The sequence below is a fragment of the Nelumbo lutea genome, chromosome 1, assembly GCF_056320005.1.
Source record: "Nelumbo lutea isolate HS-2025 chromosome 1, American lotus-T2T, whole genome shotgun sequence".
NCBI classification, from domain to species: domain Eukaryota; kingdom Viridiplantae; phylum Streptophyta; class Magnoliopsida; order Proteales; family Nelumbonaceae; genus Nelumbo; species Nelumbo lutea.
The window spans coordinates 193,182,415-193,254,503 of NC_142684.1; the positions used below are offsets into that span (position 1 = coordinate 193,182,415).

The window sequence follows — 72,089 nt, forward strand, 5'->3', positions numbered from 1 at the left end:
ATCATCTCATTTGTGAGATCTGATCGGATCTCAAAAATGTACTATCATATTGGGTTTGGATATACCGTGATTTGAATCCAATCCATTCCATTTGCATCCCTAGCAAAATGCTAGAAAAATTCAAATCAATACATAGAAAACTTATAAGAAAATGTGAACTAATGGTAAAAGGACAATACCATGTAATGTTTTCAAGTGAGGGAGAATGACAGTTCAGCTCAGGGTCAGAACTTTTAGGCCCAAAGTATAGTTGGGATAGGTGCCAACTTCGAATTGATGCCAATTCATGGGCGGGCATTGGTGTATAGAGTGGGGGGTTTTTGACATTTTGTATGTTTATAGGTATGCAGTGGAATTCAGAAATCTGCATTCGGCCTGTCTGTACTTTTCCGTTAAAGCGATTGGCTGAAACTTTGTTTAGATACATGTATAGGGATGTCAATTGGTTAGGTTAAATGGTAAACCCGGCTTGACTTGACCCTAGGATTTTGATTTTTTTTTCTCGAGTTATGTTTTGGTTTTGATTGACCCTAGGGTTTTGGTTTTTTCCAGTAGGTCATGATACCCTTGCATATATACAAAGTATTTTTGTAATTTTCTGATTTCTAATTCCATAGCCTTAAAGTTTAGGATTTCTTTATATATTGATTTTGATTTCTTTTTTTTTTTAATGGAAAAGGTGACATCTTAGAATATATATAACAAATTCAAACTTAAATTAATGGCAAAACTTATAAAAAATACAATTGAAATGTTACAAATTGCTATTAGGTCGGATCTATAGGGTCATGTTAGGTCCAAAAGTCATATAATGTCAAGTCAGTAGAATTAAAGTTGAGGCAAACCCGTGTGGAATCCATCCCACTGACATCCCTACTTGTATATAACAATATTTCGAAAACCAATCCAAATAGTAATTTCAAAAGTCATTTGGGTGGTTAGGGTCACCCTAAAATTTAAGGTTTAAAAATTTGTAATTTATCAGTCTATATTAGTCATATCATTCCAATGATATCCTAATATGTTGAAGAATGCTATGTATCAACTCAATACAAACCCAAAACGGCCCAATATTTTGAATTGTAAGATTAGATTATATCTCTTATTAATAACCCCTATAATTATTGTTCGTCTCTCTAATAATTCCTACATTTAAGACAACTTGCTCTAAATAACTTCGTATCTCCACTAAAGCAACCTATTTAAAACTATAGATAGGAGATAAGGAGAATTGATGCTTGGTAATTTGATTGTAATAATTATAAACAATCCACTATGTCATATACTAATTGTTGATTATAATTGTATGCATTTTTATTCTTAAGCATTATTAATGTTAAAATTGATATTAAAATTTATATAAGACGATTCTCTTCCCCTCTCACTGTTTGTGTGGGATCTCCCCCTTACCGTTTGTGTGAGATTCTATTCCGTCATTGGATAGTACAATCTACTTCACTAGTCGATGGAACCGCCGGAGCCCTTTCCGGTTGCAACAAAGACTGAGTTAGCTCTAGTAGAGAGTCTGGAACATCTACTTGCTCCACAAAGTGATAGGGAAATAAAAGCAAAGAAGGATCATGTTTCCCGTTCTCCAAACTGGAACATATCCTTGGTGATCCGAGTTTTGTCAGACAAAGAAATCAACCTAACGGGTTTGAGAAAGGGTTTACAAGCGGCTTGGAACATCAAAGATGCAAATGGTATTGCAGAGTTCGATTTGGACACCTTCTTGGTCCGTTTCCCCTCTAAAGGTGCTAGGGATGTAGTAGTTGACAACGGGCCTTGGACCTTCAATAAGGATCTCATTCTAATGGAAAAGTGCTTGCCAGGTAGAGTTCCCTCATCTTACTTGCTTAATAGAATTGATCTTTGGGTTCACATAGGAGGCCTACCGGTGGAATACCTCGCACCACAAGTAGGGATGGAACTAGCGGAGATGATTGGAAGACCTTATGAGCCAAGAAATGACACAGAGAAAAGTTGGAGTAAGTTCATTCGAATCAAAGTTTCCGTGAGCATCTATAGTCCCTTAGTTAAATCTACTAGCTATACTCTTCTGAGTAACAAAAAGATACATATTTCCTTTCATTACGAAAGATTACCATGTTTTTGTTATTTCCGTGGTAGATTAGGACACATCATTGATAGGTGTGAATTTAAAGAAAAGGTGCATGATGCTCTAGACACCTATAAGACTGAAGAAGCCAAGAGAAGATTACATGCTCTGCTTTAGCCTCACTACATTGATGATCTTCGGGTAAAACCACAAAGAAACTAGAAGGAGAAGCCAGGATTGAATCGCCAAGGGGAACCCAACAATAGAGTGTTTCAAAGAAAGCAACCGGACTCTCGCGATAGAACTTTAGATGATGATGATATGACAGAGAAGGAGACCAATCTAGACAACTCATCCTTCGAAATTCAGGGAGAAAATCTTGCCTTGGAGGGGATAGCTCTTAATCAGGAAGTTGTAGACCATGTTTTGAATTCAAATGACAAGGGTGTGGTCCTTTTAGAATCTGGAGATGCCGACTTCGATGGAGGCCTAGAAGGGACAAATATAGACATGCTAATTGATAGTAAAGGAGAGAATTTGTCTTAAATATTCCTGTGCCTCCAATGGACCCACAAGTTCAAATAAGCAATTACAAGATTTTGTAGTTGGCCGAAAGAGGAAGCATGAATCAAATTTGGAACCCAACATGGAAATAACAGAATCCTTGATTACAGGAACCACAATTGCCCATTTATGTTTGAAGAAGGCACGACTCAAAACTCTCGACCAACAAATGAGCATGGACACTAGTTCTTTCTCTAAAATGGCCAAGGTGGCAGGTTGTGAAATGCCACCACAAGAGCCATGATTGTCCTCTCTTGGAACTGCCAAGGGGGAGGGGGGGGGGAGCCAAATGTTAGTTCACTATTTTAAATATCTCCTCTGTAGAGCTAAACCAGATTTATTCTTTTTGAGTGAAATTAGATGTAATGAAAGTAAGTCTTAGAAAATCTTAAGCACTCTATATGATTATAATTACTTTTATGTGGCAATTGAGGGTCAATCTGGGGGACTATGGTTAGGTTGGAAACGACATATTACTCTTTCTAATAACTTAGGCAACTCACGTTATATTCATGCTTCAATCTCAAATTTCCCACCTCACTTCAACTAGGAGATGCTTGGAGTTTATGGGAGTCCTACTAAGGAACTTAGATACTCTGTTTGGAACCATTTACAAGAGATTAGTGGGTCTCTCCACAATCCTTGGTTCATGATTGGAGATCTAAATGCCATAGCCCATGAAGGTGAAAAGTTTGGAGGGCAGAGAGTTGATAGAAATCAAATGCAATTCTTCAAAGATTTTATTCATATCTATGGACTAATTGATATTAGTTTCAATGGCCTTCCCTTTACCTGGTCAAATGGCCATGATAGTTCCATTTGATTGTGGAAAGGTTGGACCGTGCATTATGTTGTCCCTAATGGTTGGAAAAATACCCAAATTCTTAATTGCAACATTGGACATTAGCTAGAAGTGATCATTTGCCAATTGTTTTATACACAAGTTCAAATAGGCCCAATTACGTGGGCAGCCCAAGATTTGAAGCAATCTGGACTTGGGAAATCGGTTTTAACAGTGAAGTTGATTCAACTTGGAAGCAAGAGAGGGGTTCCTTCTTACAAAAGTGTATGACTTGTAAAATCCGCATAACACAATGAGAGAGGCAAATTCTAGGCAACTTTCGCCAATGAATCCATGATATTGAAGAGAAGTTATGGGCAATTCAAAATAGAAGTGTTGATGCTCCCACAAAGATGCAAGAGTTGTCTCTAAGAGTTGAAATTAACCACCTGTTAGAAGCAGAGGAATTGTATTGGAAGCAGAGATCCCGGGTCACCTGGCTCCGAGAAGGGGATAGAAATACTTCTTTTTTTTTACATCTTTGCCTCCAATAGGAGAAGAAAAAATAACATTCAGTGGCTACAAAATAGTACAGGGTCATGGACAACAGATAGAGAGGAAATTACTGCCATTGTGAGGGAGTTCTATGAGCATCTCTACAAATCTTCCCACCCAACTCTCTCGCAGATCGGAGATGATGTCATACCTAGTATGATAAGTAGTGAAGACAATGAATCTTTGTGCGAGGTACCCTCCTTTAAGGAAGTTAAGGATGCACTTTTTAGTATTGAACCTTTTAAGGCCCTGAGGTTGGATGGATTACCAGCTATTTTCTTTTAGAGGAGTTGGAATGGAATAGATAGTGATCTTGTGAAGCTTGTTCAACAAATTTTCATCACTCTAGAGATTGTTATAGAAGTCAACGACACTCTTATTGTTCTGATCCCAAAGAAAGATAGCCTCAAAATAGTGAAGGATCTACGCCCCACCGAACTCACTAATGTAATTTACAAGTGGTGGTCAAGATTATAATTAATCGTTTAAATCCATACTTAGACACAATGTTAACCCCTTACCAAAGTGCCTTCACGCCAGGACGTCAATTCATGATATTAAAATTATTGCTTCAAAGGTAATTCACACTCTCAACCATATGTAAGGGAAGCATGGAGTATTCATTTTAAAGCTTGACCTAGCCAAAGCCTATGACAAGATCGAACGGTCTTTCCTAGAGTGGTGTTTGAAGAGAAGAGGCTTCTCTCCCTAGTTTTGTAAGCTAATTATGTGTTGTACTGCTTCATCAAGTTTTAGCATTTTACTAAATGGTGAAAAGAAAGAGAGGTTTACCCTCGAGAGGGGCCTACATCAATGTTGTTCCTTCTCTCCGTACCTCTTCATTTTGTGTATTGACATTTTGCCGAGAATGCTTGATAAACAGCTTTAGGTGGGGATCTTCATGGAATTAAGTTTGGAAGAAGCAATCTCAAGATCAATCACCTACTATTTGTTGATGACCTTCTCATCTTTGGACATAGTACGCCCTCGGAGCTAAACAAAGTTAAAGAGATGCTTGAGAAATGCTGTAGCTAGTTTGAAAAGGAGGTCAATTTTGAGAAGTCCTCAATCCACTTTAGTAAAAATGTTCACTGCCGTCAAAGAGAGATGTTGGCAAATCAAATTGGTGTGGCACACATGCAATGCAACAAGAAATATCTCGGAAGCCCACTCCTCATGAAGCATAAGAAGGTAGAGTCCTAGCATTTTCTTATCGACAAAATAAGTGCAAAATTAAAAGGGTGGAAGCTTCACTGCCTCTCACATGAGAAATCATGATTAAATCAACACTCTTTGCAGTTCCCAATTTTTTCATGGCAATCCATAAGGTACTGCATGCTACTTTGGAGAAAATCACCAAAATGATTTGTGACTTCTAGTGGGGATTTGATCAAAATAGGAATCATGTCTATCTAAAAGCATGGAATGATTTTACACAAGCTAAATGCATTGGGGGGTTGGACTTTAAAAGACTGGAGATTGCAAACAAATGTTTGGTGATGAAACTTGGATGGCGCTTCCTTAAGAAAATAGAACGTCTATGGAGTAAGGTCCTACAAGCAAAATATCTATCACAAGGATCCTTTTGGGGTGCAAAGAATAGTCCAAGCAAATCAATCATTTGGAACACTCGTCTTAGATGTCGACCTCTATTGTTGAAAGGAGTTAGGATTTTAATCAATTCAGGGTGGGACACCCATGTCCTTTTGGACCCTTGTACTTTTCCCCCATTGAATTGTAGCCACATGGTGAACAATGTTGAGGTTGAAAGTTTAAAGGTTGGAGCTTATCAATCCTCTTACTAGCACACGACGTTTTGACATTGTTGAAAACTTGTTTAAAAATGAAGTTACACATTCATTTCTTCAAACTCCATTATCACAAGGTCATGAGCTCATCTTGGATAGACTAATTTGGACTTGCACGCCTTCTGGGATTTTTACAACTGCTTTGGCTTATAAACTTCTATCATCAGAGGATCTAGGCACTTCTTCCCAAACCGAAGCCTTCCTTAAGGTAAGCTGGAAAATATTTTGGAAGTACAAGAAACTCCCACCATGGGTTCATTTTTTTCTGTGGCATTGTATTAAGAACACCTTACCTCTTGGCGCAACCCTTGCAGAGTATTATCAGGGGGTAAACTCGACTTGTTGTGTGTGTATGGAAGCTAATGAAACAATGTCACATAAATTCTTTCATTTCCCTGCCATGAGAGTAGTTTGGTTTGGTCTCCAAGTCCAGTTGATTGATGTTAACTCCCAGCATGAAGTCAATGATTGGTTAGCAACTTGGTGGACTACAAACATCAATCACCCACTTCCAGGGGTTGATAAATTTGTTCTAGGGTCTTTGATATAATGGTATGCCTAGAAAGCTCGCAATAAAATGGTTTTTGAGGGTAAAAAGTTTAACCCCACTTTAGTCTTACAATAAGCTATAGTGCACTATGAAGAAATCTGGAATTTACAGTGCATGGACCAAGAAGAGACCCCTTCTGCCCCCATGTCCCACCTAAGGTCATGACTCCCCCCTCCCCCCAATGTATTAAAAGTGAATGTTGATGGAGCCATGGGTCCGCTTTACTCTAGTATTGGGGTTATTATTAGAGACTCAGGAGGAAATTTTTACATGACTAGAGCCATGAACATTGAATGTAGTATCTTAGAACTGATCGAAGCTCTAGCTTTCCTTGAGGGTATCAAGTTAACCATTGAATTATAGATCTCTTCCATTGTTCTAGAAGGAGATGCGCAAAAGATAGTCTCTCTCCCGTTGAACCCCTCCTTAGTGGTTCCCTGGCGCATTCACCACTTGATAGCCAAGTGCAAGAGTCTTTTGTGAATGTTCTCTCTTTTTTTCTCTTTTTTTCTATCGCATTCACCACTTGGTATGACTTTGTATTATCAATGGGAAAATCTATGATGTGAGAAATATATGATACTGAAATAGGTTTGACCAATCAAAACCCACCCATGAATTTTGATAAATACCACCTAATTGGTTATCAAATTTATGATACTGGTTGAATGGTCACAAGATTTTCAGATATCACATCTTTCCGGTATCATAGTCGAACCCATTACCAATTTGTCTTTCCTATACATTTTATGTTTTCGATACTTTAAATCTTGTCTGAAAGTGATCATACACCTTATGTTTCCGATATTTTGAACCTTGCTTGGAAATGATCAAAAGTCAAAACTATCCAAGAACCCAAAACATGATAAATTGTTCAAATTGACTTTATGACTATATTTAGGTAAATGACAGTTTTGGAACACTAAGCACCAAGGACTTGTCAATTTGGTAATTAATTACTTAAATATTGTTTAGCAAATTTGTCAAATAATTAGTATTAATGATTGGTTTTACCTAGGGGATGTTTGGAACAGTGGCCATTTTTCAATAAATAGTGTCACGTCGGATTCATATAGGCGTTTCAACAAACGCCCATGTATCTCATTGTTTGGTTCAGCCGATTATTAAAAAATTGGGCATGCCTCGAAAATTGGGATCCCACCGATGCATGAAATGCCAAATTTCATGCATCGTTGAGCCGTTTCCCCCAACGGTTGACTGATGTGTATCCTATGTGATGCTTACATGTCAGCACATACATGAAAAACGGTGATGAAAATCACCTTACCAAATAGCATAGTGTTGCTCACTGCCTACGTGGCAGAAGCGTTTTTTTTTTTTTTGTGAAAAATGGGTCTTGGAAGTATGGATGTTATTTCTTAAAAATCGGTCCCAAAAAGCGCCTACGCTTCCAAACACCATGCTAATAATTTATCAGGCGTTTCACATTTGTTCTTGGAACATAATTATGGAAATAAGATAAAAATAGGTATGTTGTTTTTTGTTATTCTAGAGATAGTATTTTATCAAATTCCCTTGATAATAATACTAATCTTCTCTTTAAAATATATACTTTGAATTTTATAAAAGAACTTTATTTTATAAACGTTAAATACAGTTTTATCATCTTAAACTTTTCATTGCCACTTTGCCACCTTGATGATATAAACAGGGGTGCAACTTGCATGGGCCCAATTCAAGCCCAAGTTTAATTGAATGTTTAGGAATTAGGAATCTCTCTCACACACACATCTATGGATGTGAGATTCTTTGCAGTTCTATTGTTATCGGCATTGATTGGAGAGATTCTTGTGGCAGTTTTGGGTTTGTCGACGGTTTTGATCCAGGCCCATGGAGAAGATTTCAGATCTCTGGTTTTGTTCCTCACCGACATTGTTCAATCTCTGTTCGTTTTTCCTGACTCTGTTACTACTTACTTGTGTGAGGCGCACTTTTTGGGGTCTGCCGTGGGACTTTATTTCTTTTTCCTTTGAACACTTCAGACGTTAATTTGGGGATGGTCTAGATATGATTTTCTTTGAAGATTGGTTTTGCCCTTTTAATTAAGTTTACTTCAAGGGGATTCTGTTTGCTTCTCGTTTGCCGACACTAGTGCCACTTCCGACCGGATTTTCGGCTTATTATGTGGTTGTTTTTACTCTTGATGTTGAACATAGAGGTTGATGTTGCTTTCTCTCCGGTGCTTTTGCTTTCAATGTGTTGGATTAAGGCGTTTTTGGAGTTGTTCTCTGCATTTGATGCTTTGTTTCTCGGCCACCATTTCAGGTGACCTTTGGGTTTTCTCCAGCAATGTCTATGCTCCAACTGTTTTGATGGTGTTTAGAAGCATGAATGTTTTTTAGGACTGATTTTCAAAAAATAAATAAATAAATAAATGCCCATGCTTATTAGATCCCTTTTTTCACAGAAAAACACCTTGATATGTTTGGAAGTATTTCTGCCACGCAGGCAGTGAGCAACACTATGCTGTTAGGTAAAGTGATTTTTATCAATGTTTTTCATGTATGTGCATATTTGGTAAGGTGGTTTTCTGCCATGTATTCACCATATCAATCAACCGTGGGGGCAACGGTTCACCAAAGCATGAAACGCCAACTTTGATGTTTCATGCAACGGTTGGGTCTTGATTTACGAGACATGCCTGTTTTTCAAAAATGCTTGAACCAAATAATCATGTATGTAGGTATTTGTTGAATCACCTATATGGATCCAACATGGCATCGTTTTTCAGAAAAACGGCAACGCTTACAAACATCCCCTTGGTTGCATAACGACTTGGGTAGCTAGGGAGTAAAGTCCTATGTAGATTTCTTGCTTTTAATGTGGGGTCCATTCCATGGCTGTTTGGCGGGTTACAGTCTCTTGTGTGGATTTCAAGCAACTTGGGCATAACAAATGTGTTTGTGGGAGAAGCTTTTGGGCCTCTCGGCATCCACGTTTACATTGAGTTCTTGTTTTTTGCCATTCCATGACTCTTGTTTTCTCTATCCCCCTTTTGTGGGATATGCCTTGTTGGTTACGTCTCACATAGTAGGGAGCTACACTTACTGGATTCATCTTTAGTGGAGGCATCTAAGTTTGCGCCACTTGCAGAGATTTCTCAAGTTGTTATCTCCCGATGCTCTTAATTATCTGTTTTAGTCGTATCTTGTTTACATTGCTTTTACAGTTGTTGGTTTTCCTTTCCTACTTCACATTTTCTACCTTGTAACCTGAGCATTTATGAATAGAATTGCCTTTAGGCATTAAAAAAAAATCACGCCCAAGGTGGTTCAGCCTGAAATTCTACACAGGCTGGGCCAAGTTGGCCCTGCAAGCTATCTGGTAAAATAGCCTTTAAATATTGGTTCAAGTTATTGCACCAAGTAATGGCCCCTAGGCTATATAAAATTCCTATTTAATGATTTAAATTAATGATGCAAGTTTAGAATAGTTTTTTTTCCAATACATTGGGCTTAATAGGCCACTGAGCATGATTAACTGATATGAACTTGGCCCGAGCAACAACCCAACCAGAGTTTGTCAAATAACAGTTTGGTCCAGGCCTAGGTAATGCATTAAAATAATAAAAGACCAATCCACACCACACAACTGTCTATATACTTTAAATTATGTATGGTAATGCATTAAAAATGACAAGTGTATTTTAGTAACTTTAATGTCTTTATTACTGAAGAGGATTTTTTTTTTTTTTATAATTTTATCTAAAAATAATACCGAAATAATAATAAACCAATACAATTTAATAAAAAACCATTTCCAAAAAATTAATAAAAAATAGCATTAAGATACAAAAAAAATACAAATTTATCTAGAAAATAGGACCACTCTCACTAAAACACAACTTAGATTGTGATTGGATAAACTAGACATAACCCCAAAAAGTAATACTTGATTTAAACTTAGATGGGCACCATTTAATTGGAAATGTCATAGGGCTCCATCTTCAGTTTTGTTGATAAATAAAGCCCGTGCATTGCACAGGTCTTGACTAGTATGAATATATGTAATAGTACAAACCCATTTTGATTAATAGAAAATAATGATAAAACTAATTAAAAATGTTTAATGTTTAAAAAAATCATTACAATATTATCTTTAATAATAAACAATTTAAAAATGAATTTAAATATAAATAAAAATATATTAAGAAAAAATAAAATGAGGGTGATTGGGCTGAATAACACAGGTGCCTTACATCGAATCCTTCTCACAAACTGCTCACACCACAGTGTGACCCATCCACAATAAAATAATGTTTATAATATATTGGGGTGTGGGCTGTGTGGTTCATCTCTATCCACACTGTTTTGTGGATGAGAATAATCCACACAAAACCAAACGCCTTGTTCTACTGTAAACAGGATCAAAATGGTCCCATCCACACTATTGCTGTTGCTAGATACCAATCAGCTGATTGGTAAGGTCTTCGACTGGTTGTAGCGGAGACTATGATAAAAAATCTTGCCTGCACCTTGGTCTGTTAGGTGCTGCAATCGGAACTTGGGTGGATATCGTAAGAAATATGAATTAAAGGTCCACAATTGCCTGGCATTCAGGGTTGTCGATGGACCAGGTTTTGGTCCAATTCGATTAGAGCGATCCATTATAAACAATCCAGATCCGATTTGAACAAATCCGAGCTGTTGTCTTTACAAGATGCAAACTTGCAAAGGTTATTTTTCGTTACAAGAACAGTGTACGACCTCAGCCAGGAGATGGATGGAATTGATATTTTGACTGATAGAAATATTGAATACCGATCGAGTACCAGAAAGCTCTTTTGTACCTTTTAAGAAACAAAATGCACAAAGGGGATGAATTTCGGTTACAGAAAGAGCACCATATAGACACCGACTACGGAGAGAGGGCTGTCTTTCATATCCACTCAAACGCAGTTGAGCGGGAGAGAGAGCTTTACGGAGATTGCTTAAAAGGGTGGCAAAAACCCTACCTAAATCTGTTTAGTAAGTGAGAAATTCAGAATGTAAATTAGAGTCTGCATTTTAAATATTTGCTGCATGTTAAATTAAGATTTCAATCAATCATATTAACTAGGCCACGTAATCTATTTATTTTTCAATGGTTAAGTTTTACAATGTATATTTACCACTAAAGAATTTAACTAAGTTAAAGATTCAATTTTGATGTATCATTTTATCACTGACTCAAATTAATTCTTTACAATGAGTTCATGCACTGTAAATTTGCGTTCAACTAGAGCTCCTTTGTTTCTGAGTTTTTCATTTTAATTTTGATCATTTGAATGGAATTCAGGAAGCGAGCAAAGCTTCCATGACCATGAATGACACATTTTTACGAAAAATACTTACCTCGGGGATTACTCTATGCCAAATAATGAATTCAAGTATTATAAAAAAAAAAAGAAGAATTCCAAAATAAAGTATTATTTTAGTTCAAATGTGCCCGTGTCACAAGGGACACTGTTTATTCCTGTAAGTGTGGCACAACTTTTTGGTGTCGCATGAATAGAAACATCAGTTTATATCTGAGAGAAGAAACGAAAAGGTTAAAGAGATAGCTTACCGACTCACCTTATATCTCATTGACTACCATAGTACCATGTACTCGACAAAATGGAGGTATCATAGAAGGATGAGAAATTGTTGGAGCGTGATTGGGATAGGTTTTTGAGAGTCATCTCATCTTATTGGACTTGAAATACTGTTAAACCTGTGATCAGAAAATATACAAAAGCTAATAATAATCCAGGAAGAAAAGAGCCCCAGTGCCCCACCAGGAAATGCCATAGAAGCATTTAGCATACATGAATGTAGTAGAAAAAGTTGTAACTTAGAACAGCCAATTAAATCTAGAACTTTCAGTCAACCACATAATTTATGTCTGTTTTGTTCAAATTGGTTCAGAGAATCCATCCTTGAATGAAGTTACAGTCGACGCTTCTGGGAACAGTTGCTCCTTCTGGTGGAACAAAGTGATGGTACCTGTTTCAATTAGAAGCACCATATGTAAGTATCTCATATCTTAAACATTGCACGAGAGAAAAGAGAGAGAGAGAGAGAGAGAGAGAGAGAGAGAGAGAGAACCCTATTTGCAAGGTGGGTTCGCAGTCCATCGGATTGGATTGAGACGGCTGCATTGAGAAGGTGGTGTTTCCAACCACTGTAATGGAGTCCCATGAGCCTTGGATGGCTCTGAATGAACCTTGTCCTTCTGCCTCAAGCTGAAACAGAAAACAGAGATTATCAGCATAGGGAAAATGTGGAAGAATTTTGTGCATGTTAATGACAGTTGGTAGTCGATGCTAGCCAGTACGAAAACAACAGAGTGTTTCACTTTCACCGAGTCCAGAGAGCAGACAACAGTCAAAGCAATACCTTATTTTTGAGCTGCTTATTGATGTCTCCAAGATGACGTTCCTGTTAGTATAGAACCAAAAGCCCATCAGCTTTATAAAATTCATTATACCAGAAAAATACAAGATTATCGATTCTTCACAGCAGATACTTGCCTTGGGTACAATGTAGGTCATAAAAGTTAAATCCAAACACCATATGTGATATATGGTTAATTTCACATGTGCATTTGCTTTTATACAAGTACTTGACAAACTACTTGTCCAAAATGGTAAGTCATAGTTTCCAGAACTCTAGCAAATTTCCTCAAGGGCAGGAATCCAAAATTGAAATTTCTTAAGACCAAGATAGCAGAAAAATCTCAGCGATATGTTAGCCATGACAAGTATTTACCTTTCGGCGGAGTTCTTCCATTTGTTCCATCATTATTTGCGCCTGCATTAAAGCAATTAATCATAAGATCAATATATATATATTACTAATTAAGGTTGTTTTTCTGCATAAATTTGCCTAAAAAAGAATGATGAAGACTGTTATCGTGCGATAGGTTCAAATGAAGAGAATACAACTACTAGTAGAGGCATAAGAGAGAACTGTGCAGAAGTTAATTGAGTAAAAGAAGACATACTCGTTCTAAATACTTCATATGGATATATGGATATGGCATTAAACAGAAGGGAATAACGAAACAGCATTCATGTAGCCGATCGATCGCATATAGTTGGGATAAGGCTTATATGATGGTAATATTCAAACACTTTCTATCATCTATCTAATTTCAAGCGATTACAGCAGGATGGAGAGAAATATTAGTACAGGTTCAAATTCTACTAAACCAATCTCCTACATAAGCTAACTAGATAAAGAAAAGACTGAAAAAGGAGAATGCATGTTAAAACTTGGTATTTGTCCAAATCTTGTGAATACCTTGCGTTGTCTAGCTTGTGAGAGAGACCCTTCAAGCTGCTTCTCAAGATTCTGCAGCTCTTTCACACTAAGTGGTCCCAGATCTTCTCCAAGCAAATGCCTTGCCATATGGTACGAATTAGGAAATTAGCATGCCCCAATCAAGAATTGATTGTAGTAATTACTAACTATCGTAGTTTAATGTTTATACTGACACTAAATTAAAACCATGCATCCATAGCTGCATAAGTGTTTCAAGTGGTTTTTCTTTTTCAGCTGCATGAATCGAATATGATGGACAAAATTTCCTGTCTTGGATATCATGTTACCTCTGTGAGCGTTGCAGAGATTCATATTTTGCCTTTAACTTGGACACCTCTTGGTACCAGCTCTGCATCGACCAACAAAAAGAACAAAAGAAAGAGAGAGAGAGAGAGGGTGGGAATAGAAAAGGAAAAAGAAGTTAAAAATTACCAGCAACCACTCATCTTCTACATCAAACTTATATTCTTAATTCATGAACAAAGGCTCCCTAAGATACCTTGAAATAAATAAAATTAATTCAGATCTATTTTGCAAGAACATATCAAACTGAATCTGTACCAAAATTGTTGCGATCATATAAAGTGCAGTTGTAACAAGCAGACTATGTTATGCAATGATAATACCTTGTCCACAGGGAATTCTCTGTCGGAGGCTAGGAAAAAAATTCGTTTTTGTTTTATGAATTATACATAATAACGGTAGAGTAAAGATCAAATGTTCAATTCTAAGACTGCATGCATTCAAAGAAAAAAAAATCCCAAGACTGCAGCCAATAGATCCAAGTCACCATGTCAACAAAACATGAAGGGAAAACTGTTCTCTTTTTAAGCGTGTTTTCAGGTAGTACTTCATCCCAGGTTTCTCTTCTTAAGCGTTTTGTACTCTTTCCAAACTGAACCTAAGTTCTAAAACTGCAAATTCCCCATCCTTTGAATCCTCTAAGATATTGTGTTCTCCACCAGTAAAGAATTCTCACTGATGCTTTTCAAACACAGAACCATGTAAAGTTGACACTCCTTTTGCATGGTTCAGAACACAACTAATAAGTGAGGTACAAAACAATCTGAATTGGGTTTTTGGTTTGCTTAGCTCAAACCACGCCTTCACTTCCAGAAGTGGGCTAAGTTTTTTCAACTACATCAGAGGTTTTTATTAACAACCAATTGAAGACTACCTAAAATGGAGATATTATGGGAATATATACTAAAGGGTGAGTTTTAAAATGGTAAAGAAAGAAATGTAGTTGAGCCATTTTGATGTGATTTTGACGTTTGAAGGCGGTCAAAATTGAATATAGCTTACATTGGCAAACGCCCCCTAAATGTTCCATAAGTTTACAAAAGATGCTTAATTTCAATTTCTGGGTGAAGCCATTTACATACTAAAACTAAAAAGAAATCCAAATACAAGGAACAAACAACTAAATCCAACATCTAAATAATTAATATTCATTGAAACATGCAAATCTCTGCACAATAGATTATCATCACATATTGGACAAAAGTTATTGTATCTATGCATAAACCTGTGTTTCACGGTCGGACGCACTGGTATCTTGAGGAGTGTAACAGCATTGTTGATATCGCTCAAGGGTTTTGTTTATGCTGAATATGGAAAACAAAATCTTAATAAACATCTTAAATATTCTATGTTAAAAAAGAAAATGCACTCATGCATGTAGAGGTACAAATTAATCACAAAATACATCATGGAGTTGTAGTCAAGCAGATTTCGATATAGGTTTTTTGATATTTCCTACATTCCCTTTTCTTAATATGAAAGTTTATATTTATGCAATCACTATCCAAGGCATGAACTCTTGGAGCGCATTTCAGGAACATAAACAATATTGGAATTACTATGTCTTTGTAATAATTATATGTTGTAAAACTGTAAGACCCCCAAGATCCCTGAGGAAGGAGCACTGGTAGAGAATCTCAATATCTTTCACATCTAGATGGGTTTGACATGGATGATATATAATAAGCTTGTCATTCAAAACAAATTTAACTCATATTTAGATAGTTAACCCAAAAGACAGCCTTGTTTGATGATAAAATTCCGAAAATAGTAACCATCGTAGAAAATGCATTTTCAATTCAATAGAATTTATTAGAGATTATTTATATCCTTGGTTTGACCTATTACACCAAAACACGCATTATACTAGATTTGTGGCCATGGTTAGAATGTATTATTTATATCCTTGGTTTGACCTATTACACCAAAACAATGCATTATACTAGATTTGTGGCCATGGTTAGAATGTATTGTTTTGTGGAGGATCAAGATAATACATTTATTCATGAAACAATGGAGGCAACTTTTAATTTCAGCCTCTTTTCTCTTAGGGGTTTTAAAAGTATTTTTGATGCAGTTGATAATCATTGTCCAACAAAACAAAAAACCATGTGCTTAAGTTAGTTGGGTTTTAACGGCTAAATATTAGTAGATTTCTAAGAGTTTGTTTTTCATTTAATGCATCAATAATTAGTTTTTATTTTTTAATCAAGTTAAAGGAAAGTAATAATTATTTTGTTTTTTATTCTTTTATTTCAGGTATTATTTATATGAGCAATTTTATATATAGTACAGAAACATGTTTAGCAATTCCAGTATAGCAAAGGCACCATCTACATCTTACATGCTCAAAATGTAAATGTACCCAGAAACCAATACTTACAATAGAAACCTTGCATACATGGGTGCTACATTAGTATCTCAACCAACAACATTTATAGCTTATGGTGTTTTCGTGGTACCAGTACTATCAATACCTAACAAGTTTTGTACCATAAAATTTGCATCATTATATTCCATATTTTTTGAAAGTTTATGTTAATAGAATCTTTTCATATTAATGAAGTTTGGTTTTGGTTTGCCCCTGCAAAAAGAGGCAAACCTACGAGGACCATCACCAAGTGCACTATCTAGTTATAATTTGGGTATAAGACTTATACTCCCCCTGATATTTTTTTTTTTTACAAATACTAAAACATCTCCTTTTTTTTTTTTTTCAAATTGGACTAAGACCTCCCATATTAAGTGATATCATGGGACAAAAATCTCCCACATATAGTAATTCATCAAAATCTGTTAAAATGTGATGGCATATGTAGGTTATTTTTTTGGAAAAAACCCAATTTTGCCCTTTACGATTCCTTTTGGCAATTCAAATCATACTCTCTCTCTCTCTCTCTCTCGTCATTTTCTATGATAACAAGCACAAGTTTCACCTCCAAGACTTCTACAATGAATTGGGTTTGCTTCTCTGCTTTCATCACAAATAATGACACCGTACTTAAAGCTGTTCTTTGCAACATTGGATTCAAATTTCTGGCCTCTGGGTTTATTTTCTTAGTTGGGATAGTGATGGAGGAGCCAATTAAGGTCAGGGCCTTAAAAGTTGTTAGGATTGGGATTCAATTTGACAAATAGTTTTAAGTTAAAAGCATGCAAAGGGGTATTCAGTGGAAAGTTAGTCGTGTTAGGTGAGAAGAATAGGCATGAATTGACATTTTCTGGAGGCCTCAATGATATCGGGGTGTGATAAAAGGGACTACAATGTGCTTAACTTCAATGAGATGACGGTTCATATCAATTCAGGTTTTGATTTGAATAATTATTTATGCTATTTGAGCAGGGATTAAACACTAGAAAAAAAAAAGCTTCCCCTAAGGTTGCAAATATGTGTATATTAATTCCTATGTAAATAAAACGTTCTAATTTAAATTTTTGTTTTGTTTTTTTTTTTTTTTTTTTAGCCGCAAATGGTTTCTTCTGGATCAACATTAAGCAACGCCCCAAGAAATCTTGTTCCATTTTCAAACCTCTCCAAGGAAAATCCCATACCTGATCGCATTTATTGGTTTTAAAGTTTAATATATCTACTTTCTATTCTATATGAATCCTCTATTTTAAACTTCTTTTTATCCAGAAATATTGATTGGAAAAGTTCTTGGGTGGGTCAAGACAAGACAACCAAAAACAATATATTGCAAGAGGGATTCCCTTGTTTTGAAAATATGAAGTGGTAAGGATAAAAAAAAAAAAGACTTTTAATGATTCCGTTAGATATAACTCTCACAGGGGAGGTCTTAGTCCAATTTAAAAAAGAGGGGATATTTCTGTATTTACAAGAAAATTCAGGTGAGGTTAAAGTATTTTACCCTTATAACTTTTAGAATCATAACAGTTTCCATCTTGTTTACTAAAAATCAGTTGTCTTAGCAATACAAACATAGTATAACAATGTGATCTGTAAATAACCTTTTTTCAAATATTTCATTGAAAAGGGGAATCGATTGTAACAAAAGGGAGAAATAACTAACCTATGAAGAAAATGTGAAACAACCCTCTCCAAAAGGAATTAACTTTATCCACCAAGCTTTCTAACTGAAAATCTTCCTATTGGTATTTCTAACATTCAATTTAACATTAACAAGCAACAAAACTACTTCATAAAACAGAAGACCAGGAAAATTCACTACAAAAAGAACAGATGCCTGCATAATCAGAAGAATATAACTATTGTCCGGCTTGATTAGATCCATGCTACAGATGAATGGAGCCCATTGGGTTAAGGATCTATTAGCAACAATAGATGCTTCTAACTTTCATAATTTTCAAAAGCATTAATTTTATTACTTTTAATTCATAATATAAGTTTTATCTTAGGAATCAAAATCTTCATTTCAAATAATGAGAAAGTTGAAGAGCTTAAAATGTACTTGAAATCTAATACAAAAGAGAAGCCAAATGAGAAATACTAAACCTTCTACGGTTGCAAATGATAGGGAAACTAAGTAATAGTACTGTTCAAAAGTTTATGAAGGTTTCATCTATCTGAAAAACAAGCTTATGAAAGCGCCATTAATGGTATAAATACCATATATCAACACACACATATTCACACAAATGAGGATTTCTTTAAGGTCAATTTGTATTTTTGGCCACAACGAATTTTCATGACTTTTTGGTCGTCATGTATGCCTGCTGTGCTATCACTTACCATTTATTATTAAGACACTATCCAAGAGGTTTTACTTATTTTAGAAGGTAATTATTTCTCCTTCGCAGTTTTATTATATTGTTTTTCAATAATCAAGAATGTCAAAATAACATCCAATACATTAATCTGGCTTTAGTTTATGTTAATATTACATGTTTGAAACTCCTAACTTTCATTTTTAGAAATGTGTACTTGTATTACAGCCTATATGAGAAAAAATAGATCCATTGAAAAGTGTTAGTTTGTTTCCATAAAGTTTCGGCATAATAATACACAAGATGTTTTCTATCAATTTAATATTCTAAACAATAAAATGTAGGCAGGAAATGTATCTTAATCTCCCTTCAAAGCCATAAATCAATTAGCACCCCAGTCATTCCACAATAGAAATTTCCCCAATTTAAGGGTGTTCGGCAACATGAATGCTTTTGTTTTTATTGATTTGAAATCACCACATTAGCAAAAATTCAAACACAAAAACAAGTTAGTTTTGTTTTATAAAACGTTACATGTTTTTGGACCACCAAAATAATGGCTTTTAAAAGAAAAACAAATTCTACAGTATGGAAGTATTATGATTTATGGAATGTGGTATTAAATAACCAAATGAAAGCATTTTTTATATCAGAAATTCATAACATGTTTTTGGTTTCAGTTTGAAAAAAAAAGCCATACACAACGAAGAATATATTTATGTGTTTTCGTTTTGAGAAACAAACTGTTTTCAAATCAGGTGGTTTTGATTTGTTTTTAGAACCGACAACAAGAAAAACAATTCAAGTTATAGAATACCCCCTGATCAGTGTTTAAACAGGATATAACTATAATAATCAGTTCCTAATTATGGCCATTAGCATTAAAAACTGTATATGGTTTTCCATATGAGCATGCAAAAACAATTTTTTGGCTTCCTGTTATTTGTTTTGGTTGGACTATGATATGAAAAAGATATGATATCCCAAAAATAACTGACCAATAAACTGGAATTTGAGTGAACTATCTCCTTTTATTTTTATGGTTAGCAGGCCTTCCTTATAATTTTCCATTGTGCATACAACTTATTAAATGGCATATTGCTTTTGCTCCTATGGCTTAAATTACTAAATTAGTATTGTTTCTTGTGATTCATGAAAGTTTTCTTACTGTGCACTTCCTTGCGACTTTTCTGGTTACTGTAGTATCAAATCCTTACTCTTCCTTCATAGAAAAAGGTTTTATTTCAAAAGTTCCCGTTCTGATTCCTTTCAGTGCTTCTTGTTAAGTTAGAACTCAGTGCTTTTATGGCTTGTGCTCATTAATTTCTATCTCAAATGAGCACAAACGATACCAAAAGTAATGGTGATTGCTCCAAAAAATTACAAGAATTGAAATAGAATAATTCCTATACCAAAATTACAGAATGTTATTGTCACAAAAAATCTATTTCATTCATCCATTTCCTAGAATGCTTTAATCCTTTTTTTCCTTTTCATGAAAATCTACTATAAAGGTTTGTTACATTTCATCCATATCTTAAAAGAACTAATCAACTGGCTCTAAGTTATCCTATTTTATAATTTACATTTTTGTTACATTTCTTAATTTGTTACTCAATGTCACCAATTTTATCCCCTCTATTATACAGTGTTTCTTTCATTCCCATTAATATCCAAGCCCATACTTCACCTTTTATCCATGAAGCTTGACCCAATGAACTGGCATTCCCAACCCCTAACAGCTTTATCTGCAAAGGCATTTATTAATATTCATTTGGTAAACCTAAATACTATGCCTAGGTTGATTTTTTTTTTGAACATTTAAAAGAAAGCAAAGCTTTAGGTTCCTTGTAATTGATATTCACTTTCTATTCTCAGGGGATCCCCTAGGGGAGGTGCCTATCTTACGGTCTTACCAAAGGCTTCATCCACCAAGGAATTTCTTCTCTACTCTTCAGCCAAGAAATAATTGTTTGGAAATCTCATTATGTGGAGATTTTGGATAATGATAATATTAATAATATGTGTCTATTTTTTATATTTTAATGTGTATAGAATAATTTTTATTTATCACAATTATTATTTTTTAATATGATGAATATATATAATATTAGAGATGTGCTGAAATGATTTTTTTACAAAATTTATGTATTTTTTATTATTTCTTATATTTTGTCTTTTTTATTTTATTATTTAATTATGATATCATAGGTTTTATATTATTTAAAACCCATTTGCCAAGAGAGTTGCTTATCTGCCACATGGTTAGATGAATAGTTACATTTTTGGGTCAGTAAAAAGAAACTTGTGTTTTGTATTGTTAAAAATATTGCAAAAGGATCTAGTTGAGAGGCCTAAGCTGAGTTTAAGCTCAATTCAGGCCCAACCCTAAACTTGGCCCTTTGGCCCGAGCCCGAGGTCAAGCCAGAACTGTCTAACCAAGTCCAGCCCACACTAAAATTTGATGTACTTAGGTTGGGGCTCGGATTGGATAATCAAGTCTCACAAAATTTTTAGGGGTGGAACTCAGATTGGCCTTGTCTGCATGTATGTATATATGTATGCTTTATCAAAAAAGATCAAGCATATATGCATGTATTAGGGGTGTTCACATTAAATGTCAAACCAACCAAACCAACCAAACTGGCCCCACCCAACCCGAGTTGGTTGGTTTTTCAAACTCACGGGTTGGTTTCGGTTTGCATGAGAAAATAAACCAACAACTCAGTTCGGTTTTGGTTTTCACGTATGAAAACCGAAATCAAACCAATCCTATATTCTTAAGTAATTTTTAATTAGTCCCTACCCTATATGTTAAATGTTGATATATTTTATTTGTGTTTTGTTTGAACTTTGAAAAAAATTGGTTATTTATGATAAAAACTAAAAGCATAAAACCAACACAAATATAATACAATGGTACAATATTTAATTCAGATTTGTAAAAATTTAAATATATATTGACAAAAAATTCAGTTTTGCATAGAAAACTAATCAATTTAAATTTATTTTTTGGTTTTGCATAAAAACTAAAAAGAAATAAACTTAAATATAAATAGATATTTCAGTTTAAAATATATATAAAAACCAACTAAACCGATAAACCGGCCCTTCATGTTTGGGTCAATTTTGCTTCAGGAACAGTCGGTTTCGATTTAGTCAATAAGCAAAATGAGTAGGTTGGGTCGGTTGAAAAAAATGACTCAAACCAACACAACCCGATCTAATGGCTGAAAATCCACACCCAGCCCATGTAAAATTGTGGGCTGGGCCAGTTTGGGCTTGGGTTGGGCCCACCCCATTTGCACCCCTAGGAAGAAAGGTTTTGTTTTTTTGGTTGGTTTAAAAAAAAAAAATTGGGTCTTTGTTTAATGAGAAAGAATTAAATGAGGTAAAAAACTACATTACCAAAAAAACTAAGGTGAAAAGCTATAGTTTAAATGGCATTTTCATCCCCCAAAATTAGTAAAAGAAAAAAAGTTTCAAACCCTCATTTACAAGTTTAATAGTAGTTTAGATATAGATTATTTTAATTTCCCAAAGATAGATACATATATCACTGGTGTTGGGGCTAAGCTATCAGATATTCATCACATCAACCACAAAAACTGACTATTTGGGGATAAGATTAAATATGAAACATTGTCATGACTCGTGAGTGATATTGCTGAGTAACATAAATAACAACTTAAGACACATCAAAGCAGCCCAACTTCTCTCTAGAGATAAAATTTTCTGCCTTTTTTTTATCCCTTGTATGCTTGTGTTTTAATCATTAAGGTTGGTTGCTGATTTCTTAAGATGTTTATGTAATATTTTTGGGGTGGTAGGTATAGTTTTGCCGTTTTATTGAGAACAGGGCTGCCTAGCCTAGGGGAAAGGTGCATGTAATTCTTATGTTCTAATTTACCATTAGTGTATGAAATTTCATTTATTTTTTGTTGTAAAAACTTGGTCCTGCTAAAAGCAGCCAAACTTTAGGATTGACTCCTAAAACCTTACGGTGATTCTAGGTAATATTTTTGTATCTTTTCTGTTGTAATTGTTTTTGGTACTGAACGAAGATTACTAAATAGAATTAACTACTGATGGCAACTATTTACAGAAGAGTATTGATTCTTAGTCATTTCCTTTATGTTAAAAATAACAAATCCAGTAGCAACTAACCATTGGAAATCTGCAGCCAAGAAACCCTAAGGAGAAAGAATAGATTTTCTTAGTTACCCCTTTTCACTGCGCCTAATTCACAATTATGAACTGTTTGATGAAAGTTTTCTACAACCCAAAGAAAGACCATAATTGGTCCCAGTCATCCAGGAACTGGATAAGGACCTAAACTCAGGCATTTTCAGCATGAAGTGGCCACTCTAATACTCAATCCCATGTTCTCACCAATTATATTGGAATGAATAGGTTTCAGAAGGCCTATATCTTGGACCTATTTAAATCCCATTACAACTTTAATAGCCTTGGTCTAAATTGATTGCATACCATTGTTGCATTATTTCACTTTTCCTTCCACCCTAAACTCTATGTTGATTAATTCCCCAATTTTTGTCATTGTCAGTTATGTAGCATGAACCAATAATTTTTTTGTTAACTTCTGATGGCCAACATCACTAGCATGTTACAGGTGTTGTTCCATAATCAAGAGTGAGAATGGATCAATCATCCATTAACCTTAAGGTGCTCAGGTAGAATAAATTTTTATGTGCTTCAATTGTTTATGCACTTCTCATGAAACTTCTTAAATCTATTAAACTTTTGTGAAGTACTTCTATATTATAGGCATACTGCATTTTCTTTGACTTCTTGGCCTTCAAAATGTTATATTATAGGCATACTGCATTTTCTTTGACTTCTAAGTTTTCAATCATAATGCCAAAGGCCTTTGGCCTTCAAAATGTTATATAGGCATACTGCATTTTCTTTGACTTCTAAGTTTTCAACCATAATGCCACAGGCCTTTGGCCTTCAAAATGTTATAACATAAAGTACGTTTATAACCTGTACAGAGGCTACCTCTCTTGATGACATTGCTTTTGAATAAGAAACAGTTGAAGATCATAATTTACCAATTAGCAGTAAATGAACCCTTATAAACCACTGAATGTAAGACAAACATGAGATCATTGTTGAAAATCAAACTTGTACCTAAAGATGTGCAAAGCTTGATCTAGTGTTGTTCATAAGAAGACTCAAACCGATCAAACCGACCAACCCGGTCTGACTTAATCTGCGTCTGCCGGGTTTTCTTTAGCGTCGATTGATTTTGGGTTACTAAAAAGCATAAACCGATGGGTCAGTTCGGTTTCAGTTTCCACATATGAAAACCGAAACCAAACCGACTCGGACCGGCTTAGTTCCTAGTTAGTACTTAGTAGTTAGTACCTAACTTAGTTTCTACTTTCTAGTCTTCTCTTTAGGAATGCCATTAATGCCATTAATAACTTCTTGCATTTTTTGAAAGGTTTAAAGAAAGGATCCTATTCCCTAAGGTCCTTTACACCAAATAGGTAATTACAATTAAGTGTATTTTTTACTTAGATTAGAAGCCTTCTTAAAATTCCAAATTTCAGTCTTCTTTTTCTAACACAGTTTGACTCTCTCTTTTCTTGGTAACTTCTAACTTGGTCCGCCCTTACTCCCTTAGCCCCTCAACTCAAGCACTCAAACCGACTCAAACCGATTAGATTGGTTTTGGTTTCATTTTCAGGCAACCTGATCAGGTCGAGTTAATTGGAAAAACAGCAGTAAACTGACCCAACCAGACCCATGAACAGCCCTAGCTTGATCCTTTTCTAGTATACAAATGACCAGAGTTATGAAAGAAATATGATGCAAGAGAGGCCTATGACATTTCTAATATACAAATCACCACAATTCTGAAAGAAATATAATGCAAGAGGCCTATGACTCCCATTCTTAGGGCTTGAGATAAGGTTTGAATTGATTGTGAGTATAAAGGGCTATCGATTTTGAATTATTATTATTATTATTATTTTTTTTTCTTTCACTGGTTTCTTTTGGGAAGGGGTGGGGAGGGGGGTGCGGGGGTTAACACCGAAATCTAGTTTAGAGGTGATGAAAAATTGCAATTCCTGCAAATAAGAAGGGAAAACATAAAGAATATATCACATGTATATGTTTTTATGGAAGAACGCAAATAGGATTGCATGATTTGTAGGAAGAGATAGAAGCTAAGGAATCTCCACCATGTGCCTATTAAAATGCCAGAGGTGGTATCTTTCTTATAACTTTGGCCAATCATGTTCATTGACATTAAGGCAATCTCCACCATTCAATTTTTACTTTTCAATTTATACTCATGAGAATGGGTCGACAAGGGCAACGTTCATTTTTCAATATATACTCATTTAGAAAGAGTACACCATATATTATACTAGGAAATTAATAAAATATGCCATTATCCATTTTTTTGGTAGATAAAAATTCAGAAATATGAAAATAAAAATTCACTTGAAAAAATATAGAATTTCTACTTAAAGTGGGAAGGACAATAGAGCAGCCGAGTGGACAAGGGTCCCACGAAAGCAAAGTTTTGGCAGGGACAGATGTATGCAGCATTACATCTACACATAAACAGAGAAACTGTTTCCAAGATTTGAAATCTGGTTACCCGTTATCTAGGTAACCAAACCATTGTACAAAGGCCCACCTCAATGTTTTTAAAGCACAAAGTGAAAAAAAAGGGTAGGGGCAATTTACGCCAGAGGCGCAAGGTGCAAGGTAAAGTATATATACACCATTTTGAAGTAAGGCACAAAAATACAAAAACAAAAAAAGCAACTAAAATAATTTAAAAAATGCAAAAAAAATATATAATCTTAATAAAAATATAATTATAAATTTTAAAATAAATACTTCAAAAAGCCTATTATCTAAAATTAAAATACACAAACATAACATGTAAAGTTATTCAAATGAAAATTTTAAAAATAAAATCAAGCATATATATAAAACATTTTTAAGCACATAAAACCCATAATTTCTTTTTTTCTTCAATTGCACTATTTCAAATAGCTAATGCAATGTAAAACATCTTACATTCTTGATTCTATAAATTGTCTTTGTACTAAATACCTTGAAGCAAGCTCAAATAACTCCACATTAGGATCTTAAATTCTTAATTTTTACACAAAAAAAATGACTTTATAATTTTAATTGACTTTTAAAACATTTTAGTATGATGAAAGAATAAACAACATTAACAAATAAGGCGTTCTCAAAAGTGCATATTTTAATTGCGTGAAGCTTAAGAATGACCACGAATCAAGCTTTTTACAAGCTTTTAAATTCAAAGCACATGCTTTAAAATGCACCTCACCTGAACGCCTCAGCATGCCTTTTAAATCACTGCGGCCCACCCTCCGATGGGCAATAAGCCAATAATCATATTATAACTTCTGGTGCAAGGGATAGGATACGGTGGGAACAAACTGACCATATCCCAATAAGTCTAAATTTTAGAAAAAAACTTGCCATGCTTTCTACGCCAGATCATTAACAAGGATGATGAGGAAGCAGTTATAGCAACCTTTAACATCCACAAGGATGACGGTCAAAGCAGGAAGCACCAACATAGAAATAACAACCTCTAGAATTTAGAATATAAATAAGGAAAAGCCATCAAGGACAACCATAATGACTGGATAACATGCATGCAAAAGTTGAAGACAAAAATATATCTTCAGACCCAAATAAATCTTATAACGCTGCTCCTTAAATCTCAGGATGATGCATTTGTAACTAAGGAACCCAGGTTCCTCAAAGCCTGGCAATTGACAACAATTGTTCATGGGCATAGAAAAAGTCTTTTCAATTGCTAAGGTCTTTTAAACCAAACAACAAGGTTAACTAGTAGCAAAATTCTCATATTTATCCAAATCGAAAGAAGATGTTGTCAATTACGTTTTTATGGAGGGCATGCTAACTAGTAGCAAAATGCGCAGCTATACACGGGTTTGTTAGGGAAAAAAATCATCCAAACAATGTGATGTAGATGTATCATAAAAATGGTGATAGATTAATAGAATTATCGTCTCTTCTGTCGGTTCTCATTGACTTCAGGACTCAACAACATTATTAGCGCATAAGCATAAGCACATTTTTTGTATCTACTAAGCGAGTAACCTCCAGTTTGGTCTAGATTTCAGATTTTTTCTGTCTTAATTTTCATTATATCTTTACCCATGGAAAGAACTTTTCTTTAGAAATTAACAAAAACATCATCATCAACATCTAAGCCTTGTCCCAACTAGGGGTAGGCTACATGACCGCATATGGCAAAGACAACCAAAACATTTACTTAAATACAACTAGAGATGCAGGGTGCACCTTGACTACAAAGAGAGCAAAGGGAAAAAAAAGAAACTTCTATACTTATATGCTTTCATATAAATATCTTTCATTTAACTAGAAAATAAATGTGCAAATGGCAATTTTAGATAACGATGATAGTGCCTACATGTTTTCTACAATCTTTTGTATTTCTATGTGTGTGTAAATACTTCTTATTTATCACACTTATTCTTGTTTAATATGATAATTATACAATATTAGAGATGTGCCTACATGTTTTCTACAAACTCTGTATTTTTCCATATTTTTTTGTGCTTTTATTTTATTTTAAATTTTATTAATTAATATTTAATTAGAAAATCAAGGATTGACACATTTGACCTGAAAAATTGAACTATTACCCCACCTTCAAATAGAAAAACTATTTCATTGTTGGGCAGGTTTTAACTTTGGTATCCCAATTCCATCATCAATAAAAACAATTCTTGTTTATTACACTTATTTTTCTTTAATATGCTTATATAAAATTATCATAGATGTGACCATTTTTTTTATTTTTTTGTAATTTTTGTATTATTACTCTTGTTAAAGTTTTATTATTTAACTATGCCAACATCAATTGACCCATTTGAACTAGATGGTTGACTTGCTTACCTATCACCTAGGTGGAAGAACGGTTTTATTTTTGGGTTGATTCAAGAAATGGGTGTTATATTAATAAAAGTATTAGATATTGATCTAATTAGTGAATTTAATGGCAAGAAAAAATAGTTTAGATGTAGGATCTAATGAGAGAATGGGAGTTAACACATTAAATATGAGACTTTATGAGAGATAATCAATTAGATGAAATATAATAGTTATAATTACATCTTCTACCCTCACAAATTGAGAGTGACTAAATTCAATAATAGGGATGTTTTAGTCAAAAAGAAATACATGAGCTTATTCATACTTTAATTGTAGTGAAGAAAACACCTTAAAACAAGGATTAGTGAGAGAAAATGGGAGTTAATACCTTAAATGCAAATCTTAATGGCAAGGAACTAAATGAGGTTAAAAGTAGAAATTCAAATTACATTTTCTACTCTCACAATAAGGGAAGAGAATAAATTAAATAATAGGGGTATTTTAGTCAAAATCAAAAGCACCACAAGCCCATTCCTACTTTTAATAGTAATATATATAGTGAAAATGGATTAAGTAGCGTCCATTACTTGGACCCAAGGTAAAATGTTAGTTTGAGCATGGGAATATGGGTTTAAGTCTAAGAGCCACTTTGAGCAAAAAAAAAAAAAATAGTTTGACTTGTATCCACTCCACCCCTTCTAAGACCCTAGATAGCTGGGACAAACATTGGCTTTATAGTGCCAGTGGGGATAAGTATAAGCTAAACTTTTGCCTTTCCAATGTCTTGCATGTAAGTAATCCCCGAGGAATGGAAACTTTAAGTGATGCACAATAAAACCTTTTATTTTTGATAATTTTATGCACAATAAAATCTTTAAATATAGAGTCAAGAGTCCCAACAAAATAGTTCAACAGTGATATAAACATGGTTGATATTGATGGCAAGCTGGCCTTTTAATATAATAGCAAATATGCACTTGCTTTACACATAGCAATTTTAGATGATGATGATGATGATGATGATGATGATGATGATAAGGATAATAGTAATAATATGTTTCCAAAGTTTTCTATAATTTTCTTATATTTTCATGTGAATAAAAATATTTCTTATTTATCACACTTATTTTTTAAATGCCGAATATGTGATACTAGAAATGTGTCTAAATGTTTTCTACATTTTTTTTGTAATTTTTATAATTTCTTTTGTGTTTTTATCTTTTTCTAGTTTTTGTACTTAATTATGACATCAAGGGTCAACACATTGTACTTGTCAAAAATATATTAGCACATTGACCTAAAAGGTTGAACTATTGACCCACCTCATAGGAAAATAATTCCATTTTTTGGTCGGTTTTAAATTTTGTACATTCTTTCCATTATCACTAAAAATAATTCTTCTTTATCACACTTAATTTTATTTAACATGATTAATACAAAATATTAGAACTGTGGCCAAATGTTTTCTTCAAAATTTATGTGTTTTTTTTGTGTTTTATACTTTTTATTTTTATTATTTACTTATAACATCAAAGGTTGACATTTTTTACCTGAAATGTTGAACTATTGACCCACCACTAAATAGGAAAACAAATTCACTTTTGGTTTAGTTTTAAATTTTATATTTCATTTCTATCTTCAGTAAAAAGGAATTCTCATTTGTCATACATATTATTCTTTAATATGAGTAATATAAAACATTAGAAATGTGCCCACAAAAATAGCTGTGCTTTTTCAAAATTCATTTTGTGTTTTTAATCTTTTCTTTTAATGTTTATTATTTAATTATAATGTCAAGGGTTTACATATTTGACTTCAAAACTTAAAGTGCTGACCCACCAAAACAATTTCATTTTTCTGATGGTATTAATTTTTTTATTTCATTTCCATCATCAATAAAACAATCCTTGTTTGTAACCTTTATTTTTCTTTGAAATGATTAATATAAGATATTATAGATGTAACAATTTTTTCAACAATTCTTCTGTTTGTAATTTTTGTACTTATTTTTAATTTAAAAGTTTTATTATTTAACTATGATATCAAGGATGGGCCAATTTGGCCTAGATGGATGAATTTCTTATCTACCACCAAGATGGAAGGAGGAGCAGGTTTGTTTTTGCGTCACTTTTAAAAAACATGGGTTTTATATTGTTAAATTAAGTATTGGATATAGAGTTCCTTGCCAAATTCAAAATAGGGATATTGTAATAAAAAAATAGGATTTAATGACAGATAATATTGGGAATTAATACATTACATATAAGACTTATTGAGTGGGAATTGAATTAGATAAAAAGTAATTGTTTAAATGACATTTTCTTCCCTCACAATTAAAGAGGGACCAAATTCAAAAATTCAAAAATAGGAGTATGTTGGTCAACTCAAAATTCCACACTATACTTTTTCTAATAGTATATATATAGATTATAAATGGTTGGATATAAGATGCTCAACAGCGAGTAATTTGAGCGGTCTAACAATACCAATATTTGGATATTTTATAAAAATACTAAATAAGTGTCCATATCCATCTGAACAGAAGAAAGAAAACGTATATGATTTGCTACAATATAACCAGTTGGCAAACAACGAAAGAAAACAAAATCTAGCAAAGACAGAAATTATTGACGAACTATCAAGATTTTTGGAAGGTGAAACGTGTTATATGGTTTAAATTAGGTACCCATGAAAATGTAATGACCAACAATTTTGTCATAGGAAAGATTGAAGTGAAGGGATAGCATTTTTACCCTTTTTTTTTTCTTTAAATACCAAGATTACTTTGAAACAACTAACTGATGAATCTTCTTTACTGCCTACATTCAGGTATAAGTGGTATTCGCAGATTAAAATGGGGACATCAAGGTGGCTTTCTTTAAACATAAAAGCACAGAATTACAGCTGTACTTCAAGGGTTAAAGCTGGCCACCTCCTTTGGTTTCCTAGGTAAATTTGATCAATGAATGGGACTCAAAAGTCTAGTAATCTTTGATTAAAAGGTGAAATGGATGGCGACATTGGAGAGTAAGACATCAGATCAGGGTGGCAATTAAAGCATTTGTCAGTTGACACTCAGTTTGGGTGCAGATTTGTTATGGATACCTAGATCTGCTGCTAATCCAATTGCTGGTTCACTAGCACATGGAGTTAACAAAAAAGCATTGCTTACGGGGTGATTACCCGTTGGACTGAAAGATCACATTATCTTTTCAGTGTAATGGAATCAAGATACCAAATATGAGTCGAGCCTAACCAAGATTCCAGTTCCAGACTTCCAGGAAGGTATATTAATATGGCAAGATATGACGATAATCAATAGTTGTATGGTTGAACAATCGAAAAATCTATCCAAGATTAACAAAAGTGGAATATCCATGGCATTGGAATAAGAATATATATTCGTATACTGCATTTTATGCGCATTTATATTCATATTACATAGAATTGAAGGCATTCCAATAAAACTAAACTTCAGCACAAATATCAATAGATAACTTTTTAAAACTGCATAAGACATTAAAAGTCCAAAGAAACAGAAAGGAGAAAGGAAAATGACTACTATGCATTGAAAAGGTTGTGTTAACTGCACAACATCAGTTGCCAAATGTTACAGGAGGAATTCTTTAGAGTTTGACAGCCAAATATAAGAAATATTACAAACATGCAAATAATGAAAATACTCGAACTATTAACTCAAAAAGAAGGTATAGAAGCATAACAATAGGAAATTATAAAATATGTGAGGCACATTGGACATGTTTTGACCCATACTAAAGGTGCATGTTGCTAGTTCCATTAGTAACCCTAACACAATGACCTTATAACTCCTAGAATAGATCCAGCTAGCCTCATACTAAAAGCCACCACGGTTTGGGCTTTATTGCCCTCAATCGTTGAAACGCGATAAAGGATTTTCCTGTAATGAATATCAATGTTTACTAAAACAGGAGAGGTAATGATCGCGAAAACCAGCTATCAGAAGAACTTCTGTTTCAGTTTAATCAATAACTTGGGCTTGGGAGTTGGGAGGTTATATTTACAGGAAAGAGTGTAGTGACAACATCAACAATAGATTTTTGTGATGTTCACGGCAAGAAAATTCCGATGGTTAATATATATGTTAACAAAATAGATTTTTGTGATGTTCACGGCAAGTTTAATCAATAACTTGGGCTTGGGAATTGAAGGCATTCCGATGGTAAAACAGTAAACATGGAAGAAGTAAAACAGTCATGCAGTCCAGTGAAAGCCTTTTTTTTATGAAACACACAATCTATGACGTGAACTAATATAGTGATATTCATTTTTATTTGTATTATGCTTATCTTTTGCTCCATTTTCTGGCCTCTCCTGCTTGGTTTCAAACTTTCTGTCTTTAGGCTTAGTTTGGAAGGAGTATATACAAATATGTAGAGTGTAAAACATTGTATTTTGTATTATTTTTTGATGTATTTGCACTCTGAACCAGATTTTTTAAAGGGATTATAAGCACTATTTTGTGCACTCTGAGCCAGGTTTTTTATCCTTATTCCAATTTCCCCAGAACTTCCAGTTTTTTATAACTCAAGAAGGAAAGGGAGGACAACAAGTCTTACTCAAATAAGTAATAAGCGCGAGTCTCAAAGTTAATGTAAAGCCGAAAGTTCGTATTTTTGGTTTGTGGAAAGCAATCCTCCAATCTGATTTTACAGTGTCATGAAGAATAAAAAGAACAAAGTTTTCTTCTGTATCCCAAAATCTAAGGCCTCGCACCGAAAGGAAACAACTAGATAATGAACAGACACGAGTGGGAGTCCACAAACCCGATAAGAGATTAAAGGAAAGTTTAAGAGGAGAGAGAGAAAGAGGAAACCAATTATGAGATCTCAACGTAGAGTGCATCGGCTTTGCTCCCTGATTCCAGTGCGTTTGTAATCAGGCTGTGTCTAGAGAAACGGAGAAAGAGAAACCAAAGGAAAATATAAATTCCTTTGCTCAACGAAAACATGGCTATGGAGTCTCTTCTTTGTTTGGAGTTTAACTGTAGTCTACCGAGGCGCTGAAAAGTAAAAGAGGAACCAGAGAAGCCCTAGATCTTGCGCCGAGGTCCGATGTGAGGTCCTCGTAACATTTTCCCCAACCGTACGTGCGAAACGCAGGGAAAAGATTGTACAGCCGATCGTTAAACGAAGAAAACCAACGGATAGAGAAGAGAGGCTGTGAAAGAGAGAAAAGACCGACAAGACTAGGAAACGTGTCACGGTGCCATTGGCAGATCTCGTCTTCCTCGGTAAAAGGAAGAAATTATTTTGTATCTGCAAAAACAATAATTTCTTCAGGCGGACAGGAAGTATAAAATCGAGAGAGTGAAGAGCGAGAGATTTGTTGAAGTGAAGTGCACTCTTCACGGCGAGGATGAACAGAACAGGTAGACGATAAAAACAAGTACACAATCTCGGTAGGCTTTTCCTTCCCTCTGCAATTCAACACCAACAGAATTGAAAAGTAACAAATTCGAAAGAAAAGGCAGAAATAGAAGTAAGAAAGCATTAATATTCAGCAAAGTAGAAACAATCCGAAAAAAACCGCAGATCGACCATTTAAGCAAAGAGATTTATCAATTATAAAAGCGCAGCGTTGTTTTTTCTGTTGAGAATAACACAGAGGGAAAGCAAAGAATATAAACAGACCAAACCAGACAGTGAGAGTCGACGCGATATAGATAAAGAGAGAAGATGAGGTAAAGTCGATCATACCCGGCGCTTCCAAACTCATAGAGCTTTCCGCGACTGGAGAAGATGATGAGAGCAACCTCAGCATCGCACAAGACAGAAAGCTCGTAAGCTTTCTTGAGCAAACCGTTCCTCCGCTTGGAGAAGGTGACCTGACGGTTGATCTTGTTCTCGATCCTCTTAAGCTCCACTCTTCCTCTCCCCATCTTTTTCTTCTCTCTCAAAGTCTCCCACAGAAGCACAGCTCCACTACTGACGACCACCGAGAGCCGATCCAGAAAAAGAACAAGTACCACGAGAAAGAAAGAGACAGACTCCCTTTTTTTACAGCAGCAAGTATTGGGGTAAATGGAATAGTAAGACTGCGTTTTCTTAGTTTGTATATTATATATATATATATATATATATAGAGAGAGAGAGAAAGAGAGAGAGAGATTTAGAAAAAGAGAGAAAGCAGTTGGGAAGAGCTACTGATAATTCCTTCTACTAAAAGTAGGGAGATTTCTCTTATAATGGGATGTGGACGAGAAGCTACTACTCTCGACTTAGCCCAAATTATACACCACCATGCTTAGTTGGATCCTCTCTTATAGCAAAATGGAAATGTATAACTCCTTCCCATTATTCTCTTTCGCTTTTGTTAATCTTTTTCTCCTTTCGTTATTTACTTTATAGTGTGCTAGTGGTCGAGTAGCTCGTTTTCTCTCTCTTTCTTTCTTTGTGATTTCTATCTCTATTTCTCCAGGTAATAAAAAAGTTAAAAGCTACGAGAGATGAGGTGAGGGGAGAGCAAGCCACAACTCACAAGTGCACAACTGGGACTGGGCGGGCAGTGGCAGGGGCACTGTTGATGATTAAATGTGTTGTGGTGAGCGTCAGGATACGTGTCGAGCGACGTACGCAGGGATCTCTTGTCAAATGATAAAATCTTCTATCGCGCTCAATCCGGCGTTCCTCGTTAACATGTTACATACATCCCCACTCCCCACTCCCCAATCCCAATCCCAATCCCCATTTCATTTATTTAACTATTTTCTCGCAGTTAAATTTAACGGCCGTCGGCTGGCGTTGGGTTGTCACGGACCTTACGGTTAGGGGCTTTGGGCATCACTCCTTTGTTACATAATTTTCATTATCAGAACTGTCCTTGACCATTTTTTTATATTGACGGATATATCCCTTATCTCTCATTCAACCCTAAGACGTAGACGGGCGCGCCCCCACACCCCACAGTAACATGTCCCATGACGAGTACAGAAGATGTTATCAATGGGTCCCGATGTAGTATGCACGTTAGTTAAGCATATTGAGTGAACATCTTATAGTTGAGTGACACTTCTTCTAGTTAATGTAATTTTTTATTTAAACATTTTTATTCCGTTAGAATTAATAAGTAAAAAACGAAAAAGGGGAAATCATAGAGGAGAAGAGATGTATCTGAATCAAAATTTTGGCCTGAGTAATGATGCTACAAGAGACTTTTAATCCAATCCAATCTGTGATTGTTAGCACTCGAGTGGTGATGATTTTCTTGAATTTCGGTTGGGATAACCATCAGTTCGAACAACAAAATTCACAGAGCAAGAGCTCGATTGATGATTAGAATGATAGAGCAACGATAGTGGGGTGATAAGAAAGAAAACTAGGGAAATAAACATGACCGGAAGAGGTTGGGTTTCTATTAAAATCGAATGGGGAATCCGAGAAGGATTGCATCGCCGTAAGTCATCTGTTCTTATCAATGGGAAACAGCAAACATGGAGAATTGCAACTGTGGCTCGTCAGAGGAGGAGGAAAAGGAAAGTAAAAAATAGAAAATGTAAGGGAAGAAAAGAATGAGAGAAAAAGATAAAGAGGATGAGAGAAGAGGGATCACCGGGGAGAAGCTCAAGGCAGTCGCCACTGTTCACCTTCGGAGGGAGAAGACAATGAATAGTAGAAGAAAAATAATAAAATAATAGATAATTCCTTTCTAAAGGAACAAATACATTTAGATGAAAAGCACATTAATTGGGACAAGTGTCACATAGCTATTATGTACTCACTCATTGTGCTTACTATTACATCCAAACTCATTATCAATGCACGCTGATAAGTGCATATGGGACGCTGCCGTGCCGGCGGCTGTGGGGTGTCAATCTCAACTCTCCCAATACACACTTTTCTTTTTTTCCTTCTCACTTTTATAAACTTCATTTGGCTCGCTTTGTTTGTAATAGAATTTCACTTGCATTAAATATTCCAAAATTATCCTTTGTTTTAAATGTTTGTATAAACTTAAGCTATTTTTGGTTTTAAGGAAAAGGCAAAGAAAGAAAGGGAAAAATAGGAATAGGTTTTTCTACCTTTCTCTTCCTTTTCCTACTTTTTCTTTCAAACCAAACATATCCTTAATGATTAATAATTGATGACAATCAAAGTCTTCGGTTTGCTTGGATTGAAGCCCGACACAAAATGAGTGCCTGCAAGAAAAAGCTGGTTAGAGAGCCCGAGGTGATATCCCGAGCTTCAAACTCTTAACATCCAAGCCAGCAAAGGCCAAGCTGTCCAGGGTGCAGTAAAAGATAGTAAATGCAATGTATCTACTGAGTTTTGAATTTTACCATTATATAAATTGGTGATACATGCGCCAATTTTACACGTGGTGGTGGATGAGACACTTAGTAGAATTGTGGGACACGTTTTGGTGATTCGCATGCCATGTCCAAGTGTGTATGGAAAAAACCTGGGGCCCATCGACTGACAGAGTGGACAAATGGGGCGATCACATCGTTAGTTGATTGTCCTCATGCACACATGGTTCAACTCGAGTGTATTTATTTTGGTGCCAGTTTGGTTCAGCAGAGTGTGTTTCTTTGCTCACTTAGCTATATATTAAATTGGCCTTTGCCGGTAGTTGTCGAGATACCTTAGAACGGGAGATTGGTGGGGACATACGAGGTGTTAAATGATCTGCTGAGGTCGCCACGCATTACAACCTTATTGGAAGAGACTTCTACCCTCATCAATAATAATAAGATAGAGTAAAAGAAGTTACTTTTATTATTGGAGTAAAAGTTGTATAATGGCATTCGACTGTAGGATGATAGCAAGTGAGAAGAATACAAATTTTGGTTCAATTTTATTTTGGAGTTCAGGCTCAATTTGGAAAGAGTATAATTACAAATATATACAGTGTAAATATGTTGGAGGGAGATTTAAATTTTTTTCTCTACCCACCTTAACCCACCCTTAAGTATATGGAAAATATTTTTTATTGTATATTATTTGGAAAAGGAGTAGAAATTGAGTATATTTATAGCTTTGCTCTCTCAATGGGTAGGGACTCATAGGAGGAGAACACTATAGATATTCTATGCATATGAGGGGGGTTAGAAGTGCTTTTTACATATGCGCATCGAGCCGAGCCGAACTGGGTTGGGGCACGCATGCATGTGCGTGTGCGATACACCAAATCATTTTATTTTAATCGAATTACACCTTTTCATTTTAAATTGTGTTTCTTTAATTTTGAATTTAGTTTTAAATTTAAACGTTTTCTTTTTTCAGTCTCTTCCTCCTTTTTTCTCTTCGAACAGGTGCACTATTTTGAAGAAACTCCTGTCTGAAAAGACACATTTGTGTCCATTCCGGTCTAAGACCAATCTATAAAAGAGACGTTGGTCGATCCAATTTACACACAACAATTTTCCAACTCTCTATCTTCTCTGAAATTTGAACATCAATCTTCTATGGTTCGTGGAGGTCTGGTAAGCGAGTACACACCTACTAGAAACCTATGGGCTGTTTTATCTTAGTGACCGATTTGTGATCACTTGACTGCACCGTAGGGGGAAAATGCAGTTTTAAGGAGAGTGACTAAGGGGTATGACTCAGCCCTCCTTCTCCCTGCAATTCCCAGTTCTGAGTTTCTGCAACAACATCATAACATTGCAAGTTCGATTTGAAAAGCGATTACTGATAAGTTTCATTCTACCTCTCTATTTACTATTTTTACAACAAAATATATAATTTTGTACTCTACATATTTGCATTTATACTCCTTCCAAACGGAACCTGCAATCTAAACATAAAATAAATAAATAAATAAAGTAAAAGGTGAGTCCCCGCATTTCTCCTCACTTTTCGACTTCATTTTCTTAGGACAAAACTTCTAGGTAAGCTTTGCTTTAACAAGGAGATATATAAAGACATCAAGGATGTTTAGCACCGTGCTGTAGGGCTGTCAATGGACTGAATTTGGAAAAGATAAGTCTGGTCCAAATCCAATCCAATTCACAAAGTTCACATTATATATGGTAATCTTACGAAAAAATTAGTCAATATTAGCATTGTGTATAGACCCACAAAATTCTTTTTGCTTTTTTTTTTCTTTTTTTTTCTCCATTTTATATGCGAAGAAAAAGAGTTATACTCCCGAAATTGGAGTTTCTACAATGGGTGATGTGGTAAATTAGAAAATCATTATTCTGAGGAAGCCAGATTTCCTCCTCCCAAAAAGGTCTTCCCACCCACCTCATAGCACTTGTAAATGTGCATTGGAAACATCTCCCATGAAGGAAAACATACAAGTACATGAGATGTTCCCAATGTGTATCTTCAATGTGCTGTGAGGTCCCTTCCGTGAAGATGAAACCCAAACATTTTAAGAGAATGCTACTGGAAAAAATCTTATAATCAATCAACCAGCATCATAAAAGTGATAACTAATCAGGTGGATTTTCATCAAAACTTATAGGGTTTTGATTGGTCAAAGCCTTTTCGACATCATAAATTTTCCCGTAGAAAGTTGTATAGGTTTTCTTGCATTTTCCTACCTTTTCCTTTAAAATAAACACAGCCTAAATGACTAGTGAGCACGCTTGTAATTATATTTCAATACAAAGAGAAATAAACACTTAAATGGACTCTTGAATCTACCCTAACCGATCAAGAGTGAACATACCAATGTTCCATTCATTTTATTAAAGTGAAGGCCCACTTTTTCTGTAGCTAGTCATTGTACAAACCTTTGTTCACAGCAAATACAACTCATCACATCCACGTATACCATGCAATTCATTATTTGCATAATTGAATCTGTTCCTCCCAAAGTCCCAATACGAGAGATTCCTTATGACTAACCTGACATAAGCAGAGATTGGCCTTCATGTGGATAATTCTTTGACCGGCGCCTATTGAAAAGCTACACTAATAAAAAAAAGATGTCATAGCTGACTGAGATGGGAAACTCAAAACCAAGTGGAATCGGGATTTCATTATTTGGTCCTCACAACACTTCAGCTGTGCATTTGGGAACATCGCCACATGAATTAATGAAAGCTTTGAAAATATTTTCAATAAGGGATGGTAATTTTTTCCATTTCTGATTTTTTCATCCCCAGTTAGGGATAGGGAATGAAGTCCTCATTCATATATATTAAAATATTTTAAATAATATTTTAAAATTTTTTTATTTTAAGTAACTTATTTTTCAAAAAATTCTATTAATTAAAAAAATTCAGAAATTCAGATCCCCAAGAAGAACCCATCTCCACCCGGGATCAGGGATGGAAGACAATTTTTGTCTTTGATGGAGATCAAGGTCGAAGATAAAAATATGATTCCTGCCCTGTTGCCATTCCTACTAATGTAAGAATTTTGTAATGACTAAATCCAATCTCAACCAAGAGTCAAATTAGGGCTGCTCATTGCCTGACACACCTTGCTAAATCTTTGGATGTGGATTTTGTAACTTGGAATAGCCCTTGAACCTTGTATTTCTTTTGTGTTTTAGTTTGTTCTTTTATTTGCAGATAAAAAAATAAGTCACTTTTTTTTTTCAAATCATATTATCAAGGTGTATTGTTAACATTGACAACTTAATGCTATCATGTCACATTAACAGTAGCCATCGTCTCTTTCCGATATCACCATATATATTCATTTGCATCCATATCATCATCTATAGAAGTCGTAGCTTAACTTGTAATGTGGGATGTGCCGTGTCAGTATGGCACGGATATAAGGTGGCCCGGACGCCATCCGCGTCGTGTTGTAGCAGGCCTTGGGCCTTGATGGCCGTGCTTGGTCAACACAGTCCCCCTCTTAGGTTAGGTTTGGCATGGCCCGTGGCTCGGTTTTCTAGCCATGTTGGGCCCATTTTTTCTTTTCCAGTTTTTTTAAACTAAGAAAAAATAGAAAAAAAATAAATATAACATATAATAGGAGAAAGTTAACATGAATAATAGAGAATAAGTTGGAAAATTTGTGAAATTTTTGTTTCATTTCAAACTTAATATGCACAAAAAACAAGAAACACATTGAAAAAAAAAACAATAGAGTTTAATTAATAAAATGATAAAATTAAAGATAAAAATTACAATGGGATTAGATTATTGGAAAATATTACAAATAATTCTCAAATAAAATCGAAAATAAAAAATTACAAGAATACAAAAAATATTGGATTCAACACTTTTTCAAGTTTCATGTCCATCATCTGTATCTGGTGAACTATCAGTTGAGGTGTCATGTCCTCCTTTGTCTTATAGCCCATCTTCTGCATCTAGCTAATCCTTTAAACAGATGTACATCTCCAAAGATTGATCATTCAAGCTGCTCTCCTCCTCTTCCATGTTTTAGGTGAGATATTATGTGTCTAAACAAATGGTTAATGCCACCGCTGTTGTGGTAGTTGAAATCATGTCTACATTATTTTGCAAACCACTCTTCTTCCCTTTCCAGGGATTTCCTCAATGTCAAACATAGTCCAGATTTCAGTAGTCCTTCTCTTACCACAGGACTTGGCATTATTGGATTAGGCTTCATTGACAAAAGGAAAATGATTTTGAGAAGAGCCAACCATTATAATGAAAATTAAAATTTAGAAAAAATAAATAAATTTAATCTATTGCTTACTCAGTCCAACCATTGGTATCCTTAATTTCAAATGATAAAACTTTTTAAGCCTCCCACGTTCCCAAATTGGCAAATTACAGTATTTGATTTGTAAACATGAGACACTTGATGCAAGCTCTTCCTTGTTGAAACTTGGAAATTAGAATAAAAAATAAAATTAAAAAAATTAAAAGAGTTATATGGGAGTATATAGATTATAGAGTAATAGAGTATGGGAGTTGTTGTGGTGAGAAGAAGGGAGGGTAGGGGTATTTATAGGAATTGGTGGATTAATTTAACTAAAATACCCTCTAAAACTAGTTGTTTATGACTGTTGAGAGAGGTATTTTGATCATTTTTAGAGATTATATGTTATTTGACTTATACACCCCTAAAGTAGTTGTTATATAACTGTTAAGGGGCATTTAAGTCATCTCCCCATGATCCAAAATATATAAATACTCCTTAGGTCGCTGCTTGGCATGGCCCGAATTCTTGTGCCGTGCCGTGGCTCGGCATGAACTTATAGCAACCATGTCATGCCAAGCACAACCCCTATTGTATTGGGGGCGTGTCAGCCCGCCATCAGCGTAGAGGCCTAGACATCCCCAATCATGGACTTTACTTTGGAAAAAAAAGTTAAACTTTTCATATACATTCTTTTCTAAATTTGCTAAAATCATTCCTCCAATTTTTAAAATAGGCCAAGACATCCCCAATCACATATGTTTGCCTAGTTCAGACTTCCCTCCCTCATCAAATGAGTTAATATAAAGCCATTGTGTTGATATTATTCAATGCCAATTTGGGAGAGCTTCCCCGCAGCGGATTTTGGCAATGCAACCCCCCATACAAAAAGTCAATAAGCTGTGTTTAGCTATGTCATTGAGCTGAGAAATTGACTTTCCTATGAAACTTTGCTACACTGCATTTCGAAAATTTAAACGCACATTACAACAAAATTTTAACCGATTACGTTTAAAGATGTCACATCGTCTATTTTCTTTTGATTGATTTACATTTTACATAATCATTAAAGTCTTTAGCAACATTATCACGGGTCTATTCATATTTAAGTTATGTTGCGACAATTTACGTAAAATGCACAATAAACGTTGCACCTATTTCATTTCAATAACCAAACTAACCAAAACTTCTGTCTTTTTAAACCCTTCACAAAATCTTATCTTCAGCGTAAATGCATGATTGACACAATGGGCAACTTATGCCATAATTCAAATGTGTGGTCCAATTGTGCTTCTGGTGCCTTGGTGGTGGTGGAATCCTAGCTAGTACTAAAGGGCCGACCATTCCCAGATAAGTATTGAGCCACAATGGAAAGAGAATTCTATCCATTTAGGGCCTGAAGTATGACAGAAAATGGGCCTGGTCGGGCCAAATTTAGATCAGTGGATTAGCTTCATTAGCTCTAAACTCTTAGCTTGAGTGAGTTAATTTAGATAACAAGATTCTGTCCACATTCTAACCACAAGACACTTCACAAACATGTACAAGAGATATTCTAGAACGACTATTTTAAACCATTTGACCAATGTATTGTGATCCATAGATCCGAACTCAACTTGAATCCCGACTCTAAACCAGATAGACCAGAGATCATATCCAGCTTCTATCAGGGTGGGGAGGGGGGTGTTTATGTGTAACCCCAAGAAGCAAACAATAAAAAAATCAAATCTAAACCGAAATTCTATAAAAAAAAAACATCTAAAACTGAAATTGGAAGGCTCATCTCCATATACTTTAGAGGAGGACGAAAAGATGCTAATACCATCATGATATAGCATAGAATTTCGGGTTTTGGCGGTATATTGAACTATCGATTTTACGCAAACGGCAGAGAGGCAATGCAGGCAAAAAGTACGAACTGAAGTCGAACATGACAAACCAGGACCGTTACGTTATGTTTACAATGGCGGTCCAGTGGACGTCATTTCAGAGCGTGAAAAACAGGAAACCAGGTTTCACTCAGTCTTCACCCAGCTCTTGGGATCTGCTCCTCACTGAGCGCATCTCACACCGATCTCACCAACACATGCTGTGAGGTCGGTGTGAGGCGCGTTTTGTCAGGAGCAAATCCGGTCTCTCTCTTATCAACCTGAGGCTAGGTTTTAATACCTACGAATTTTGATTAATTGTGTCTGTGCTGCTCTCATACTGTTGCCCCACATTTGTCTAGTTACTACAAAGAAAAAGAAGATATTAGGACTATGTGCCCTATAAAGAAATAATAACCTTATAACATTAACTCAGACAAATAATTTACTGTTACATTTGATCTTATCAATCGAACGGAAAGGAATGGTGAAACAGAATTCATATCGCTCAAACTGATTCCATTGTTTATGAGTTATCATGGGAGAAATAACTGTCCGAATAAAAAGATTAGTGGTTATATGTTCATCTGAGTTCAATTTTTATCTTCGAGTTCACATTTCCACCCCACAATGTCCTGCTCCACAACACCCTATAGCACATTCCCGCCATGTATTCAAAGCATTTCTCAATGATGATATCATGGATTCTGATATTATCATAGAAAATGAAATTAGACACGTTTCTTAATTATGCTGTTTTCCAGCTGTCACCCAAGGGTTCACAGTAAAAAGAAAGTCATCTACTTATTTGATGGATTTTACAGGTCCATTAACTATTCATTTTTATTTTATTTTCTTTCTTTTTCTTCCTCTCTTGGCAGGTGTGAATTGTTTGTCTCTGGTGATGGAAAGACTGGGAAGCTTAGCAACTCCTAGGATCACCTATTAATAAAAGGTTGATAAAGAAAATTAGATGACACTTAAAGGGCATTGTGTCTTTTCCCATGACACTTAACAGTTACTTAACAGCAGGTAGTAGATTGTCGCATTTCAAAAGTTTGGTTACTAGATTGGCACTTGGCCTAAGGTATAGGGTACCTATCAAGGATTTTCCTATTATATAAATTTTTTCGCAAGAGAACTTCTAGATTGATTTCTCCTAGTGTGTTTACAATCAATGTTTTGAAAATTGGATTGGACATGGAACCATTTTGGAGATTGGTTTCCAGATCAAATGGTCTGACTGTTCAATTCAAATGGATGATCCATTCTGATTTAAAAAATAAAAATAAAATAAAATCAAAAAACAGCCAAAACTGTTGTCTGGGTCAACATCTCTACTACCTGAATCAATGGTTTACCGATTAAATTAACGATTTTTGGCCAAATAACGATTTTAGGGTGAAACGAACCAATTGCCTGACCGGTTCCTAGGCCAATCAGTCCGACTTTTTTCTACATTAGCTGCATTCTTGATGGCATTAACCAGTCCTAGCCAAGTTCTTTTTTAATTAACCAGTCCTAAATCAGTGTTTACAATTGTTGTTAAACCAATTAATTCACAATCACAATCACAAGTCTATGTTGATCACATGCTTCACTAACTCTTGTTCTTAATCTCAGTGACGATGAATGAAATCAGATCACATTCTCGTATGTGCTACTAGAAGATCTCTGCCATGCATGGGCTAGCGTTAAAAGATAGAGATGTTGGGTCTGTGAGATGAGAAGGTAATATCTTTCTGTTTAATTTTGTTCACAGTGGCTGTCCTTTCTTTATTTATTTATCTTGTTAGATTCAGATATGGGGTGTCTGAGTTCGTACTTGCTCGGATGTTTTTTATTTTTTGGTATTCTGACAAGTTATGTATATTCTCGTTTTATTCTTCTATGAGTTTTTTTTATTATCAAATTAAAATAATTTAAAAGATTCCAACCTTTTATAGGTAGGGGTGAGCATTCGGTTTATTCGATTAAAAATTGAATTGAATAATCTGAAATTTTAAAAACTAAAATAAAAAAAATAAAATTGAAACCGAGTTATAAGAAAACCGAAATAACCAAAACCAAAATATTGTATATTATAACGTATAAATATATTATAATATATATTATATATTGTGAAACTGAATTATACTATATATAATATATTAATATATAAATATATATCATATTATATATTATATATTACATATAATATATATAATGAATTTTCATTAATTCGGTTTTTTCGTTAATCAATTTTTAATTCTGAAAACCAAAATTTTCAAAAACCAAATTAACTGAACCGAAAAAACCAAAACCAAATTTTTTGGTTTGATTGTTCAGTTTTAACCGAATAATGCTCACCCCTATCTACAGGGGAGTGATTACATTTATTTTCCTAATTAACAAAATTGGTTATGGGTGAGTTTAAATAATTTCATGAAGGTAAACTGAGTTTCCTGCCCACTACTCTTTACCCACACTCTACCCGCCTTTAATCATGAAGGTTGGTAAAGTTTCTAGTTGGTTGTATTGGGATCCAATTCTGCCTTTACCCGGGTTTGGGGGGAGGGCTACCCTGTTGTGCAGCCCATTACCCATAAAGAAAAACATGTTTTGATTTTTTATTTTTAAATAATTCTGAAAACAACAGAATTCAAAGGAGGTTGGGAAGCAATACAATAGAGAGAAAAGCTGAAGTGGATAACTGTGGTTTAAGACTTTAAGGCTATGCTTGGTTTGAAGGAAAAAGTAGGAATATGAAGGGAAAGGTAGGGAAACCTTCACAAATCTTGCATAGGCTTCCCTACCTTTCCCTACTTTTTCCTTCAAATCAAACATAGCCTAAGTATATAAGATAGATGGATAACAGTTTTAAAAGACCCATAACATTTTAAGAAAGGACTGAGCTTTATGGACATGTGATATAGTGGGTGTTTCCTTAAATATTCCATTTCGAACAAATATTCCATTTTGAATACTCTCACTGACCCAAATTTACGTGATTTTGGCCCTCCAAAATCAATCAGATGTTTCCATAAGATTCTAGGCACCCTAAAAAGCCTACCTACAAAAATTCAACCTAAAATACCTTTGTTTGCCCCTCCATTTCACCAAGATTCTGTTTCAAAGCTTATCAAGTCCTTTTGAATCTACTCGATCTCGACATAAATGGGCCAATTTGACCCTACCAATCAACCCATAATACTCATCTTTCCTTCCATCATACCAAGATTTTGTTTCAAAGTTAATAAATTATCCAAATCACTACCCCTTTAGATCTGCCTAATCCAAGCCTATTTAGGCAACTATGACCCACTAATCGATTCAAAATGCCCAAAAACCATACCCTATAAAATTTCAATAAAAAAGCACCCTTGTTTGCCCTTTATATAAAAAGATTATATTTTGGCCAATTTCATAGGCCCCATACACACAAAACCATTGTATATATTAAAATCCATTTCCACACTTCATTTATTATTTTTGTTATTAATTAGGGTATCTATTTAATTATTTAATTAATAAACAGTACTTATGAAAATGCTATTAATTACTTAACGGTATTTCGTTATAATTAATTAGTAATTCATTAATTAACATCATTTTTATTAATTATGGTATTTATTTAATTATTTAACAATATTATATGTATTTTTTATAACAGTATTTTTTATTAATTATGGTATTTAATTAAATAAATATCATAATTAATTAATAAATGATGTTAAATAATATATTCCTAATACTATTAATTAATTAAATAATTAAAAAATCATAAAATTATATTAATTAATTAAATAAGTTAAATAATTCATTATGAAAGAGGGAAAATGGAGTGATGAGGTGGCTTCATGAGGGAGTAAGAAAGACTAAAATGAAGAATGTCTGAGAATTCTTAGTTAGGGTAAGGGAGAAAGTGATGCAGTACAGGAGAAGGCCGATAAGTTCTATACAAGTTGGGATCATCATAGGAATTCTATCTTAATATGTTTTTACCAAGTTGGTGCCATCTCAAAGTTTCCATCTTAGTTCATTTTTACCAAGATAGCATTATTTCGAATTTATAGCAAATTAGGACTTTCCTTTTGAAGGATGTTAGTAGATTCTATTTTGGAATGTTTTCTTAGATTGGGATTTTATTTTTAAGGAGTTTTAGTAGGATTTTATTATGGAGTGCTTTTCATATTAGAATTATGAGACATAAGGGTGTATGCCTATATAAAGAGTAGCTAGGGGAAGGCTAAGACAGTTCTCTTGTTATCAATTTTCTCTCAATTATTTAATGAAGAATTCTTCTTCCTAAAATTCAACTTATACTCTTTTCTCTGAATCCTTTCTCACGTGTTTCGTTTTCGTTTTGCATCAGTTGGTATCAGAGCTCAAGTTGATCTTTCTTCAGATTATGGCTCCTAAGAAGAAACTAGTAGATCATATCATGGAGTAGGAACTCAATAACAAAACACAAGAAGATATAGCAGAGCTGAGAAGACAAGTCGACGCACTTGCCCAGGAGGTGAAATCACTATGTTCCCAATCAGAAACATGGGACAGTGACTCCAACGCAAGTATCTCTACACATTCCATTTCATCATCAAGGCAAGTGACCAGTTCAACTATAGCTGCGGGTGGTGATCAGAGAAGGTGGGAAGCAAGTCTTAAGGTTGAGATCCCAGAATTCTAGGGAGGCATGACTCCAGAAGGATTCATGGATTGGCTCTTCGTAGTAGAATAAGTTCTTGAATTCAAGGAAGTTCCAAAAAATAAAATTGTATCTTTAATAATCACTTGGTTTATAGGACGAACAATAGCATGGTGGCATCAAATGAAGGTCAAGCGACAGAAAAGAGGCAAGGAAAAGATTAAGACATGGAAGAAACTCAAGGCAAAAATGAGGTTAGAGTTTCTACCCCATAATTATATTCGTTTATTTTATCAAGAATTGCAAAATCTAAAACAAGGAACTGCTACAGTAGATGAATATACAAAGAAGTTTCATCTGTTAGTGGCTCGGAATGAGTTAGCTGAAACCGAAGACCAATTGGTGGCTAGGTATATAGGTGAACTGAGACCAAATATTTGAGATATATTAAACCTATTTGACTGCTATGATGTTTACATGGCACATCAACATGCTCTAACCATAGAAAAACAAATCAATCAACCTAACCCATTTAGCCAAACCCAAACTAATGTGGCCAGACCACCCCCACGTAATAATCCTAACCCGTCTCAAAATCAGCCACAACCCCATGGGCTAAACCAAACCCAAAGGCACGGACCTAATCAAAACCAAGTGGGTCCACCTGGATTGAACTGTTTTAAATATGGTGAGCTGGGCCATAAATATGTTGAATGTGTGAGGGATAATAAAAGAAAAGGGGCGATGTTTGTAGAATATGAGGGTGAAACCCAATTGGAAGCATTTGTCTGTTCAAACCCACCTGTGTTTAACTCTTATAATGAAGAAACCTTTGAGGGAGAAATGGTCTATGGGGATGTGGGAGAAGCCTTGGTGTTGTAGCAATCATTCCTAACTCCTAGGGGTGAATCATTGGATTGGCTAAGAAATAATATTTTCCATACTACGTGTACTATGAGTGGAAAAGTTGCAAGCCTTATAATTGATAGCGGGAGCTGTGAGAATGTTATAAAGGAAGTGGTCGCCTACAAGCTGAACCTAAAAACTCAACACCCTCACCCCTATAAGCTTGCATGGCTAAAAAGAAAGAATGAGGTTTCAGTCACACAACGGTGTCTAGTGATCTTTTCTATTGGCAACATTTATAGTAATCGTATGTAGTATGATGTTATATGCATGGATGCCTGCCATTTGCTTGGGCGCCCATGGCAATTTGACTGTTTTGTATTCTATGACATACAAAAAAATACCTACTCTTTTCAGTTTAAAGGGAAAAGGCTGACCTTATGTCCATCACATGAGATTAAACTGAAACTTGATGAGGGTTCTAGCTTTTTTGCCATGACTGAATTCACAAGTGCCTTAAAAGAGACCGGTGTTGCGTATGCATTAATTAACAAGGGGCTTGAGCTAAAAGGTGTGGAGGCTCCAGAAGAGTTGAGGCCTTTGCTTGATGAATTTAGTGATGTGTTTCTCGAGGACATACTGACAGGATTACCACCATTAGGGGATATCCAACATTTCATAGATTTATTGTTGAGTGCTAGTCTCCCCAATAAGGCCCATTACAAAATGAAACCCACTGAATATAAGGAGTTGCAAAAGCAAGTAGATGAACTTATTGCTCAAGGGTTCATACGAGACAATATGATTCCATGCACGGTTCCCGCTTTATTAGTACCCAAAAATGATGTACTTAGAGGATGTGTGTTGACAATCAAACAATTAATAAGGTAACCGTCAAATACCAGTTTCCAATTCCACGCTTGGATGACATGTCGGATCATCTTTCTGGGGCCAAGTTGTTCACTAAGTTGGACTTGAAATCAGACTACCATCAAATCAGAATTCGTCCCGATGATGAGTGGAAGACAACATTCAAGACGCGGGATGGTTTGTCTGAGTGGCTAATAATGTCATTTGGTTTGTCCAGTGCACCAAGCACATTCATGAGGGTCATGAAATAGGTTCTCAAGCCTTTTATTGGTCAGTGTGTTGTGGTATACTTTGATGATATTCTCATATATAGTGTTGATATGAACTCTCATTTGTGACTTTGCGTAGGGTGAAACTTTATAAAACTATGAAGAAGTGTATTATTGCCACAGATTAGGTCTTATTCCTTGGGTATGTCATCTAAGGGAAAGAGTTTTTTTAGACCCGGAGAAGGTTCGTGCCATTGTTGAGTGGCCTATCTCCAAAACACTTACTGAAGCACGAAGTTTTCATGGTCTTGCAAGCTTCTTCCGACGATTCATTAGCAACTTTAGCACTATTATGGCACCATATGCAGATTGTTTGAACGCTACAACCAATTTTGTGTTTACCACTGAAGCAGAGAGAGCCTTCATTGAGGTTAAGGCATGGTTGACAACTGCACCCATGTTAGCAGATGCACTCAGCCGAAGGAGAGCCATCTTATCCATGTTCCAAGCACAAGTACCGGGGTTTAATACTTTTCATTAATTGTTTTTTCACTAACCCTTATTTTGCTGGTATCATAGAGGAACTGCAAGCATGTAGTAAGACGAACTTTATGATATATGATGGCTTCTTATTCAAGGGAACCCACCTATGTATACCTGATTACTCATGGCATCTGAAAATCGTCAAGGAGCTTCACAATGAAGGTCATTTTGGGTGAGACAAAACAATTCATCTCATTTCAACAAGTTACTTTTGGCCCAAGATAGCATTATTTTGAATTTATAGCAAATTAGGACTTTCCTTTTGAAGAATGTTAGAAGATTCTATTTTGGAGTGTTTTCTTAGATTAGGATTTTATTTTTAAGGAGTTTTAGTAGGATTCTATTATGGAGTGTTTTCAGATTAGGATTATGAAACATAAGGGTGTATGCCTATATAAAGAGTAGCTAGGGGAAGGCTAAGGCAATTCTCTTGTTATCAATTTTCTCTCAATTATTTAGAGAAGAATTCTTCTTCTGAAAATTTGACTTCTGTTATTTTCTATGAAACCTTTCTCATGTGTTTTGTCTCCATTCTGCGTCAGAAAGCTCATAAATATTTATATATATATATATATATATATATATATAATAGATTTATATATAAATATTAAAAATATATTTATCACAAAAATATAATAAATAATTACTAAAAATACAATAAATATAAATTTTAGTATATATAAATATATATAATACATATAGTTTAAGATTTTAAAATTATTATTAATAAATATCAATTTTCATAAAGTTATTTTCTAGAATTATTAATTGATATAAGTTAAATAATGTTTTTATTATTAGTATTACATTAATAATTACAATTGTTATTCTATTTCTAATATTTATTAAAAACTTTTTTTGAAAGTTATTACCTATTTTTGTTATTTGAAGCATTTAGCACCTCTAAATCATTTAATCTATTTTTCATTATTTCAATAATATTTAAAAAAATTTAAGTTATTTTATTTTATACTCTTATTATCATATATTATTAAATTTATTATAATTATTTTTGTTTTTAAGATAAAATTTTTAAGGTTATTACATAATTTCTTTATTTAATCTATTTTTAAATAATATTTAAAATATGATTTATTTTTTAATATTTAAAATATTTAAAATTAGTTATTTATAACATTAATCTTCTATTTAAATAATATAAATATTTAGTTATTTCAAAATTACTTATTTATTGATTTTTATAATTCATAAAATTATAAGTTATACTATTATTACATAACTTTGTTATCTATTTTGTAACATATATTATTATTATTATTAATTCAAATATTATGAAATCTATACAACAACTTTCTACATTTAATAAATTTTTTAAGTTTATTACATAATTTCATTATTTTAACTAATTAAAATTTAGTTATTTAAAATTTTTCATTATTTAAATTTTATATATTTTAAAGTTATTACATAATATTAAATATTTTGCTATATAATATTTTTAATATTTTTTATCTATAATATTTATTTATTGAAATTTTTAAACAATATTTTTTAATATTTATTATTTGAATAATATTTAAATTGAAATTTTCGTAAAATTATAATTTATATTGTTAGTACACAATTTCGTTATGAATTTCATAAAAGTATAAAATTATTAATAATATGAATATTATTAAAGCTCTACTATTTTTTGTGTTTTTAATATATGTTTTAAAGTTATTACATAATTTTATTATAATATTTAAATAATTCTTAAATTTTTTTATTCAAACTTTCTTTTGATAGATATAGATGAAAAGTGAGGTAGAGGATAAACAGGATTTATAGATAATTTAAGAGAAAGTGGGGGATAGTGGTGCCAATTGATTAGATTAGATTAGACTTTGGTAGAGAGATGAATATCCAAAGGGATAAACATAGAGGAAATAGTGGTGGGTCAGGCATGATGAGGTGTCATTATGAGAGAGGGAGATGGGAGTGATGAGGTGGCTTCATGAGGGAGCAAGGAAGGCAAAAATGAGAGGGGTTGAGAGTTCTCCATTAGGGTAATGAAAAAAGCTCAAGCCGTGATATCGCATCATTCTACTTTATTATATATATAAATTATTATTTTTCTTCTTTGCGAGAGAACATTACATTAAAGCCATGTTTGGGAGTGCTTGTGTTAAATATAAATGCTTATTAAATAAGAGCTTAAAAACAAGTGCTTATTTGAATAAGCACTTATTTTATATTGGGCGTTTGGTAGTCTTTTTCTCCATTAATCACTTAAATAATCATTTGTGACTATTTTGTCCTTCATTTTCTTTCAAATTTTATGAAAGCACTCTTTTGAAATTATTTTTATGAAAGCACTTTTATAAAAGTACTTCTATGAAAATAATTTTATAAAAGCACTTTTTATGGAAGTACTTTTATGAAAGCACTTTAATAAAAGCACTTTTGCATGAGTACTTTCACAAAACACTTATAAAATTCAACTAGGGATAATTTTATAATTGGTATTTTAAAATTCAACTAGGGATAATTTTGGAAGAAAAAAATGAATAAGTACTTATTATATAAGCACTTAAAAAATCTAGAAAGCCCTTATTTTTAAAATAAGCACTTATTCCAGGCTTATTTCCCAAACACCAATAAGTTCATAATTGTGTGGTCCCGACTCAAATAACACTTATTGGTATTTAGGAAATAAGCCCGAAATAAGTGCTTATTTTAAAAATAAGGGCTTCTTTTTTAAGCCCAAATTTCCAACTTTTTTTAAGTGCTTATACAATAAGCACTTATTCAATTTGTTTCTTCCAAAATTATCCCTAGTTGAATTTTATAAAAGTATTTTTACAAAAGAACTTTTATGAAAGCACTTTTATAAAAGTACTTTTATAAAAACACTTTTATAAAAGCACTTTTATGTAAGTACTTTTATGAAAGCACTTTATAAAAGTACTTTTGTAAAAGCACTTTTATGTAAGTACTTTTATGAAAGCACTTTATAAAAGTACTTTTGTAAAAGTGATTTTGTAGACGTACTTTTCTAAAAGTGATTTCATAAAAATTCTTTAGCAAGGATACTTTCTTAAAAGTGCTTTCGTAAAAGTACTTTTATAAAAGTGCTTTTATAAAAGTGTTTTATAAAAGTACTTTTATAAAAGTGCTTCCATAAAAATGCTTTTATAAAAGTGCTTCTATAAAAGTATTTTTATAAAAGTACTTTCATAAAAGTGTTTTTATATAAGTAATTTAATAAAAGTGCTTTCAAAGGGGTATATTTTGGAAAATAGAAAGGGAATGGAGGACAAAATAGTCACAAATGCTTATTTAAGTGCTTATTAGAGAAAAAGACTACCAAATGTCCAATATAAAATAAAAAATAAGCACTTGAAAAAGCTGGATGCCAAAAGCAAATAAGTGTTTATTCGAATAAGCACTTGTTTTTAACTTGAGCACTCCCAAGCATAGCCTAAATATCACATTATTTATTACTATAAACATTGTTTCTCATAAATTTGTATTAGAATTTTACCCCTAAAAAAACTATTATATTGAATTCTATTGTTTATTACATTTTCCAGTTTCTTTTCTTTTAAAATTCTGAAAGCCACCCTTTTTGCCAACATTTTATGATAGATGTTAGGGTAAAATATAAAAAAAAAAAAACCTTCCTATGGTTTTACTTTAATAAAAGCCTCCCATGTAATTTGGAAAAACCTGTAGTTACCTTGCTTAGATCGTTGTTTCAGTAATGGAGACTTGGAATTGGCCAAATTACCCTTACAACTTGATAAGGCATCTTCCTGCAAAATTCAAAATACCAGATTTGCCCCTCTAGATTTCACTCTACGTGATGAATATTACAAAGTAAAATTACTTTACTGTTTTCAATTTGACCCAAGGAACTTTTTTAGCTAAAAGCTAAAAGTTTTTTTGGGTATTATAGTAAATTTTCATATGAATTAATAGGCATAAGGGTAAAACGGACATTTTCAAAAATCCAATGCATTAGGCCAATGTTTTTTCTGTCTACTACAATGATAGAAGATAGATAACTACAGTTTTTTTTCAAAACTATAGCTGAAGTTTTTGTTAAAATGAAACCTCAAGGCTATATAGTTTTTTTTCAAAAGTAATATAGCTGAGGTTTTTATTAAAATGAAAACTCAAGGGAAGTTCTTACAATTGTCAGAAACCTCAGAGGAGGGTTTTATATTTTACCCTAGATATTATGATTTAATGTATAAATTTTAAATAAATAATAAAGCATTATGAAGTATGTGAAATATTTTAAGTATAACTCAACCCAATTGACTAAAAGACTAGACCTTATACCAACAACATGGAATTTGGCTATTGGATTCATGATGTCAAGAGTTGGGCAAAAGTTTCAATAATGGCTGTCAACCCTCTTTTTCTTGAATCCAAAACTTTACACAAGACAGAGGGGGCCACCTGAAAGTTTTATTAACTAAAGAAGGCAAATTACAGGGGAGGAAATAGCCCGCCTTGTCCATATCCCTATATATACAGCCTTTGATCTTGATTTGGACAAACAATGCAAGTTCACACTAGTAGAGATATATGTGGAAGAGTTTGATAGGTTTTTAAAAGGACATTTAGCCATGCGCCTATTTATCAAAAATATGATGTTCCGAAATCTTGAACCTGTGTACATAATTCAGTTTCCTCATGTTTTAAACAAGGGGAACCCTACAACTAGGTGTAAATGCATGTACCTTCTAGGTATAGTTGTGAATAGATAGGTAGGATTCCCAATGGAATACCCAAACCTAAGTTTGATCCAATTAACATTCCAATTCAAGAAATCAAATCCTATTCGAATTTGAATACTACTTGGTCTCAAATAGTTGAGTTGATCACTTGCATCGCTTGCTTTAAATATGGAAATTTGTTTCTAATCTCTTTTATTTGATTTTATTTTTCTTGAAATAACCATGAAAAGAGAAGTTTACCAAAAAAAAAAAAAATCAAACATAGTAGAGAGGGTTTCTTACTCTATAAGAAGAGAGGTCTTACAGTTGGGTTTATTGGAGAGAAGAAAAGGAATCCACGATTTAGGGATTCCTTTTTCTTTTATAGTTAAGTTCCATCCCTGTGCTGAACTCTGTAATTCTGTTCGGTGTGTAACATGGAATGTGGTGATCAAAACCAATAGAGGTACCTAAGTTTTCCTTTAGATGAGGTGATGGCAATGAACAAATAAACCTAAACCACCTTTCTTCAGCTTTTAACATTGAAACTTGCTCACATTCTTTTAGTCTCACTCCACATTTCAAAACCCTAATCAACTGGAAAGAAACCACTTTGCAGTTGATTAGGACTTGTCACAGAAACGAGAAGAGAGAGAAACACAAGTGATCTTGGCCGGTTTTCAGTCAAGGGCAATTTAGTCTAAAGAAATAAAAATTTGCTCATGCTCACTATTTTTGTAATCATATTCTAAATATCACTGAATTTGTCAATAAGTCAAACCAAGGTTTTAAAAATCGAACAGGACAACAAATCGTTCAGGGTTTGGTTTTCAGGTCGAACAGTCAATTCTTCGAGTCGAACGAATGGTCTGTTCTGATAAAAATAATAATAAATAAATAAATAAAGGCCAAAAGCCGCTGAACAGTTTGAACAATTTGACCGTCCGGATTAATGATTTATTAACCAAATTAACGAGTTTTTGACAAAAAGACAATTCTGAAGTAAAATATAACCAATGAAATGAGTGGTTCCCAATTTTCCAGTCCGATCATCCGGTTTTGAAAACCATGAGTCAAACTTTATCATTTAATATGAAAGCAATTTGTTAGGCAGCCTTACCACCAGTACTCTTATTAGACCATCCAACAATGGAAGCTTCTGCGTGAGTTTGCAATTATATAAAAGGTGTTTGTGATTTTGCAATTATATAAAAGGTGTTTGTGATTCCTCTAGAAATGTGTCCCCCCTTTAAGATGTCGTTCCATTTATGGTTATTTAAATACAAGATAGATTGGGCTTTATTTGGGATAATCCTTGCTAAGTACAAAATCTAAGCATACCGACATCTATTTTATGTACTTAAAACACATTTGTCAGCAATAATCTCTTAAGCCACTTTTTTTTTGGCAAACATCACGGGTACATTAGGAGCCCCCTTTTACAATGATCCAAAAAACAAACACGGACGGATGAAGGGGGATTGGACTTGTTAAAAAGAGTTTTTTTAAGCCTAGTCAGTCTTGCAGGTCATGAGCCGGTTTCACCACTGATCTATTTACATAAAATAATTTAATATCATCAAAAAAGGATAAAAGGTCAAAGAAGTGATCGTATAAGGCTTGAACTTCCCATGTGATGTTTTTATCAATTCCTTTTAGCTTCGACAGCACATCCTTAAGCATCCGATAGCAGAAAACCACTTTTGTAGCCCATACAAAAAAGCTTACGAAGACCTCTTATGATTGCCCAGAGCTCAGCTGCTGTTGATGATCCTGCCATGCAAGGTTGTCCTTCTACAAGGAGAAGAGGAGATCAATGTGAGAACATAAAGAGTCTAGTTGACGCACTGTGTATAATAGTGTTTCATGATCCATCCACCATAATGATCGAAAGCTCTGAGTGTAGGATAAGAAAGAGATGAGCGTAGGGGCACAGATACTTTGAAAGTATAGTAGCTACTATATTTCTGTAAAATTGTTAGAGGATCTGGTTTTCCATTATTCAAGATGATTTCGTTTCTTACATTCCAAAGACTTCTGAGAATTGCAAAAATTTTTGCAAGGTAGTTATACTTTAGAGTTTTATCCTTGATATGGTTATTGTATTACCACCACCCCTCCACCAAGTCATTTTGACCCGAGATTAGAAAAGCCTCCAGCATGAGCCCAACTTGGGCTTGCATCCAGACAGCCCAAGCTAGTGGACATTCCAACAGAAGATGATTTTGAGTTTCAGGGGATGACTTACAAAAGGTGCACCAGATGTCATCTTTTCTTCTGCAAATCCATAAGGTAGTTTTGGTTCGTATTGCCTTATGAAGAAATTTCCACAAGAAAATTTGGCATCTATGTGAGCACGGGGTTGTGCAAATTCTGAACCATCTAGTTGCACTTGCCTGGTTTTGGAAAGAGGACTGGATAAGAGTGTGGTAGGTTGAGTTCACCGAGAAATCTTCATTCTTGTAGTTTTTCTAGAGCAATTTGTCACTTTGTGGAGAAGGCCTAAGAGGGATACTAAGAATGGCTTCTACACTGCTGTCATCATACAGATGATAAAGATGATCAGTATCCCAGGTAAGGTTGTCAGTGATTAGATCACAAACCTTTAATTGAGAAGGTCCTCCATTTGTAGTCCTTCGAGTGGGGGTGTTATTTTCCAACAAGGGGATCCAAGGGTCTAGGAAAGCATAAATTTTTTCCCATCCCCTAGCTTCTAGAAGAAGTGAGATTTCAGCTCATTTTTTATTTTGATGATACATTTCCACCATCACGAATCCGAAGCTTTATCTTTCAAGTCAAAGAAACATTTACCCTTCACATACTTGGCTTCTATTTGCTGAGCCCAAAGATTGTCACTATGGTTTAGGAGCCTCCAAAAACAGATTTCAAAAGGAGAGCTTTGTTCATAAGAGAGAATCTCCTTATCCCTAGACCACCAATGGCTTTGGGTGAACAAATGATGCTCCATTTCAAGTTGCATCCACTTACTTTGCTCGTTCTACCAGACCACCAGAAGTTCTTTTGCAGCCTATCTAATCTCTTGCAAAGGCCAGCTAGTAGAGAGCTTGTTTACATTGTATACAAGGGGATAATTTGTGTGGTTGCTTTAATAAGAGTGGTGCACCCAACTTGAGAGAGAGTTTTCGCTTGCTAGAGTTCTATTCTGTTTGACACATTTTCTGTGAGGTGCTTATGAGTACTCATCTTTCCCCCTTCTCTATCTACCAACCAAGTCCCTAAGTATCTGGTACTATAGTTGATGATTTTCATTCTCATAATCCTGCTCAATAGTTTATGGTGAATTCCATGAGTGTTCTTGCTAAATATAACTCCTGATTTAACAAAATTTTGATATGTTGCCCTGAGATTTCTTCAAACATCCGGAGGGTGGCTTTGATGTTGAGGAAAGACTCTGGATCTACCTTACAAAAAATGAAGCAGTCATCGGAAAATAAAAGATGAGTGATTGGATCTGTATCCTTTGCAAGCTTGATTCCTTGAAGTCTTGTAGAGTTTTTCCCTCTATACAACAAAGCCAAGAGAGTTTGCATACCAATAATAAAGAGGTAGGGCGAGAGAGGATCACCTTTCCTCATGGGTTCAATGAGAAATCTCCAACCCATTCTATCAAAATCTTTTGCCATATCAATTTTGAGAGCAACCTGTTTCCCTTTCCCTTTTTGGGTTCTTAGTTTGTGGATTATTTCTTTTGCAAGGATAATATTGTTTATGATGTTTCTGCCCTTGATGAAAGCAGCTTGATTTTGTTGGATTAGCGAAGGAAGTTGAGGTTTTAATCTATTGGTCAAGACTTTAGCTAGGATTTTATATAGAACAATACTTAAGCTAATAGGCCTAAAATTTTCAGCTTTCTCCACACCTCTCCTTTTTGGAACAAATACAAGGTTAGTGTGATTTAATTGCTTGAGGAGTCTCTTGGTGTGGAAAAAGCTTTGAATCATAGAGGTGATGTCATTACCTACAAGATCCCAGTAGTGTTGGAAGAAAAAAGCAGTAAAGCCATCTAGGCTAGGGGCCTTGTAAGGGTGATCTGGAAGAGAGATTGCTTAATCTCTTCTTTTTGAGGGGGGGTGAGAAGGCTTTGGCTCTCTTCAGATGAAATTTTATTAAATTGCAAATCATCCAAGAGTGAAGAGTCAAAAGATTCCTCAAGGTTTGAACTACTTAGGAAATGGCTTTTAAGAAGGTTTGCTATATTAATAGGATTAGTGATCCAGTTATCCTGGTTGTCTTTTAATTAGTTAGTTGAGAGTCACCTCCTTTTGAAATTAGTTTGGTAATTAAAGAACTTTGTATTCTTGTCACCTTCTGAAAGCCATAATTCCCTAGATTTTAGTCTCCAAAATTGCTCTTCTATAAGGAGCCATTTTTTGTACTAGGTTTCTAGGTCAGTTATACTGGATAAATCACAGTTGTCAATTGGATCAGATTGAGCTGAGAGAACTTGCTCTTCTATTACAAGAATTGTTTTTCTGATGTTGCCATAAGTGTTCTTATTCCAAAATTGGAGCTAGCTTTTCAGAGATTTCAACCTGCTTGCAATGGAGAAGGCTCTGGATCCAATAATTGGAGAATTCCAGTTATTAGTGACAATATTATCGTAGTCTTTGTGGTGAACCCACATGGGTAGGAAATGAAATTATCATTTCCCCACAGAGGGTTCAGGGTTAGTATTAAGCAAGATTGGGGAGTGATCTGAATTAACAGTTGGAAGGACAAATAATTTTACTTAAGGATACCAATTGAGCCATCCCAGGCTTGCCAGCCCTCGGTCAAGTCTTTCACAAACTCCTCTTCTACCAGTTTGCTTATTAGACCAATTGTAGTAAGGTCCTGAATACCCAAGGTCCGAAAGAGCAAAACATTCAATTAGGTTCTTGAGATGGTGAGATAACCGAGCTCGATGACTGGGGCCCACATAGTCTTCAAGGTGAACTAAGTCATTGAGGTCACCGAGGAGGATCCATGGTGCACCTTTGAGATAAGACTTTGAATTGATGATACTCTCCCACAGATCTGCTCTATCACCTCAACTTGGGCTACCATAGAGAAGGAGAATAGACCAACTAGTAGTCAAGGAACTAGCTTGCACTAACAACTCTATATATCTTTCTGTGACATTAGTGACTAAGATATCAAAATTATCTTTCCATGCACAGAGAAGGCCACCACTTAAACCAGAGGAACCTACGGGTTTAAAGTTGTAGTAGTTAAGAGTTTTTGAATCTTTTGCAGCTTCTTCATTAGTCATTTTTGTTTCAGAGAGGAATAGAATATTCAGGTTTATTGAATGGTACCATCTTTTGAAAGTTCTACGTAACTGTTTACTTTTACCCCCCCCCCCCAAGCACATTCCATGCCAAGATTTTCATGTTGGTGATAACAAGACCATAAACACAAACCAAATAATCTGAAGCAAAGAAATGCAAATATATTAGGCTGAAAATAATGAATAACAAGGCTTAAAGAAAACTAAATACCTGAAATACAAAAATTTTTATTAAGGCAACTTGCTGCTACAATTCTGTCGAGAGACCATCCCATCTTTTCATCTAAGAGGAATCCACAAGCTTGGAAAAAGAGTCTAAGTCCTTTATCAAATTATCAGAGTTTTGGTTTTACATACTATAGTTTCTAGGATAACTAGAATGTGATCGGTTGAGCTGGAATTGATGAGAGATTGACCACCTGAAGTGGTAGGGAGAGAGTTTTCCACCGCATGGGTCCAACTTTTTAAAAAATCAATAGTTTGCTCTAGAGTTCTCGATGAGCTAAATGGAGCCTCAAAACTCAAGCATCCCTTGTTCCCTTTCAGTGAATTATCTAACAAATGACTGAGAGTCTAGGTGGTCCTTTAGAGTTAATTCATAACAAAAAGGTCTGCCTCTCCTTTTAGATCTTGTAAAGGGATTAATTATGTCGAATCCCCCTGTAGCATTCGAGTATATTTGCATGTGCTGATCCTCAATCTTTGCTAACTTGATTGAGGGGACTTCCTTCTCGAGAGATATTATAGCATGCTTAGCATTTTTTTGAGTTACACTGTAGCTCGACTAAGGCCGTTTCCGCTGCGATGATTCACTGGGTTCACCAAAGCTAGTCTTCAGCCAGCGATCCTTGCCATTGTTGGAGATCCTTCCCACCGGTAGGGAACCATTGGACATGCAATTCCTCTTTTCAAGAAGTTCATCTTCAGAATCTTCTTCCGAACTTTGATCATTTTGAACAATTTGGAGTTGAGGACCTCGGGGTCTTCTTGTACACTGGGTAGCCGAGAGGTTTCTCAGGTTTGTGCTCCACCCATAGCCACTCTCCTAGTGCATCAACCTTCCTTTCCACTAACTCCTTCAGAAGATCTGGCAATGGTGTGGATTTAGGGACTAACTTGCACTTCTTTCATGATTAACCCACTAACCCACAGTAGGTACAGAGTTTTGTTAAACTTTCATAAGCAAATCTTATCCAGACAGGGTTATTGTTGTTGTTGAGGAAGAAACCCCAAAACAAAGGTCTCCTGAGATCAATCTTCACATGATTGCGAACCATGTAGCCTCTAGTTGGCTTGCCTAGTTCCACCGTGGTGTTGTCTTCCAGAACTTTTCTAACGGTGCTTGCAAAAAAGTTTACAATGATGGTCAGAGATGTAGTCACACGGTATATTATGGATTTGTACCTAGATTTTTTAGTGCCAAAGCTTGACCTTCTCCCTGGCGTAACCATCCTACCATGCAGCTACGAGCATCCAACTTCCTCTAATAAATCACAGACCACCATTGAGGACATGATGAAGGTCCTCATTTCCAAAGATAAAAAACCAGCCACCGTTGTCATCATGACCAACGTCAACTTGGTCGCTTGGGTTCCAAGCATTCCCTAATAAAGGATTGAATATTCTCTATCAAGACTTTAATCCAAGGAAAGATTTGTCCTCTTATGGTTTTGCCAACAACCTCCACAACTTCTTTAACTAGTTCCACATTTATTTCAAAACGAGAACCTACTATGGTGGCGCACTGAGCCAACTCTTCACCTAATTCAAAAATTTGTTGATCTGTAAGAAGCAAAGTCTACTGGTTTAGTGGTTGTTACATTACATGCGGAGCTTCAGCCATTAAAGATGAGGGATGGTCTCTAATGAGCATAGAAACAACATATTGTGCAATTAATAAAGGGACATTAAAGAGAAAGCAACAACAGTGAGTGTGAAAGTGAGATAACAACAGTGAATGCGAAAGGAAAATTCCACCCACATTCAACCCAAACTTTTATATCTACTAGTTCTCATCAATAATTTAAGGCTTGTTCTTTTTTGTGGTTGAAATTTGAAAAATGTGTGGTTCATCCCAAAACATAAACCTTAGCATATACTGCGTTTTAGAACCATGATTCTGAAATGCATCATATGATATGTAGACTGCAAGGCTTTTACAACTGAACCAAACAATGAACCGGTTAGGGGTCCAGTTCCTAGGTCGAATGGTCCCATCGTTTGAACTGAACGGACTGCTCGTTCTAACAAAAAAAATAAAAAATGGCCAAAATGATTCAAAAAGTTCGATTGCCTAGGTCAGTAGTTTGCTGACCAAATCAACAAATTTTGGTGGAATAATAGTTTTGGGGTAAAACAGAACCGATCACCTGACCGGTTCTCATTTTTTGGACCGACTGTCTGATCCAGCCTGATTTTGAAAACCTTGGTAGACTGTGGTATAGTGTGTACGTTCCAAAATAAAAAATAATAATAATTATTAATTAATATGTAGCATGGTAAAAGTAGAAATGAAAAATAAAGAATCATAGATGACACGACCACCAAAACATGGTTCATTCCATACCACAATTAGTTTGTTTTGGAATAAGACATGAACTTAGGCTACGTTTGGTTTGAAGGAAAATGTAGGAAAATGATGGGAAAGGTAAGGAATCCTATACAAGGTTTGTAAAAGTTTTCATACCTTCAAACCAAAAACAACCTTAAATAACACAAAATTCATGTGTCCCATTCTAAACTGAAAAAATACCACCTTAGTGAACACCCCCTTATTCTTTCTACTTTTTATATACTTTCCTTAGAGTTTTGTAATATTTTTTAATTTCTAAAAACATAAAATTCAAACATGAGGCTTGTAAGAGGATAGCATCACATAAATATGTGGACCTGGCTAGTCTAGGGCTGAATCGGGATTAAACCGGTCCAATTTATTAAATAAAAATTAAGTGTTGAGCATTCCAGCACAACAACAAATCAGCACATGTGCAGTTAAAGTATATGTTTGGCACCAATGCTGCATATACAATACCGTTTTCTAAGAAAACAGTGTCATTTTTTTTTTGTTTAGAAACATTGCTGCCAAGTAGGACGTTTATTGGGGCAACAACAACATCTTTTGTTTGGTACCAGTGCTTCATATTTGTTTTCAGCATTGGTATCCATTATAGGAAGTCCACATCACTGCCACACCATGTCTTTGTTGGCAGGAATGATCTCCAAATTGAGAAAATATCGAATTCAGTGTTTCCCCAGACCATGCCTTCTCGATTTCCAAGGCGTGGCTTGGAAACATGTTATCATTTTCTGGAGCACCAATTTTTCCAACGTGGTGCTGATGTGTCAGTGTTTTCTGGAGCAACGACATCGATGCCAAACACCACCAAAGAAGAAGCAAAGGTGTGTTTAGCTAAGTACATTCTAGAATGGAAATAAGCATGTGATTTAAATTCTCAAAAGTCTAAAATACAACTCACCAAAAACCTATAAATAGGGGTTAGGGGTGTAAACGGATCTAATTTGAATCAGATCAGGCAATATCTGAATTCGAATCCGATTAGAAAATCTGAGGTCCAAATTCAATTTGATATCCGATGGATATTGAAAATTAATATTTGAATTCGAATCCGATTGAATATTCAAATATTTGATTTGATTCGAATTCAATTAATTAATTATTTTAGATATTTAATAAATATATAAAATAAATATTTTATTGATAAAAAGTATATAAGTATATAAATTATTTATATAAATTAATTATTATATATAATATTTTATACATTATACATAAGAATTAAATAATCGATTGAATTCGAATATTTATCGAATCGAATCAGGTCATATCCAAATTCAAATCCAATTAACTATTTGGTATGAATAGGATATCCGAATTCGACCGATTAGATATTCGAATTATCCAAATTCGATTCAATTATGTCGAATATCAAATTTGAAATCAGATTTTCGAATACCGTTTACACCCCTAATAGGGGTCCTCATACCCATTTTAGGGAGGGACTTTTGAATACATTACCCACCTATGAATCATCATTGATCATTACCCCTTGAGTGGTCCATTTCCTCTCTCTCTCTCTCTCTCCTCTTCTTCCGTCTCAACTTCTTCCCATTTCTCAAGCAGCTAGTGACCATCATTCTTCCTTATTGCTAGAATTTCAGCTCCAATGAACTACATAGGCTTGACCCGTTGCCAAAGGATATGTAGGCAACCCCTCAAGGGGTCCAATTATCTCCTTCTCTCTTTTTTTCCCTTTTTTGATTCAATCACTCAACCAACTCCTCAGATTTTAGGGCATAGACCACTATTTCGACCGGCCTTACAAGCCTAATTAAATTTTAAAGGGTCATTTTACTAGAGCACCCCTTATAATTTCATGATTTACTTAAACCTATTATATAGTTTTAATCATACTAAAAAGCCCCTTATAGTTAATAATCTATTTATTTAATCAACCTTTTACTAATAAGTGTTTGTTTCACCATCTGAAAATAGTAACATGATTCAAATTGAATTTCATGCCCACTACTCTCTACCCACACTCTACCCACCTTGAATTTTAGCCACACATTTCCACCTTATATCATGAGATGTGTGGCTGCTGCATAGGGTGTGGGTAGAAAAAGTGAATGAGAAATCTAGGTTCAAAATCATCTAAATTATGGAAAATGTTTAAGGGCATGGATTCATAATTGTTTATTTCAAAAGTGTCTCTAATACTTTTTCTTATAAAAATAAAATAAAATTGACCAAATTATCCTTATTAGGGGTAAAAATGATATTTTCTTTTAATTAATTTATTAAAATAGACATTAGGATTCGTTTTTCACTGTTATCTAATGAGAGGGACGTTGGTCGATTGCAAATTATAGGAGTGTTTTAGTACAACGAAAATTAACACTAATCATGCGATCAAATTTATTAAAGGCTTAAAGCAAAGTGGCAAAGGGACCATCTCTTGTTTGCCCATATGGAAACACTGGTCACGTGTCTGTTTTTGTCTTTTGACATATGGAGGCCATTAGGCCCATTACGATATTTACCAGACGCCGTTTATTTTATTACCTTCGTCAAGTAACGGCGTTTGATAGCGCCAACTTCTACAGTATATTTCCCAAAACTTCCTCCGCTAATCCTCCCCTCTGTCTTATCGAGTAAACGCCCTGTCAGTTTGTCAGACAGACAGAGAGAGAGAGAAACTGGGGATAAGGCTCTACCTATACGAGGAATTTAGTCAGTAGACTGCTATCTTCTCGTAGCCACTAGCCAATCTGGTACGGATGTGAACCGTCTGATTAAGGCCTCTGTGAACTGTGTGATCCAACTTAGGGCTTAAAGACGATTAGTCCAATGTCGCTTTCATGATTAACTAATAGTGAACTGTGTGATCCAACTGTGTGATCCAACACACCCAACTTTTCCTGTGACCACATTTTATCATATTAACTAATAGTCGCTTTCATGATTAGACCGCTACCGTCCCGCTCGCTACGTGGTCCATCACTCCATCACTGTTGATGGTGAGCGAATTGTCCCCACTTTCCAATTTGGCTATTTTCCTGTCCACAGAAGTCGTCTTCGCTGATATCATAGGACACGATCAGTCGCACTCTACGATATTATCTGCAGGTGACCTACGAAACTAGAAGCAACAAAATTCAAACATGATAAATATTGATATGGTTTCCAAAACCGGACCGGACCGGAAAATCCGGAAACCGGAAAAATGGAACATGGCTGGTTCCGTTTTACCCAGAACCTGTCTTTTGGCCAAAACCGTTGATATGGTCAGTAAACCGCTGATTTGGGTGATCAAACCTTTCGAATTATCCAGCGGTTTTTGGCTGTTTTTTTTTTTTTTTGTTAGAATGGCCATTCATTCGTTCGAATGGTTGGACCGTTTGATCCAGGAACCAGACCCCTGAATGGTTCGTTGTCCGATTCAGTTTAAAAAAACTTAAATATTGGACGATCCTGATTACCCCATCAGTAATTGAGCATGCTCGCCAATGTTTTGAAAACAGACCCGAATCTCGAAAATCAAAACAACTTGGGCTGTCATTTTTGGGTCAGCAATTTGATTTGATGGGAGGAAGCTATGATATTTTAAAGGATAAATTGTTGAAACCTCCCCTAAAGTTTTTTGATGTTGCTGAAAACTCTCCTTAAGTTTAATAATTGCAATATCCCCTCTGAACTTTCTAGCATAGTTTTAAGTAGATCCCTTTTGTTAAAATCCTCTAAAAAAGACATTAAAATGTTCAAAATACCCATATAGTTACTTTTGACCAAAATGTATATTTTTTAAATTATCACCTCATGTGAATGATTAATCCCAACCCTTTCAATCTCTTTTATTAAATAAATTTATTTTCCAAATTTGCCTTCCATATCAATTGTTCAAAGATAAAATTGTAACTTTAAATTCCTTTTTCCTTGTTGTTGTTTATAAAATTTGTATTGTGTTTTTCTTTTTGTAAAAACCAACCTTGATAGTAATTGCATAAATATTTTGAACATTTTCTTGCCTTTTATTAAAAGATTCTAATAAAAAAATCAGAGGGCCTATCTACAACTGTATTAAAAAATTCAGGGAAACAATTGCAATTACTAAACTTTATTAGCCTTTAGGCTAAGTTTAAGCAATTTACCCTATTTTAAAATATAATTAAAATAGAAAATGGTCAAAATGTTGTTCGAGTTGAATGAATAAACCATTTGATAACCTGGATCAGCGTATGAGTTGTGACCAATTCAATGGTTCAGAGGCTCAGAGCTGAAACGAACCAATACCCAAACGGTCTCCAGTCCAAACGATCTGACCGATCCGGGTCAACCGTACATTACTGGTCGACCTTGGACTTAACAATAGGAGCCTTATATGATTGATTTGCTTGTTGTGACTGATAGTGGGGCCACAGCAAGATATATAGGTTCTGTTAAAGGGACTCACATGCGCTCTCTCTTGAATAAACAAATCATAAATGTTATCGGAAGGTTGAGATTAATTGATTGGTAGGTCCCACACCTGCGTAGTCACGTAGAGGCTCCGGAATTCCGGATCTAATGCCAGTGTTCTGTATACGGGAACACTGATCCATTCCACGCCATGCGGGCCCCATATTATGAACACTGGCGTGTTCATCTGTAATTGGTCATGTAATTCGTTATACGCAGCTGTGCGCGAAGCAGATGCAGATCTGTGTCTGGAATAAATGAAATAAATCAATTAATTAACTATAAAATGATAAATGGTAACAATAATGAAGAAAAGGACAGGATTGAGAAGGTACGACTCAGTACGAGGGGTCACAGTCAACTGAAGAACCAATGGTAAATCAGGCGGAGTTATATTTCATTTCTCTCTTTCTTTTTATATCAGGTGGGGCCACTTTGGGCCTAGTAATTTTATTTGTCCAACGGTCAATTGATTGATGTTAAATTCACTGGTAGGATGTGATTTATAAGAGAGCTAGTAGTATATTAGTAGGGGATGAGAAAAAGATTTGAGAGGGACAGTGCGTCCAAAAATCCCTTTTAATCTCTTTTTTTTTCTTTTTTCTTTCTTTTTTTTTTATCTTAGGCCAATCGTACTTCATCAAGCAAAACTGAAAAATAGAGAATGACCTCCCCCCTAAAATTTTATATTATTTTCATATTTTGTGTTTTGAGGTTTACTATTTATAGGATATATTTAATATGAGGTTTTTATTTTAAAAAATTAAACCAAATTTAATCAAAATTTTGAATTTAACTGAGAAAATTGAATTGAAAAATGCAATTAATCGAACCTATTGATATGCATATAATTAACTGAATCAATATGTATATAATTATAAATATGTACATATAATCTATTTATAATATATGATATATATATCATTTTCAAATATATATATATATATATATATAGTATTTACAATACAGTATATCTAGTTATTTATAATACATTATAAGTATAAAAAAACAAAAAACGGAAGAACTGAACTGATCAACCGATTAATCAGTGGTATCGATTCGGTTTCAGTTATAGAATTACAAAAACTGATAGGATCAGTTCGGTTTCAACAAATAGCCGAACCATGGGCACCCCTAGATATAAACATCATGGCTTAGTTCATTCAAATCCACACTACGATGAAAAAAAAATTCAACATTACTTGAGACACAACTCAGTTTGGTCCATACAATATAGAGTGCATTGTAATAGGCTATCTTGCAATTTATTGTCCATGTTTAAATCTCACCACTCCACACCACAATAGATACAATTTATACTAGTAATTAATCATGTGCATTGCACGTGAGAATTTTTTTTCATATTAGTTATTTGAATTTTAGAAATTAAGTTGTACATTTTCATTGTTTGTGTTTTATCTTTTTTAAAATATTTATTATTTAATTATGACATCATGAGTTTCTTTGAAATGTTGGATCATTGACCTACCATCTAGATAAGAAAATAACTTTACTTTTGGATTTGTTTTAAATTATATACCATCTAGATTATATAAATAATTTTTACTTATTATACTTAATTTTTGTTTGACATAATTAATATATATTTTTTTATATATTCTTTTGATTACTTGTATACTTTTTATTTTTTAAAGATTTATTATTTAACTATCATATCATCGGTTAATCCATTTGACCCAAACCACTAACCCACAACTCAAAAAGGAAAATAATTTGATTTCTACACTAAATTTTATTTACACTTTCATCCATAATGAATGTATAATATTAGCGATGTACCCAATATTTATTTTTATGAATATGTAACACTAGATATGTGCCCAATTTTTTTCTATTTTTTGTTATTATTTATATTTTCCATTTTTTAAAATTTTATTATTTGGCTATGACATCATTTCATTTATATGTTGATTTTAACTTTGGCATTCCATTTTCATCATTAATAAAATTACTTTACATTTCATATGTCTTTTTATTTAGTTTAATGAATATGCATTATTAGAGATAAGTCCAATTCTTTTTATTTTTTGTATTATATATTTTATATATTTTAATTTTTATTATTAAATATGACATTATTTATTAACCCATTTGACCCAAAATGGCTGAATTTCCTACCCACCATTGGGAGGGAAGAAAATAGTTTTGTTTTCAAATTATTTTTCAAAATATTTATTTATGTAATATTAAAATTAATTTTGTGAATTTAATGAGAGAATATACCTTAATATGGGATTTAATGAGAGAGAATAGGAAAATAGTTCTTATTATTTTTCAAAATATTTCTTTATGTAATATTTCTTATTTATCATGCTTATTATTGTTTAATATGTCAAATATATGATGTTAAAAATGTTCCCAATTTTTTTAATTTTTATATTTTTTATATTTTATCTATTTTTGAATTTTATTATTTAATTGCGACAACATGGATTGGCCCATTTGACCCGAAATGGTCTAATTTCATATCACTGTCTAGATGAAAATACTATTTTTTCAGGTAGATTTTAAAATTATGTTTTTATGTTATTGGAATTATTAATTTATTATGTATGGATTTAATTAATAGAATTTAGTGATAAAAAGAAATAAAGATGCCTTAAATATATGATTCAATGAAGGTGAATGCAAATTAATACCTTAAGTGTTGGATTTAATGAGAGGAAATTGAATGCATTGAATATCTTATAATTGTCTCTTTTCAACTCATTTAATATTAATAATTGATTACCCTTTTGCCCTCATTTTTATCAAGAAATTTAAATATGGAAGAACAAATTTTGTCCTAAAAAAATTCCAGAAATATTAGTGAGACTATTTGTGCTTTTTAAAGTAGTATAGAAATAAAGTCTTGAAATAAATTCGCAAAATATTTTATGTTTTGTTGAGCCCCAATAAATTTAAACACTCCAAGTAGGGGTGTCTATTGGACTGGATTTGGTCCAACCCGATCCAGCCCAATGCGCTAGACTGTCCAATTTGTTCAAATTTGTTTTTATTTAGATTGGTTTCAACCCCAACCCAATCCATAGACACCTATATTCTTATCTTATATCAATGGACCAGATATTGGTTTAATTCAACCAAATCCAATATAAGTTTATTACAGATGGACCAGATCTAATTTAATCTAATAAATATTTTGGACTAAATGGTCCAATTCAATGTCTAGACCGTCCAATCTGTTCAAATTTGTTTTAGTTTAGATTGGTTTCGACCCAAACCCAGTCCATTGACACCTATATTCGTATCTTGTGTCAATGGACCAGATATTGGCTTAATCCAACCCAATCCAATATAAATTTATTATAAACAGACCAGGTCGAATCCAATCTAATAGATATTTTGGACTGAATTGGTCCAATCCAATGTCTTGTTGGTCCATCCAATCCATCCAAATTGATTTTGGACTAGACGAGGCCTAGTCCAAAACTGCTCTATTGACACCCTTAACTCCAAGTTTTGTTGAACCGTAGAACAACCCCTTAATAGTAAGGGAAGACCTCAGCCTCGCTATATAAGGGAGCTGAAGTCATATGAAAGCATACTAAATCACCAAAGGGTTGGTTCAATTTCTTCACCTCCTTATCCTACCATGTATTATACATATATTTACCTAGGTTTTGCATCCAAGCAATAAAAGTTATTAATATATTGTATAAATATATAATGCCGATATTTGCAAATGGTGGATACCCAAACATTTCAATTTTGGGTAAAATATAAAATCCTACCATGTAGCTTTGAAAAATCTTGCAGTTACCTCCCTTCCATCATTATCCCAGCCAAAAAATGTTGGCCTAATGTATTGATTATTTGAAAATAGCCATTTTACCCCAAGCCTATCAATTCTGATGGAGATTTACTAAAATACTCAAAAAAATTAAAATTTTAACTAAAAAATTCCCTACGTCAAATTAAAGAGTAAAGTAATTTAGTTTTGTAAACTTGTTATGATTTAGTGGAGTCTAAAGGGTAAATCTGGCATTTTGATTATATTGAAAGATATCTTAACAAGTAGTAAAGGCATTTTTGTAACTTCAAAGTCTATATTACGAAAATAACAATGTTTTTTTCCTGATAATGAGCTGAGACAATGATGGAAGGGAGTTAACTGTAGGATTTTCCAAAACCACAGGCTTGAGAGGTTTTTGTTAAAATGAAACTTTAGGAAAGGTTTTTATGATTGTCAGAAACCTCAGGAGAGGCTTTTATATTTTACCCTTCAGTTTTAAGTCTGATCAATGATTTATATTTATAGTGCATGTGTATTTCTCCTGCCCCACACCCAAGGTGATATTTTTTTCTTCTTCTGTTTCATAATTTAATCATTGAGTTAAAAGATTTAAAGAAGTATAGCAAAAAAAATCAATATTTTTAATCTTTTTACCCTTTTATCTTTATTCAAATACCACTATACTAGTATTTTAAAAGAAAAAGTTCAAAATTAGGTATAAACTACCTTCAGCCATTTCAGTTGTTATATTAATATATATAAATTTTTTTCCATTCTATTATACTATTTTATTCCAATTATATTATAAATTTTTAATTTGAATTTATTATTTCATGTATAAATAATTGTATACATCAAAATTCATATAAAATAAAATTTTAAGATTTTTTTTTAATTTTTATTTATTTTGTTAATTTATTTTAAAATTTTCATTATATTTTTTCAATTTTTTAAATATCCCTCTCATGACTTGGCCTGACCCAAACCCACCTGGATTTGTACTGAGCTTGACCTCTAAAGTATCACAAACAAGACAAGCACAGATCAACACAGCTCGGGCCAGCATGGCACAACCCACCAAAGCACGGGCAGCTCACAAATTTGTGCTGGGCCAATCCAGTACAGCCTGATTTACACCTCTATCCCCTAGCTTTCAAGCCTAAAGTTCTGAACGCACATACGTACATGTACAGGCATGCATATTATTAATATATTATATAAAAAAATATGAACAGACATGTTAGTTTTGGATTGAGTCCGGTGGCCTTACGTCTAAATTCTAACCCAACCCGAAGTCAGGTCCATGACTTGTATCAAACAGCCTCTCTGCCATTGCGAAAGATGTAACTCCACAGATTAATGGGTCTGTTTTTTTCTTACAGAACTGCTACCGATCGAGTGTTAAACAAGAGTCCATGTGCATTCCTATTCTCTTGCTCTCTATTTAGAATGAAATAGCCTTATAGCCAAATAAAGAAAATGTCTACATTTAACAGTAGCATGTGGTGTTTACAGGCCTCTCCCTGCATGACATGATAGTACAGGTCATCAGATATCGGCATCCGTAGTCTTCTGATGCCTCCTAGGAAAACAAAATGTGTCCGAATTACCTGAGTTGGGATCTCCTAACACCACACATTTCATACCCATTTTTATGGTGTTTGAACATGTTTTGTGAATTCGGATTAGCTGAACATTCAGTAAGAAATTCAGGGGTCTTACTGTGAAAGGTGTGGGCCCTAAGTATTTTATTATTGACTTAGAACCTTATCATTGATTCCACAGTCTATTGAACAGACAAAGATTTCAGTTAAACCTTGCTCATTTTGTTGGTAAGAGATCCGGACATAAATTAACTATAATTTTAGGCCTCGTACACTTTTCGATAAGTTATTTACCCATGTTCTTTTATTTCTCAGGTAAATAAGGCACTAACCATTTTAGCCATAGAAATTCATTATTAAAAGGGGCATTTTTACCCCATTCAAGTGTTGGCAACTTTCTCCCTTTGTGGGAAAGTTATTTGCCCCACGTAGGAGATGGGTATCACTTTCCTGAGTAAGCGATATCCAGAAAAATAAACTTTCCCCGGTCCTCACATAAAAAGCTTAAAAAAGAACATGGGATTCTTGGTCAATGGGAACTAAAACCCCATTGACCAACTTTCCCCCTTCTCCAAATCCGAAAAATAACACCCCCTTAATGTTGCACATATACTGCACATCACTACGTCATCATTGCATGGGTTGATTCAGACCAGATCAGGTAGGCACAACATTGTAAGAACTTAGAAAATCATTTGACACCT

General features: G+C 34.2%; 1 protein-coding gene across 1 annotated transcript; it reads right to left on the reverse strand.

Moving 5' to 3' along the window:
• Window positions 1-11,976: 11,976 nt before the first annotated feature.
• On the reverse strand, window positions 11,977-34,273 carry LOC148880103 (agamous-like MADS-box protein MADS3). Its single transcript, XM_088961932.1, has 8 exons — window positions 33,304-34,273; window positions 15,153-15,231; window positions 13,912-13,973; window positions 13,604-13,703; window positions 13,070-13,111; window positions 12,698-12,739; window positions 12,407-12,543; window positions 11,977-12,304 (listed from the first exon to the last, which is right to left on the reverse strand). Exons 1-8 carry the CDS (start codon window positions 33,483-33,485, stop codon window positions 12,223-12,225), a joined length of 726 nt encoding a protein of 241 aa, XP_088818058.1. The 5' UTR covers window positions 33,486-34,273; the 3' UTR covers window positions 11,977-12,222.
• Between the last annotated feature and the right edge of the window lie 37,816 nt (window positions 34,274-72,089).

Excerpts from the sequence above, each read along its gene's own strand:
- LOC148880103 (XM_088961932.1), bottom strand. The coding sequence starts at position 33,485 with ATGGGGAGAGGAAGAGTGGAGCTTAAGAGGATCGAGAACAAGATCAAC. Across the intron at positions 13,112-13,603 it reads CACAAGCTAGACAACGCAAG|GCGCAAATAATGATGGAACA; the intron begins GTATTCACAAGA and ends GCTTTAATGCAG. Across the intron at positions 12,740-13,069 it reads TGGAAGAACTCCGCCGAAAG|GAACGTCATCTTGGAGACAT; the intron begins GTAAATACTTGT and ends CTATACTAACAG.